General features: G+C 34.5%; 1 protein-coding gene across 8 annotated transcripts; it reads left to right on the top strand.

Annotated features, from left to right (window-relative positions):
• Positions 1-27618: 27618 nt before the first annotated feature.
• On the top strand, positions 27619-71772 carry LOC123548441 (protein Jumonji-like). Of its 8 annotated transcripts, none has more exons than XM_045335708.2 (24): positions 27619-27634; positions 39529-39658; positions 40297-40457; positions 41034-41147; positions 42181-42291; positions 45910-46064; positions 47947-48122; positions 49212-49535; positions 51592-52605; positions 54291-54804; positions 56657-56853; positions 57712-57782; positions 58452-58533; positions 59959-60252; positions 61163-61258; positions 61563-61681; positions 62938-63008; positions 63494-63608; positions 64825-64933; positions 65589-65771; positions 66352-66476; positions 69572-69728; positions 70184-70291; positions 71089-71772. In XM_045335708.2, the coding sequence occupies exons 2-24, from the start codon at positions 39563-39565 to the stop codon at positions 71236-71238; spliced, it is 4542 nt and encodes a 1513-aa protein (XP_045191643.2). In that variant the 5' UTR covers positions 27619-27634; positions 39529-39562; the 3' UTR covers positions 71239-71772. The 8 variants fall into 8 exon arrangements, with proteins under 8 accessions (XP_045191643.2, XP_045191646.2, XP_045191645.2 ...); XM_045335711.2 differs by having other exon boundaries at positions 27619-27671; positions 39532-39658; XM_045335710.2 differs by having other exon boundaries at positions 27619-27671.
• Positions 71773-72089: the final 317 nt, after the last annotated feature.

Below are 72089 nucleotides of genomic sequence, written 5' to 3'. Positions count from 1 at the left end.
CAAAGGGGCTTTATATAGCGCAAAGACAGCCACTCGGGTGCCGAATTCATCCTCTACTAGTACAAACACAGAGCGATCTGACCAGAGGGGCAGAATGAGACAAAACTCACAGAATCGAAAGAGAGAGACAGTTCCTTTTAGATACAGGCCTATCCGGCTGGTTCTTTAACGTGCCCGATACACGCAAAGTCATTCTTCCTGGAAGAACCAGTACTGACCTCTTAGTTAGGTGTGAGACACTCAAGAGCATCTCAGAAATTTCCAGTAACGGGATTCGAACCCCCGACCTCTGAATTGACAGTCAAGCGTGTTACCACTTCACCATCGGGCAATAATGACTGAACAGACGGAGAGAGAGAGATAGAGAGAGATAGGGTAATTTGGATTTCTAATTTTGTATTTATATTGAGTGTAGACACGGATCATACTGTAACTCATGTAGCAGATAATAGTATGTGGATGATTATAAAGGTGATTTTCTCTACACATGTAGATCCAGGGGTGGTATAGTACGTCATCAACAGGTGCGCGCAACACTTCCCGATGCGGCTTTTTTATGTCAAAACACCTCGATTCGGTGATAAACTTGCGATTTTTTTCATTAGTAACGAACAGACTTGGAATGACATATAGTCTAAAGTACCCGCATGTGTCTCTAGTTTTCACTGACGTTTGCTTTTTTCAAGAAAGTTTTAAACGTTAAGAAAACATTCGAGCACAATGCACTTCAGGGAAACACTTCCCCATTCACCACACCATATTATATCGCATAAAAAGAGTTTTCATGCTTTTCCCTAATGACTAAATCCCTTTGGGACGGGTGTTCTTTTATGGCAAACAGAGGCCCAGTGATACCTTAATTTATTATTGGAATCTATAGTTTCAAAGAAATCAGTAATATAAAATTTCGCCTTCCCGGTTCACCGGGTTTAAAATGATGCACTTCCCGGCTCACCGCCATTGTGGCAGCGTGTTTGACTTAATTAATTATATGTAGCCTTTCAATTTATTTTGACGCATGGTACTTCGGTTGCCATACAAGCAAACCTAGTATTTAGCAATGAACGTTTATTCAGTAAAAACAGTGTTTAATTTACTTTAAAGGGCTAAAATTATGACAGATTTGCTCTTTCTTTTCAATCACAACAGAAACACCTGAGATATTCTGTTTTCAGAATTAAATTAGAAGCAGCTAAACACTTGGGGTTCAGTATATGATACCGTAGACAGTGAACATAAACTGCATATAGAATTCATGCATTTCTCGGGAATAAAATGACACGTCCAAAAAATCAGAATTGTAGAAAGAACAATACCCGCTTGTTGGGGAAAGTTTGTAAAAAAAGTCAGAAATAAAGACCACAAAAGTAGTCGTTTTTTGGGGTTCACTCACTGGCAATATGTGCAGACACCGTTTAAAACAGCTCACTGTTACGTGTGACCACTACTGTACAATATTTAGCCACGGACAGCTTTTGTAGACGGAATTTAATGGGGATTTTGCGTGACTTCAAACAATTGTGATTTTTTTTATTGAAACATTTTTTGTTTTTGTCTGTCTGTGTTGAAGTCACAGAGTCTTGTCAGGCCTCTCCTTTCTTCTAAATAACATTTGACAGATTTTGGGTGAAAGGCAACAGCAGTATTAAACTTTGTATGAAATGTAGTTGACACTAATGCTCATAACGGGTAAAACACAACAATGTAAATTTTTGTTATCTCTATGTTTCGGTCAATAAACGTTCACAGATTATACTACATTGCCACTTTATCAATTTTTTGTGTGTTTTAATGAAATTTCTGAGTTATAATTGGTGTAGTTGCGCAAAACCTCAACATTTCCAGTTTAATGGTTTCAAGAGTTATTATATTCTGCTTTTTGTTGATTTTGGGCAGTGCATCTCCACTTCATGTCTTTCTGTCGTGTCTGAATATTTCAATTGTTGAGAATATGTGACATAGAGATGTACACTACTTTTTTGATCGAAGAAATTAAAGCATACAATGTGGAAAGAATTTGTCAGATATGCGATCTTAATGAAACTTTAAGGTGAATTTCATTTTTTTTATGTTTTAGTTATTACGTCCATAGTTAATGAAACGTATCATTATACTCGTATTTATAATGGGGTATAAATTTAGAATTGTACAATCAAGTAACAAATCTACTTTCGTTGATTTGTTTTAAAATATATAACATTAGCTGATAAAAAGGGAAAATGTTGCTATGTCTTGAAAGTGTATGTGCGTAAAGTTTATGTCACAACGGCTTCCCCTGTGTAAGGGTTTAAATAATAAAATCAGTAAAATTTTCCTATTTTAAATAATCTTTTTTACAACAACATTTTCAACAACTAAACAGTTTAAGAAAAGCAAATAGTTTTACACGCAAGTAATTGTTCTACCACTGTTCAAGCTCACTTCGAGTTTTAACATGTAATTGGGTGCACTAAGATTTGTAAGCAAAAACTGAACACCAGACAAATATTAAATCCTGAAAAGCTTTCTAGTGTAGTGCAATCGATGTCCCATTGTACACGTGGTAATTATAATTCGGTTGCAGTCACTCTTGTTCTTTCCCTGCGCACATCTAAAACCTTAATAAGAACATTTCGTTGGCGCGATACAGTAATTTCTCATTTTTCTCGAGCAGTTGTGATGATCACGTGGCCTTGAAACGTTAACAAAATAAAATAGTAGCATATCATTAAAACTAAACTGCATTGGTGCAACTTTATACCTTTAAAAAAATATTAAAAGGTTGCTCCTTAAAAAAAAGCACATGATAATAATTTGACTATATAATTTTGCTTTACTTAGCATATTATCAATGCATAATCTTATTTGTCTCATTGAGTATTGCCTTGAACTCAAGTTCGGAATCAAAGCCATCATACCGACTATTTTCCCGGGGACACGCCATATATAGTTATCATGAAAAAATAATTAGATTAACAAGTTAACTAATGGTTTCCAAAATACTTTCTATTTATATTATCATGTGTCGAAGTGCCTATCTAACTATACCCCTTATTAAGGGTTTAACTAAATGTAACATTATTGAAATTTTAAAACAGTTATTTATATCCACACGGAGACTAGTTGAGCGTTGAAATCCTTGTCTGGGGTTATTCCCTTAGAGGATGTTTCTCCCCCTTCTCAAAAATTATGTCGCACAGCTTTTGGAAAATATTTAAAACGTCAATTATGTCTTGCATGCCGATCACTCAGCAATCCTTTTTAACATATATTGAGAATTCCATTGATGCAGACTAGAAGTTTTGTTGCCTTTTTATTTTTCATGTACCTAAAATAACAAATATAAGGACAAGATAGAACATAATTATATCATACATATGCACGTTATAGTACATGTATACAACATATGTTCAAGATTTTGCCTCGTTCTTTCAATATTATCTTCAAATGCTTAAATGAATTTACGGACCATCTAGTTAACAATTAGTTATTCGAATTAATAGAACTTCCGGCAAGCGTGATCACATTTACATGAGCACCAGCCCGATGTTAGTCATGCTGGAAATTGGTGAGCCGGGAAGGACATCAATTTAGTTGGTGAACCGGGAAGGCGAAATTTTAGTGTACTGATTTTTCGGAAAGTTTAGATTCCAATGACTAATCAAGGTATCACTGACATCTGTTTACCATAAAAGAACAGCCGTCAATGCTTGGATTTATCAGAAATGCATGTAAACTCTTGTTATGCGACATAATATGGTGTGGTGAATAGGGAAGTGTTTCCATGAAGTGCATTGTGCACGAATGTTCTCTTACACGGAAAGCTTTCTTGAAAAATACAAACGTAAATGATAAACTAGACGCATGTGCGGGTACTTTCGACTATATGTCATTTCCGAATCTATTAGTTATCAATGAAATAATCGCAAGTTTACTCGCCGAATCGAGATGTTTTGACACAAAAAAGCCGCATCGGGAAGTGTTGCGCGCACCTGTTGATGACGTACTATACCACCCCTGAGATCAGGTGTGTTGAACGCAATAGCCGCTAATCCTATTGTAGAAGCACACCACAGAGTGAACGAGTGCCGCAGGGAATATTATCAAACTTGTTTGGAATACCTTTAAAAAGAAATACATGTATATTCTTGTCAATCACATAATAAAATTACAATACTGAAATCTAATAATGCGGTCATTTTTTTTACCACAGTGATCTTTTCTAAATACATTGAAGACCATTTATGAGGAAATAGTGACATAGATACATGTATTTCATTTTTACAAAAATACGGTAACTCACTAATTTGATGTAAGACTCTTACGTATAATGCATGGTTCGTTGTATATCATAGTTTCCAAATAATGAAATTTGATTTAACAGAAAGTTCAAACAGTGAAACTTCGATTTCCACGAGTTCTTAAAGTATGTACAATTTTGGCATTGTGCTTTCAATAATTAAAAGACATGTACAAATTTCAAATTTAAGTGTCAAGTAATGTATAGGGCCTATTCCTGTACGGATCATCAAAAGTCCTTCACAAAGGAAAAACATGGGGGCTCTGTGGCCGAGTGGTTAAGGTCACTGACTTCGAGTAACTTTCCATTCACAGATGTAGGTTTGAGCCTCACTTGGGATGTTGAATTCTCCATGTGAGGAAGCCATTCAGCTGGCCTACGGGACCAGTGTCCCCGCCCATGATGAAATAATGCACGGAGGGGCACCTGGGGTCTTCCTCCACCATCAAAGCTGTAAAGTCGCCTTATTACCTATAATTGTGTCGGTATATACTACGTTAAACCCAATAAAACAAAACAAGCAAAGGAAAAACATGGTGCGACTTCCTGTGTCAAGGGGAGTTTGTCCGGATCCCGCCAAGGCAACGTGACTACTGGAGTCTGTCAATCTTTGATTATTTTTTTTTTCAGACAATGTAAACATTTACAACTTATTATTTACTTTTTTTAAGAAACAAAAAATACGAGGAAAAATGAAACATGTGAATCTGGTCATTTAATCATATATGATGGAAAATACAACTGAATACGAAAAATACAGTAAACAATTAAACAGTATTCTATCAATATAAATGACCGAAGGTGAGAAGAAAACGCTCACCTCCTTTTTAGCATCAAAAGTATCATCATATTGCAATATTTAATAAAATTTTATAAAATTGCTTGCGATAGCAATTACATTTAAACTTTACATTTAGTGGAATAAAACATTCAAGTAACTAAAATCAAAATGGTCGTAGCTTATGCAGAAGCGGTGGTTCCAGAACGTTGATTAATAGGTTCCAGGTGAATTACTTTCGTGGTCACGGTTAGTTTTTCTGAAGGGTTTATCTTATTTTTTGGTCACTTTTGGCTGGAAACCCAAGGGACTCACTGAGACAGGACCCACTTAAGTACTCTTCCAGTCACAAACACTTGTTTATGCTTTCTTTGGCCATAATGTACCACTTCTTGTACAATTTGTATAAGGGACTAGGCTGATTTGTATGAATTTTGATAAATATGGTAACCTTTTTGTTTAAAAGGCGCCTGATTACGTTTGCAATCATACGTAAGTATGACACTAGCCACAACAACCCATTTCCTTGGTTCGGTGGATTGTCACTGCGATATATAAAATAACCGCCAAATATACGGGTATGAAACGTTGCCTCTCGCACAAAATGTGCCGACTGAATGTAAATGCATCGCGCCTCCACTGCGCAGGCATTGCGCAGATGTTTACAAAAATAACGAGTCAAGGTGAGTAAAATTGAAAGTTTTTGGTTATTGTCTTTTTTACAGTAAAACTTTTTAGAAATCGGGAACGCAGCGGATGTAGTGCATTTTGCCGGACAAATCCAATGCCCCAATTGTGAAGAAATATGTAATATTGTTATTTTGCGCGTGTTGTTTTCATCGGATACATTAATCATGAACATTACAAAGCAGTGAGTATTCTGATCATTTCACCTCTCTGCTGAAAAAGGAATGAGTTTTCTGTAGGTATAATCATATAAAGACCTGATATCTGATCGATTGAGGTAAAATACAATGTCAAGGGAAAAAGGCATATCCCCACGTTTCTGCCGACTATTCAGTCCAGTGCCGCAGTCTCTCGATGGTGCCCAGACAGCGTGAAGAGGCGCAGTCATCTTGCATACACTGTTTCCAGTTCCGTGTAATTTCGATGCCTTCAACATGTATTTAATACAAAAAAATATCATTATAGCTTCTTCAATCCGAACGTTTGAATAATCAATAGCTATTTTAAGAAGTTTGCAGTTATTTTTTCTTGGCTCTTTTGGGGATGGGACCAGTTGCCTCCCCAGTTAAGAAATCACGTCATTTGTTATGAATTCCGATTAATTTTTTCCTAAACACAATATTCGAATTACTTACCATTCTCTTTGTAACAATTACTGATCTTATTCAAAGCAAGGTATGAAAACCAGCAGGGGCACAAAAACTGTCATACTTTGGTCATTTTTCACAACCAATTTGATTTTTGTTTGTTTGTTTCACAGCATCAAGTTTTTGGTACTATTTTGGATAACGATGGGGCTGAATTTTCGCCCCTCCCCCGCCCCCCACCCCCACCCCGAAACAAAAGATGGCGAACATCACTGTTTTGACTTTCCGAGAAAGGACGCAAAAAATTGACGTCCAGAAAAGTAACGAAAACATGAAACTTCCCTTAAACGATACCGGGTCCCAATTTGTGTGAAAAGAGCAATGAAGTTATCGATAGTAAATATCTTTGTTTGTATTTTTATTCAGATGGATGTACTGCATTCATTGTATATTAAACGTAAAAGAACTATTTCTTCTTAGATCAGACGAAAACTTTATGTTGTACTCAGTGCACAGACCTAAAAGTAGTAGTAATTGTTTTTGCGAAGTCAATCTAACCCTCATTGGACCTTTGACCCTCGGTCCGAACTGACCAATGCGCGTACATTTAAAATCCACAGGTTTTAAAACCCAATAAAAACCTCTGATTTAACTAAGATGATTTAATTAAATATGATTAAAATGAAGAGAAACATATGTCTTTATTTAAAAATAGTTTCCAATTAAAAACTTTAAACAGCTAAACACCGAGATCACAAAATGTAGAATAAGGTTTGGCCTAATCTACATACAGAATAAAATCTAATGTGGTTGAATTTAGACACATTTATTTTTCTGTTTAATAATAACTCTTTTACTTTCCATTGTTTTGTAATCCTTCTACATAGATAAAACCACTGTTAAAGAAGACATTAGAAATGACCAAAATGTACACAATACCATAATAACATTAAATAATTATCCATGAACAAAAACTTCAACTAAAATAACACAGAGACCGTGAAACCAAGCTAATATAACACATAAAATACACAACGGGAAACCAATGCTAAATATAACAAATATACTAAGTCGGTTATTTACAAATCTATTCCTCTGTTTATTAAAAAACAATAATACTCCCTTTGATAATTGAAATGATACCAAATTCTGTTAATTAATATTGGAAAATAACTTCTTTAGGAGTTTGTTCTTATTTAGAACAAAAAGTAATTGAAATAAATTAATAACACCTCAAAATAAAATTAATGGATACTTTTCAAAACCAATAACACTATATATAAAGAATATACACTATATATAACCGAGTTTCAACTTTTATATCCTTGAGTGATTTCTGTATCTTAGTTCGCCGGAATCAATCTGACCCGTGTTCCTTTCTGTTTAAAGGTATCTGGCATTATGTTTTGTCTGATCGCCGTTGTCTGTTACGTTACAACAGCCTCGTTATGACATTGACTGGTTGTCACATAAAGAATTCTTCAGTCAATTTTGTAATAGCACTGAATTGTCCTACTTCGTTCTTGTCTCTAGTTTCGAAGGTTTCGGGAGGCAAGAACAATGGGGTTGAAGGTGATTCTGTGCTGCAAAACCGGGCAGGTTTTTGATGTTAGGAAAACCCACTGTATGGTGAGCCACAGATTGAGGTCTATTAGGAAAGACTAATTGTTCACACCCGGGCGTCGGTGGTGCACGTAATAATTCTACCTGGCGTCGGGGTTAAAATAAATGTCAGACACGCTTTTTGCATTTTTTAACAACTATTAACAAATATTACAAAGAGTTAAGTACAAACAAAACTGCAAATTACTCTCACCGTTTGAGTATACCATAGGCCACTGCATGATTGAATTATTTTATGGATGTTTTGACATGTTATACTCTCAGTGTTTCTACCATAAATCATAAATGTTTATCACCATTTTGTACACATTTTAATGAAAAATAACATAATAACCACACAATGTGTTGTTTGTGTCTTTATAGGTTTGTTTATTATACTTAACACCCCAGGTAAGATATCATCACTGTCCTTTTTGGTTCATCGATATATAGAATTCGATGTAAATATCGCCCAAAAGCGAAAATTTACTGTCTTTAGATCCGAATCGGCATAATGTATGATATCATCACTGTTCAGCCCTTGTTTTTAGATAACTTTAATTTTTTTTCTTAGACATAGATATTAACTGATCCAGTGTCAAAGTCCCAGGGTTATATTTACTTATCAAATACTCATATATACAAGAATTGTATGATATCAGCATCCACCACCTAAATATAACATGTGATAATTGGGCTTTAATCGTTATTTGGTTCACCAGGGGGCCTGTCCCTGTTAATAAATCTGAATATCTTTATATACATTCTGCTTTTTTTACTTTACAACACACGCACTCAAAACCACATCTTGTGCAATAATTAATATTCTTGGTTTTGTGTTTAATAAAATCTTTTAATCTAACACTAATTCCCGTTTTAATTTAAATTCATTTAAATAGTTCAGACCGGTCATATTTTCATATGTTGAGAGATCCAGGCACCAGCACGACGGTTTAAAAAAATACTTTTTCCTTTTTCCATTTTTACGTAATCATAAAGTGTTATTATAGTAGTTCAAGAAACACTTCTGTCCCACTTCCTCTAAGCCTTTCTTCTATTTTCCTGGCTTTTGTTTTTCAAGTTCAGCATATTATTTCCGCTAAATCACAAGTCGTTTTGTGGTGGCAACTTCAGAAGCAATAGATTGTCACAGTAATTCTTTGTTCTAGCTAATTGTGTTTCTTGTTTTTAAGAAAACATTTTTTACTTTTGTAAGTTCGTTCTGTCGTGGGTATTAGTGGTAATTTCTCCGACATAGCGGTTTGATTTGCTTTAAGTATTAGCAGTAATTACTTGTATTAGCAGTGATTGATTCCTCCTTGTTTAGCTGATATTTCCCGACAGAGTCCAAATCATTTATTATTTTTTGAAGTTTATCATAATTTCTCATTAAATGTATCTTTAATTCATTAATATCTTTTGGTAATAACCTTTAAGTTTACTTAACTCTTCGTGAACACTTTTATCTTGTGATGGCATCGACATTATTTAATCATGTTTAACAAGTGTTTTCCCTCAAATTTTCTAGCTGATTATTTAATTATGTTAAGTTCTTCAGTATAGCAGGAATTAACTCTCCTTGTTTAACTAGATTTTTCAACTACAAGTCCAGTTCATTTTTATGTTCTTCACTTTAGCATTTAATTCATTCATTCATCTTGTCATTTTTTTGGAATATTACTTAGTCTGCAATACTTTAAATTATGACGGTTTGTCACAACAATACTAATATCCAATTTCGAATTTGTTTTTTAAAGTCCATCTATTTTATAATTGAGCTCTTTTTAAGGTTATCTAATGCTGTGTCATGATCATCACCTCTTTGTGAATCTGCCTTTTCCAATTCAAGATTTACTTTCTGCAAGTTTATTTGAATAATTCTAATAAAATCTTTATGCTTATTTTCACAGTTTCAGTATTTAGTTTCTTTATTTCGGTTCTATTCTAACTGATACATATTTTGTAACTTTTCTTCAGCTTCAATATCTTGTCTTTTAGTTCGTCATTTTAATCATACTATCTTTCATTCTTGAATTTGGGTGAATACGAAAATGTTTAAATTAACTCGAAAAACTCGTTTTATGTTGTCATCTGTCAAATCAGGTTCTCTTCACGTCTTTAATAGAATCACCCATAGCTTTCCTTTCTTCTTCTTTTTATTGTAATTCACAACTATTAATAATGAATTCTTGTAAAATCTTTTGTTACATTCTTTCAATAGTCTTTACTTCTTCTTCGAATGTCTGTTTTATAATTTGATGTCTTCAGATTATGTCATCTATTACACTTTGAACTTTTTTAATTTAAACATAAATCGTCTTGAAAACTACATCGGTGGATTTCTGGATTTCCTAGTTGATTATTTATGACCTCCCCCTATCTAAATCTCTGTTCATTGTTTTATCAATTTCCTTAATTCTGTGAAGATATGATTTCCATGTCCTTTCTAAGCTTTTTGGATTGTGTTTTATAGCATAATACTTAATCATATCACTTTTACTTTACTTATACTGTCAGGTTCACTTATTTGTTTTTACAATCATTAAAACTCCCATTATATAATATTATAGATTACCAGTAAAGGTTTTTGCTTAAAAACTTCCTTGTTTTGTCCTATATAAGAAATCATATTTTGAATTTGTTGCATTAAAACAAAAGTATCACTATCTTTTTTGTTCATCACAATCCTATATTTTTCCATTTTAACCCTGGACTTTCAAAATAAAATATAAGGAATCAGTTAACCTAATATCCCTTTGGTTTTTTATAGTAAGACGGACTTAATAATACACAGGAAACATTTTTTGTGGCGTCTTGAATAATGTATTTTGTTATTTCATTTTGAACCTTTTATCTTCACATACAAAATCATCAATATTACTACTTTTTGTTTTTCCTGATTCAAGAGTCTCACAAGGTTCATTTTGGTCGGGATCAGCTGATATTCAAGTATTTCATTTGGATCTAATTTAATCTTTTTGTCAATTTGGTTGAAAAGTGTTATTAATCTTGATAGTTTTAGATTGTTCTAGGGTTTTAGCATATAGGCAATAATTTATCATACATATATAAGAGGTTTCTGAAGTATATGCATTAATGTATTTGTTGTTTTCCAATCCTGACCGATCCACAAGTAACCTTCAAAACATGAAGCTTCCTGCATAAAAGATAAAATTGTGTAAAGTTATTGGGGATGTATCATTTTTTTGTCATCATAATTGTTGAATTTCCATTTATATAATATTACATTATTTTTACAATATCTCATTACTTACATATTTTACATTTTTTACATTAATCTTACATTATTATATAAATGGCAAACCAACTTAATGAAATGATAATAAAAACACATTAGTTGGGCAAAAGATGAAGATCTTGAGAAGAAATCATGAGAGAAAAAATAAGAAATCACAAATCGGGATTATGTTATACGGAAATTTTTATAAGCCAATTACTGAACAAATAGAAAGTTCAAATGAACAATTTATCAATCAGTTAAAAGCATACCTGGAATAACCACAAATTACGTTCCTTAGGTGCTTGAAAGAAAGACATCAACATACCAGGGTGTCCCACAGGCTATTCCAAGAACCCATACCAATTACAGATTCTCCTGAAGATGAAGACCTGTTGATGGGATTTGAAAAAATGGGAGAAAAATACATGAAATGATTTGATGCTGGTTTGGATACTGATTTTTTAAGAATATGGGATTTCCAAACCGTCTGAAATTTTGAACTTTTTTACCCTTGCAGATGAATCTAATCCTAATAAAATATAGAAGACACAGTCCAAAATCCATAGTTACTGTTATTACGAATTAGTGTGAAGCTAACACACGGGCGAAACGGCTGATGCTAAGCCAATCAAGATCAAAGATCCATATAAACGAGAAATAACAAAGAATTAAAACCTAAACAAACGAACTGGTAAGTCCAAAAACGGTTTGATAATACGTTTAATTTAGCTCTATATTGAGTGGACAAGGAATACAACAGCATCCCATATAAGTTCACCAAAATGGACCCTATTGTAATTTAATTATTCCTTAAATAAAACTTTATGGTCAAACAAATTAATTGCTAAGATAAAAACTGGAAAGAAGTAATGAACACTAAGTAGTGAATGATTTAATTGTTTGGGATTAATAAAAGATATCACAATAATAAAAACATTCTTCATTCAAGAAAAAATTAAAAAGAATTAACAGAAAATCCGTATTACCTATCAAGAAAAATCTATGAAATTTAAAAAATAATAGGACAAGTTATGACGTTTGTCCCCTGTAAATCCAACAGAATTGGTTAATGATTGGAGTTAATTTGTGGTTCAATTAATGCTGGAATAATAATGAAAACTAAAAATGAGGTATTAGAAATAATGATGAACTATTAAAAAGAATTCTCTTTTACCAGAACAACATGAAATGTTTATATAAAAAATTTTTTTCTTGAATTTGATTTTATTAAAAGTTGTTGATATTATATAAATGGAACAAAACATAGATTATTCTGAACAGTTTAAAGATAAATAAAAAATAAACCGAGTGATTTTACATATCAGATTTAGTCGTCTTTATTTTAGATAAAATAAAACTTATGGTGTTGTTGGTTTGGATAAGTATTAACACTATGACCTACTCTGGCATAATATTAGTGATGATATGACATAAAGAATCGTATTAATGGTAAAGAATGGAAAGATATCATATTTTACAAATGTTTCTTACAGTACACAGATATTAATAATTAGATTCGGTAAACATAATAATAATGGTGATTATGAATTTGATAAATCAGAAATTGCTCCAATAAGTTTGGAATTGGATTTAAGTAGTTTTAAGATTTTGATTTCAATTCCAGATATTTTAAGTTGATTTGGAAATATCAAATTTTCATACATTTCTTGGATTTGAGAAAACAAAAAATTGAGAACAAACTGAATGGGGAACTACAACAACACCCAGATAACTATCTGTGATACAATTTACATTCATTTGTGATCTATGGATAATTTCACTTGTTGATGGTAATTTCACAGCGATATTATCTAGGCGTTAGTACTGCAGATTAACAAACTTATCCTTTTACAACAAAAGAACCACACATAAGAGTTGGATATTTCGGATTAAGAATAGATTATAAATAATCAATCAGAAAAATATATTACAGATGTATTTGGTAAAGAATTAATTTACTGAGGTTGAACAAGTTTTACCCTAATTCTAAAGAAATTATTAAAACTAAAGTTTTAAAACTTTAATTATGAAATTAAAATTTTAGTTTTAATATAATGTACAAAAAGTTATGAAGTAAAAATAAGGAATATTTATTTATGTTGATGCTCACACTACAGGAGAAGAAATCATGACACGGAACATGTTCTTGACACTTTAACGAAATTGCTTCAAGCGGAGTTGCATCTTCAATTAGCACAGCTGGAAAAAGCTTGGAAACAGCAGGAAAAGCAGCACTTGAACGTGGAACAAAAGGTTGGGAACAGAAGTTGAAATTTAGCTGGCGCTAAAATTTTTGAAAAACTTAAAAGAAACCTGCTTCCGGCAGTTGGTTAATTTATTGCAAGGAATTACAAGAAAGAATAATAATAACATCATCAAGAGGGCGATACCCCCCCCCCCCCCCCCCCCCCCCCCCCCCCCCCCCCCCCCCCCAAAAACCCCCCCCCCCCCCCCCCCCCCCCCCCCCCCCCCCCCCCCCCCCCCCCCCCCCCCCCCTCAATGATAATCTAAATAGAATATTGTTCAGGAATCTGGGACTTTAGCTCGTGTTGAACTTCAGCTCAACAAAACGTATTAACCAGATTAATTATCAAAAATAATTTTAATCTTTAATTAAAAAAATAAAATAATATCCAATAATTATACTGTTTAGAAACAAAAGATATTGCGAAAGATTACTTACTCCTATTCAATTAGATACAGCTTTAATATCGTCACTGGCAATAATGTTAAAACACCAAAAAAAAACCGGCTATCACTTTACAATTAATGATAGAAGTTCATATTTTGATTTGGTTTAAATGCTTATTTGAAGTAAGTTTTAAAGTAATAAACTTGCTAATGGTAATAATTATGGTGCTGGTGAGATGATAATCAAATTGCTTTAATTATATGCACTTCATTAATTGAATCATTAGGAGTGGTTAAACAAAATTGAAAATTGTTTAGGATGTAATAATTATACCAAAGTAATACTTAAGAGTTTTGGTTGAACTATCTGAGGATTATGCAAAATCAAGTGGAACAAATGAATATATTTATTTAATACTACGTGCTGTTTCTGAAAGTAGGTACCAGCTGGCATATAATAGTGGTTTTCGCTATTAGAAAGGCATTCATCCAAGATAATAAAGAGTATGCTAAGATTCATTTAAATAATTATTCATTTTTTTCAGGTGTAATCGAACCTAATATTTTACCTGCCAAGTCAAATTCCAAGAACACTGGCAGCTGACAGATGAATGATGATTAATTTTAGAGCTAATGCTGTTGTGCGTAGAGTCCTTGTAACAAATTAATTCTATGGGTTCCACGTTAAAATTTTCAATGAATTTTGGGTTTAATCTACTTACTACTGAAAGATTTCAAAAGCAAGATGGTCTACCGTAGGAATGGTTACACAAATCACTGATACACAACAACTAAATATAACCTTTAAGAATACCGGGCTGTTGTAATAACACACAACATGTATTGTTTAATTTACAACGACCTGATAAATAATGCTACAATACATAATCCCATTTATAGATACTTAAAATTAATGCAGCAAATGAAAATTGCATGTTTGTAGCTTCTTGTCGTCTTGAAGTTGGTAATGGTGTTTTGTTCTCCAGAAACGAATACACAGTTACAAGAATATATGATGATGTATTAATTATTCATTATAAACAAAATAAAACTACTGGAAGTCTCTTAAATAGATCAAATTTTTATGAATATTTTGGATTTATTCCTTTTAACACTGGAATATAAAAGGAAGTACCTACAGATGACCCTAACACATTACATTAACAGCTAAATTAAAATATCCACCATCAGCTAATATTCGTGTTTTACGATTAGTTTATATGAGGAACACTTGAATCAATACTATTGGAAATGAACTGTTATTGTTAATAAAATAAATATAACTTAAAATAATATAAAGTATATAATGTCATCAAATATATTGAATATAAAGTTAACCTTACAGATGGACAAAAGAAAAATTTAGCCCCGAGCCTACAACAACAAAACTCCATATATTTTAGATTAAACATGAACAATAACCATGGAACTTCCATTTCCTTTACCTAAAACCAATTAATCAAATTACAAAAAGCTGTTGCAATAAGAAGGAGTAGAAATTACAATTTCAAAAGCCAAATGTCCATCAAGGTCCAACAAAATGGTGGATTTTTCGGAGCTTTACTGGTTTGTTAGAAACAATTCTCCAATGGCAGCAAAATAGCTCCACAAGTTTAGCCCCTCTAGGCATTGTGTTTCTTTATCTGGGCTAGCCATACTGGTGTTAGTAAAATACTTGGAAATGTATGATTTCAGTAGCTAAATGATAAGCGAAATATGAATATCACCATCTCTACAGCCTAATCAAATAAAGCACTAGTAGGATCTGGAGTGATCAGATTAACACCAAACAAAAACCAAGACGTGGGTTTTTCGGGGTATGTTGGCTTCTAGTCTAGTAATATTTATTTATTTTATTTTGTTGGGTTTACGTCGCACCGACACAATAGTTAAGGTCAGGATGGCACTTTCCAGTCTTTAAATGGTGAGGAAGACCCCAGTTGCCCCTCCGTGCACTATTCACAACTAGCGGGCACCTGGGTAGAACCACCGACCTTCCGTAAGCCAGCTGGATGGCTCCGCAACGTGAAGAGTTCTATCGGCCCCAATGTAGTTTCGAACCCATCGATGAGGGGCAAATGGTTTTGAAGTCACGACTCTAACCACTCGGCCACGGAGGCCCCAGTCTAGGAATACTTTGATTAATCTTTGTTAAGTGGACAAGGACTACATATTGATTCACAAACGGAGACTACCGACCGAATTCCCATATAGTAAAAAAAATAAATTTATCAAACAACCTATTTCTAACTTTGACATTGAACAATGGGTAAAACAGTTTAACATTAAAAACTTTTAGGCTTTATTTATTAGAAATAAATTTACCAAAATTAAAAAGAAAAGGAACGAGTGTGGAATTATAATTTGGACCTGACTCCTGTTGGTCCTGGAACACTTGGGTTTGTTATTTAAATACCATGTATTTCGACCCATTTGGACTTCCTCCTCCACCAAAAGAAGTACTCATTATATACCAAATGTAATATACAACAATGTTCAATATCAAGACCAAACAAGTCTCTTTGTGTGATATTAATTGTTTATTTTTTCCTTAAATGTTACAAGATAGTCCGGTTGTATGATTGTATTGTCTAAATACTCAAAATTCATAATCAAGAGTAAATGAACACACTATTCATACATTATTTTAATACAAAAGGACATTTATTTAACACTGGAATAATGAATATAATGGGACTAATTCCAATAATTAAAGGAACAAGTAATAAAATAGAAACAAAGGGCAATTATAAGAACACCGCCATTGTTTTTAAACAAGTTAGACCCAAGATACCGATGGTGGATTATTTCAATGGCAAACTGTAAATGCTAGTCCTGGTTTGGTTGCAGGGTGGTAATATTGTGGCAATTGAAACCAATTGCAAGCTTAATTATATTCCTTGTTGATGGCAATTAAATTAGATTAAAGGAGAGCTAAATTACAATAAAAATAAGAAAGTTAATTCTCCAAAGTTATCATGTTTACAAAATACTAGAAAAAATGATCTATTTCTATGTAATCTATGCCAATGAAAATTTAAATGGATGATGTGTTTGATATTAATTCTTCAAAAAAACGTTTCGATATTCAGTTAACCATTATGTTCTATATTTAATAATTAACTTTAAGTTTTTATTACGATAAGCTAATTTATCAATAACATTATCAATAATATATCTTTAATGATTATCCTATAACATATAAAATGTTTTATTTATACCGAACTGAAAGATTGTGTTTATGATCAGAACGAATAACTTTAAAGGTGGGTTACGTTTGGTTTGAATTAACAAAGTATCCTTGTAATTTTTTATGAACTATTGTTTCTTAAACAAGTTTTTTAATTCCTTTACCTTTTTTAACATTAACTTCGTTTCCTAATAAATATGAACATTTTACTTCTAATCCAACAAATTCAACCTGGAAATGCCGGCCGCTTGCATCGTTAATTTTCCCAATTACTTTTTTATTAGTATCAAAATAAAATTTTTGAATTACTATCGTAACCACTATATCAAATAAATCTTTGTCCCTTTATAAAAATCCTCATATGCATCTTTGGTTTTTGATTTCATACCATAATGATCAGTGCATTAAAACTAATTCCAATTACCCTCATACTTTCCTTAATAAATTATAAAATGAAAAATCATACATTAAATATTTTGATAAATCTAGAATGCCCCATCCACATAACAGGTCGGTTTAATAACAAACTTCTTTTTTCTATGAATACCCAAAAAGTTAGAGTTAAACATCGTTGAACTACAAATTAGTTTTGCTATGTATTTTATCAAATATTTTCATCATAGTTAATTTAATATAACCCTCTTGCGTAAATTCTCCATCGTCTACCGATACAAGAATTGTTTCATTAACTTAAAAAGGTCCTTTTCAATGAATTTTTGCTTAGATCTTTTTTTGAGTATTAAAATCAATATACTTTTTTTAACCAGGACTTTCGTCAAAAGTTTAAGTATTTTTATGTATTTTTTGTTGTTACTTTATAACCCTAATTGTTATATAGTTCAAGAGTTTTAGAATGAACTACATACTTTGGTTTTTCATGAACGTTGGAACTAATTTTTTTACATTACTTTTCCTATTTCAATTCTGTTTTAATATTTTACTATAATCGAAAAGCCATTGATCTTATTTTAATTTTTGCAGAGCAAAGGCTAATCATTGTGGGTTTTGAATTCCCTTTTGGGATATTCCGATCACATTCAACATAAAGTTAGTTTTACCTTTTGCAATTAATTTCTTATTGTTTTTCGGATATACTTTAAGTTTCCAGAGGGTAAAGGTTGACACATAGCCCACCCGTAAGTTTATTGTCGTCGAGGTACATAATGTATTTGTCTTTCTGCTTTTGATTTAATCCTTCATATATTTATTGTTTGCTTTTACTGTAGCTGTTGAAATAACTTATTTCCTCCTCTCGTCCCTTGCAATCAAAGATACATATCCAATTCCAGTTAAAATCTACCTTAATTCCAGTCATTTTTCAACATTGCATCCCAAGCTAAACCGGACTACTAAAATAATGACAAGGATCTAATTGTAGTACTCTAAACAAGTTTCCTAAAATTTTCGAATACACCGCTAAAAGTATACGTTCAGTTTTTAAATAAGATCCTGATATTCTCCCATTGTTTTTAATTTTAAATTTTATTCCAAACATTTGTAGCAATGTTCATTATTCATTTCAGAATATCAGTTTCATTTAAAATTGGAATAAAACTCTTCTTTAGAAGGTAATTATTTTGTTTCTTTGAATTTTTTAAATGAATCCATGTAATCATATGGATAAACACTTTGGTTTTAATACATTAATGCTTTCACAATCAAATTCTTGAATACATATTTAAATTCTGAATAGTTTTACTAGTTATATCCATGGCTTGAGACATACACTGAATGTAATCAATAAAGATCCAAGTCAGAAATCATAATGCCATATATCTTTTTCCAGATTGTTAAAAATAACCTTAATTTCTTTTTTGCATACTAAATGACCGTCATAACACTCTTAAATTATGAAAAATACCAGGAATTTTTATGTGTTAGTTTAAAATTACTATTACATCTGATGAGCACTTCCTCTGAATTTTCCTGTTATTGACTCAATGATCACGTACTGACCCTTCACCTTCTATATATTCTTTTTCACAGATATGACAAACTTTTGTTTTTTAAATTCACTTTCATCTTTTGGGACTTCCTCAAATCTGTTGTTAAAATGGTTCTTACATATTTCTTTACAATATGCCTCGGCCTCACGCATTATTTTCAATAAACTTATAAACTGCATTAGTACCTCTATCACCTGGGTTGGTTTAGTATATTTATCGTCATAAACAACAACCACTTTATAGGCCGTAACCACAATCTAGATGATTTTGATATGGTTTCGTAAATGAATATTCAGTTTGATGGTAAAGCAGTTAACACTAAAACTTTTTTAGTGTATTGATTTCAAAATCAGCATAAATTACAAAGGTTACTGCTAAACCTTTATGTAAGTTTTAAATTGTACTTTACTTCCCTCTTTTTGCATTTTACAAACCTTGGATACCATTAATAGCTAAACATTTGGAATATGTTCATTTAATATTTCTTCTTAGTAAATGTTGCAGGCAAGATCTGCAAAAATGTTTCTCTTGTTTTTTATTTTTTGTTTGTTGATTCATTCATCTATTAAAGTCTTTTTGATCCAAACAAATGTGTTGGACTACGTTCTTTGGAGGGCTTACAGTCTCATCAGTTATTTTATCATTTATTTTTATCATTTATTTTATCATTAGTAATTAGCAACATGTCCAGTGTTCTTCGTATTGATATTTTGATATGTACAATGATAAATACTATTTTCTCTTCATATCCAAATATATGAAATGATATTTTCATTTAAAACTCTATTAGGTATTTGATTAATTAACATGAAATTTAATTCCAGTACATAATCAGATCGTTTATATGTTTTTTAAATTTGAAACCTTTCAGAATGCGTTGTTACAGGAAATTTTGTAAGCTAAAGGACCCTCTAAAACATTTCCTACATCATTCTTATATTTATTAATCCTTTCATTGATTTTGTAATGGGTTTGGTAATTCTAAATAACTGAAGCAGCCAATGACATACTTATATCTATTTATATAAATGAGCATCAACTGACCTCTATTCTCCAGCCACTTCACTTCAGAAATCCATACAAATTCTATTTATTATTTCATCAAAAGCTTTATGTAAAGTTTTGTTTATTCGTTTGTGTTAATAATTTCTAAGCCTTTGATTGAAATAAGCTGATTTTATATTGTATCAGTGTTATATCCATTTTTTTGCAAAAGTTTTTTTTAAAACAACCTTTATTGTTGATACCTTTTACAGTTTTTAAGTTTCATATTTAAGTATTTCATAACAGTCGTTTAGGTTAAATATATTGATTCCTTTGGATCTTGTCCTATATGTAATTTTAATTTCAAATTCTTATAAATTTTTTTGTAGATCTCCGATTTCCATCATATATTTATATTTATAAAAAAAAAAAATCTTCACGCAAAAAAGGCTTAAAAAATCATTAAAAAAATAAATAAAATAATAAAGTGTTTAAATTATCCTCTTTAAGACGAATAAAATATTTAAATTTTATATTCTTTTCCATTAACTTTTGATATTCCACATTTTACTCACCGGTTTGTCCCTTCACAACACATTTTTATTACCCAGCATTAATTTTCAATTCTTAGATGCTTTGTAAGGCTTCTATAATTTTTCTCATTGAGTATCACAGTCGGTTTACAATACTTTTTTTAGGATTGTTCGATAATTATTTGGGGGGGTCTGGGACATCACATAATCTTTCATCTTTCATCATTTTCTTCTTCATAATAGACACCTCAGTCCCATTCAAATAAAGTTCTTTTTTAACAAGATAAGGATCTATAACATTTGTATGTATCAATAACGTGATTTTTATATGCCATGCTAACTATTTGATCATTTTTTATTTAATACCATTTTTTCTTTTAAGAACTTTTCTATATGATTCATCTGGAATTCATTATTTTCTCCTAAAGTGCTAGATATATTTTGCATAATCTTTCTATCCTACCTTTCTATAACCATCTATCTATAATTACTTATAGAAAAAAAGTCTTTAAAAACGCACCTAATTAAATTATATTGATTGAGAAATTTGGTTTATATTAATCCTATATCTTTTGATAAGATTTTAAAGTCATTTTTCAGAACTTCTAAATTGTGTATCAACTGTTAAAAAATTTTATAAGACCTTCTTGAACATTTGTTTCCATTCTTCAGTAATTTGTGTAGGTTTTCTAATACCTAAACCAACTTGTTTCTTCCGTCTGTTTCTTTGAAGTCTTTTAAAACATTCTGGTCGTTTGACAATAAACAAATCCATCAATTGGGTTTTTTCATAATGGTTTTATAATATGATCAGTTTAGAAAAGATTATATCACTGCCCACTCGGGTCATTTATAACACCGTTGTCGTGAATGTTGTTTTTGTAAAACGTTTCCTGTTAGGTGTAATTAAAAAAAACAAACCCCGTCCCTCAATCCAAGGCAGAAACACCATCAAACTGGGTACAGAAGATAACCTTTTTTATGACCTGTTTAAGATAAAGTTGTTAGCTGAAAAGGAACTAAATATTTGGAAGGTCGTGAGCACAAGTTCAAAAGGTTTATGAATTTTCCTCCTCCCGCTTGGGTTTTAGAACATTTTGTCCATTCGTGAATTGGTTCGGGCATATATTTAAAATTAGATATATTCTTTAATAATACTCAAACGACTTTTTCCTGATGAATATTGCCTTCAACTGATAATAGTTTTCTCTCATTTTATATAACATCTTATAGAAAAATCTTTAATCCTCTTTATACAGTTCTTCTTTCTTTTTTACTTTATATCCGTTAAGTTTAAAGTCCTTCATATGCATTTCAAGAGGTGTTTGAATAATTTTTTTTTCTTTCTGCATTTCTAATCGTATTGTAAAAATATCCTGAATAACTTTATTGGATCTTCTTCTTTATTTACTTTTCCATCCGTGCTTTTGTTATAGTTGTTTTAAATTTATATGATGTTTTTTAAATAAATTTCTTGGTCGTCAGTGTTAGTCTGTTTAGTAAATTAGGGTAATTACTGATGAACAGCGCCACAACTGCTTACAAATATAGGGAATAGCTGGAACAATTACAATGCAGCTGAACACCAAAAAAGACCTGCCTGTAAATATATCATCCGTATTTACTCTCCCACAAAATTTAATAACCTTTTTCTGTAAGGCAGCAGCTATTTAGTTAAGTGAAGAATTAATTGAGCGATTGTTTCTATTCCATTGATATTATAAATTAGATTTGTTATTGCTCATTTATATAATTAACTTTTTATTTCTCTAAATTAAATTTGTTCAAGATGCGCTAAACTGGTACCCAACTATTAAATTTTCGCTTATAACCCTTCCTTTTACTAAAGCTTGTTTTTCTTATAAATTCGGTCTAATACTTTTTCTATTCTAAAAACTTCTTGGTAGTAGGTAAAATTCTTGTTCATAAATGACCTTGAATTATTTCATCATTTAAATCTTTAATAGTGTATGTTCTGGATTGTATTATTAATTTGAAATAAATTGATAAATATTATCCTCTGTCCAGTTTGGTGTATATCCTTTCAAATGTCTTTTAAGTTTGCTTACGAACTTCGATCCCAATTTTAAATTGTGCTTTGCTCTTTGGTATCTTAAATCACCAAGATAAAATTAAAGGAAACATACTTTTATTTAATTTTTTTAACTAGCTTCGGTTTGTGTTATTTTTATCACTTAGAATGTTTGGTTTTGTTAGATTTCAACCATATCCTGCAAATTAACCATTTAATAATATAAGTATTTTTGCGTAAAATATTCCACATTATTCTTTTGTAACTTCTATTAATCTTTCAATAACTACAGCCTTTCCTTCATTAAATGGTATGGTACATTATTAATTTATTGTTTATTCAAAATATTCAAACTTTTTATTATAAAATTCGTTTTCCGTCCTCTACCCCTAATTTACTGTATCGTCCCTTCTAAAATTATTTTTTCATGTTTCACAGTAACAGATTCTCCATTTTTATTCTTTAAAGGGAAATAAACGCCAAGCATATTTATAACATATATCCACTACAGTTAACAATACTTTACTCCTTTATGATATTTTGAAAAAGCTTCATTCACTAATCAGCTGACCAAGTATCATCAATTCATTAACTATCACTCTTCGTTTCCTAAGTTCCTTTTAATTGGTTTTGTGTATTCTTCTGCTAATGCATCGCTCCATGTATTCCGGGTATACTCTACCCCCTTTTTCCCGTTTTGTGACTTTGTTTTTGTCCAAATCCAAGTGTGTTTTCTTTTAATTATAGGTTTCACCACTAAATGTTTTGCAATCTTTTCTCAAACTGTTTTTGGTTTAGTTTTATTTAAATTGAAAGCAATTTGCTTATCACATGTAACCCTTTTTGACCTCGCTGTCATAGCAAAATCATGGTCCATAATACTGCAACCATTTTCATTGACAGGGGGTCCATATAATCTAGGGGATTTCCTGCCCACCTAATTATAATCCTGGAAGTGTTAACCTTTCTTAGGATAAAAGGTAACTTGCTTTGTGAATATCTACATACCTCCTGCTTTTAACAAACTTGATTTCACTCTTTCCCCAAGATGAACAGTAAGCTTTTATCATTTTTCCTCCCGTTTTTTGTTAGTAACATAATGCGATTTATATTAATCAGTAATTTCTTCTTTCAAAACATATATTTTATTCTGTACACTCATCTATCTCATAGTGATTTAAAACTTTTAATTGGGTTTAAACTGTGGTGTTAAAATTGCCGGCAATTGGTCAGTTTTCGGATCACCGGGGTCAAAAGGTCAATGAGGTTAGCATTGACTTCGCAAAAACATTACTTTACTACTACTCCTAAAATCATAGTGAACGACAAAGAGTGAGTAAATACGTTAATATTTTGTAGAATTTCAAATAATTAGAACAATTTTAAAGCCCCATTTTGGACATTTTTTTCATTGGTTCTTTTCTACACAAAACTGGAAACAGTATCGTGTTAAATATTCTTCGTTCGTATATAAATAGCTTGACATTAACAGTGAAATTTGTGCTTATATAACCCTGTTACAGAAAATCATGGCGTCGAGATGAAGCGAGAGAAATTTTCAGTTTTTATGTGTGTGTGTGTGTGTGTTTGTGTGTGTGTTTGGTTGTTTTTTTTTTTTTTTTTTTTTTTTTTTTTTGTCTGCGCCGTGGGAGGCGCGATACCTTCATTTCAGTGCGGCACGTTTACCCCGTGAAAAGAAACTAACAGAAAACAGCACGTGCCCCCCAGTTAACGGGAGCATCTCATTCACCAATCTAAACTTACTTAAATGAAGTTCCTATTCATATTTTTTTCGCTGATATTTTTGGTAGAACTAAGATAATCTTGAAAACTGTACTCAAGTATACATGTTTGATGTATGGAGTCCGTGCAACGCCCTGATGTTATAAATGTAAGTCTATGGGAAACAGTGGGTGGTTTCTACTATATACCATAGCTAGTTCTTATGACTGTAAAAGATATAACTCACTAAATGAAAAAAATGAAATATCCAATTGTTTGAACAAGGCTTCCGTTACACAGCTCTTTTTTGTTGTGGGCCACGTTGCAATGCTGGCTCTGAGGCTGTATTTTTAGTGCTCCGTGTTTCCGAGAAATCTACCCTTATTATCTTTTGCAGTGTGTTTCTTAGACAGATTACACCAAACCGGACGTGACTACACATGTTACATTTGACGTAGCTCCCAAATGTAGATTCCATGCTATGGAGAAATCTGGTATCAATGAGTGCCATGAGGAGGTGACAGTTAAAGTTTTGGCCCTATGTTTATTGCTTATAGTATTAGATAGATCTAGATTCATTTTCATTGTAAATTCTTGGAATAAGTTTTATCTTGCGGAAAAATGTCTACCTACGCGCACTTCTAAACTCTGTTTTCAATGGGGGCATTTTTTAAAGGGTTATGTTTCTCAGAACCGATATTTTCTTATATACACATAACATGTCCAAATTTTTCTATTTTTGATACGAAGATATCTTATACTAAATGACCATATATGGTTCCTTATATGAAATGCTTTAAAGGCTGAAAATGAGGTCTGATGTTTATTGTCAGGTCGGAATCTCCGGGCACTTCATCAGCGTATCGCGTTGCGTAGCAACAAAGGCGGAGGTGACAGCAAACGCTAAATTGTAATGAAAGCTTTTAATCATATGTTTCCTAGTGCTGTTGTTTTCTTTGGCCTAAAGTAACATGTTTGGCATATAAATACGTCAGTGAAGTTATAATTAGTATGATGTCAGAAATACTCCGATAAAGAAGTCTTTCTTTTTTGGTTTACAGAGCGTGATATTCCATCATTGATGTCCGTGTAAGCTGCAAGGTTTCTATTTGTGGGACGGACTGGGATAATATAATTTAAAATCGGGGGTCTTTTAAAAAAATCTAGCTCATCTAATTACGGATTCTCTTCCATTCGTTTCCTTTTCTCGGTCTATTTTGTAGCCCTGCCATTAAAATATTCTGAAAGCCAGATAGGTTACTGTGTGTCCAAAAGCGATTCAGTCACCGCCAAATTTAATAAATTAACACCTTCTTACCTAATTCTGATTCGTATGATATTTAATGAGAGGTGTCATACTTTAAAGTCTTATAGTACATTAGCGTAAATACTGGGAGAAGGGTATTTTTCTCCCTCGAATCTGTATCAGATCACAATAAAATCTTTAACTGCATTTAAAACACAAACGGGTGTTTTTTTCGTTTTAGTCGTGTTGACGAACCTGTGAAGTTTCCACTTTTTTGCTATTTAAGATACATTGTTTTTAAAGGTAAGAGGACATTTAGAGCTAGTTTACTGTGTCACATGGGATACACGAAATATATATAATAGACTGCAATGCTAGTTTCTTTTCTAACGTAAAACCATAACTAGTTTCTATCAAAGACTATAAAATGCATTAATAAATTTATTTTATAGCTCTTTGGTTCTATCAATAAATTGATGAGTTCCGTTTACGGAAATACTGAAAAATACTGATCTCTGTTTTTGTATTAAATTGTCAATATTTAAAACTGGACAATATTGGCACGCTTTGTGCTAAATATTTTAGAGTCTTCATGTATGTTCAATATCCATATTTTTTGTTAATTGGAGACTGTCACAACTGACTTGCTCCACTACCACAAAATTAAGGCATTCTCCAGTCATAGCCCTCCATCACTATGGAAACCTAAGTATTGTATCAATAAGAAATCATTTTACCAGTTCCAAGTGACTACCACTAACTAATAGATTGATTTCCGTTTGTTTTAACCCTCTGATATTACCCCTTCGGGCCTTATTAATTTCCTGTCTTTATCCGTTTGTGTATCTTGTTTCAGGGTCCTTATATATTTGGAAGATGCCACATTATTGTTATTTGGGTGTCAGTTGACAAAGGGATTACTAGAGCTACTATTAAAAATAATCCTTTCAATACACATGCCCGCATCATATATTCCTTGGAAATTTTAAAATCAAATCCCAACCAGTTTTTGACTTGGGTGGGGAGGGGGACAATTTCTCCAAAAAAAAAAAAACAAAAAACAAAATAAAGAAGAAACAACAATCACAAAAAATACTGCATAAGATTTACCTATAGAATAAAGTATAAGTTTTCAACTTTTAAATGTACTTCATCATACTTAATTAGGCATTTTCTAAGCTCAATAAAATATTCGCACAAATCAGCATTTCGAAATGGCCAACTATACAATTATTTCAGAGCTTAAAAATTTAGGAAAAGCAGCTTATTTTAAAAAGAATAAAAAATCGAAATCAATTTACTTATTTATTTGATCTGTTCTTCTTGAGAAAACAACAAACAAAAATCTTTTTCAAGACACTTGAAAGATACTCTTAAAGAAGGGGGAAAAAAAGGGGGGGGGGGGGGTGGGGGGTGAAAGAAAAGAACGCTAACATTTTAAGCAAAGAATTTGAATAAAATGTTATCTCAGATAGTTTTAATTTCTTTTAATATTATATAATGTCAAACTGGGAAAATGTTGGAAATAGCTTGGGAACTTTGGTGTTAATTATAACTGAGCCGTAGCGCCCGAAGATCTGACAATACATACTGTCACTTTTTTCCAGACGTTTTAAAGTTGCCACAAAATCAATTATCACAAAAACCCTACATTTTTTTTTGAAATATATAATGTACCATAGATTAGGACCTGCAGACAATAAAAATATGACTCGTGATTCTTTTTATTAAAATAAAGACATTACAAGCCCCCACCGCTAGTTAATTCGCTACGAATTGCGAGTCCTGCTTTTCACCTCCGAGGTAATTTTGCATAATCGATTGCTCGGATGTGACGTTAGAGGTCCAGTTATAATCCCATACTCTACCATATGTTTTTATCCTTTGTATTGTATTCTTTTAACCTTGGCACTACTGAGCTTGCTCCTCTTTTAACAGTCTGTCCCAGACAAAGCGGCCTTCTCAGTTATAATCAGCTAATTTATTTTTGGTCAGTACACAGTAGATGTAGATGTAGCGATAACCGGATATTTGTTTTAGGCATGTATAGTGTACGGGTAAGAGACTGTTAAACGTCAAACACATCAGCCTGAAAAGCTAATAAATCTCATTTCCTCGGGTTTTTGTGAAACTTCCGCCTTGATAAGATGAAATATTATGAGTACATTTATTGGAGGTATTGACAACTACATGTTTGCAACACACCCTGCTTGGTAATTGATATAATATGTTGATTCGAATGTAGTAGTAAACGGACAGCTTTAGTTATCGGACAAAATTCAAAGTAATGTCTTCATTTAAAGTTTCTTTTATTCTTCACCAGCTGATAACTTTGAATTCTTTTTATTTTTATGCAGTTTTCAAAAAAAAAGTGAGAAATCAATAGAACTAGCGATTACAGCCTGATTGTGCATAATGCACGCAGTTGGTTTACATATCGACACCTATTTTTCTGACACAACCCTTATTCGGCCTTCCCCGTAATGTTTTAAGTTTTTCCTGGAAAACACGCCTCTCTTCCGGTTTCCACAGGCAGCTTTTTTTACAAACGCCATAAACATTGTCTTGCTGGTAGTTTGAAGAAAAATTGAAATTAAAAGGTAAGCAAATGATAAAAAACTCCATACTGTTACATTTTTAATTTTTTCACTATTCCCAAAATTTCACGTCCAAAATAGTATTGTTATAATAAATCCATGTTTTTCATTCCATATGTTTGAAAAGTCTTCGTGCGCAATTAGGTTATTTTTACATGGCTTCCGCCCCACTAGTCAACTACTCCGAGTATAAGTTTGTTTTAATATTGTGACGGTCAAACTGTAATGCGGACCAAATATGCCAAAACCCGAGTGAATTGAGTTTTTTATGAAGTTTGCATTTAACAACAATTTTCACATTTTTCTGCACTCTACTTGTTATAAATCATATAAATACAGACAATACCTGATATCTGCTTGTTTCTATAAGTACTCGGTAAAAATATGTTAGCTCAAAACGAAACACGTTAGCTGAAATCCTTGTAAACACAGCCAACTGTGTGAAATCTTACTTGCTCAATATCTCTCTAAAACCCCGTTGAAAACCATTCAATGTCGTCTCCCTGTTTTTTTTTTTAATGCACCTCTTACATGTTTTGAAATTTGTTGAACGTTAGTATTGACAATCATTTTTCTCCTGTTTTTTTTTGTCCTGTACACAATGACATTATAAAATCTTCTAAATTCACAAATGTATTAATCGTTCCAAACAAACAAAATGTAAAAAAAAGTCAAAAGGATCCATGCATAAATTTGACATTAATGTTTTGCTTTGGTTTTGTTTTGCTTTAATAAATGTTTATTTTCAGGGTTTATGACTTAATTAACCACATACAAACGTATAACTAAAATAATTGATTTGAAACGAAAATAAAGTACGTTCGCACAAATGGTCTTATTCGAGATTGAAATCGGTGAGCGGCGCAGGAATTTTCCACAACCGTAAAGCACCCGTTTTTTTAAGTAAGGTGCTATTTTTGTGTGGCTTTATGACAAATTCATTCTTATATAACATGATACCTGAAATACAAGAAAAATGAAAATCTGCACACAAAACGTTTTTTAATAACACATTGAAATCGGCGAGCCTAAGGGAAATGAACTCAAATTACCATAAACTTCTCTTATATAAACACTGTTTCTGTTACTTTGTTTTTGAAATCTCTAACCCTGTTCAGTCAGAAATAACTGAGAGAAGTTTAATTAAAAGTTATTTTTGCATACGAGATTTACGGAAATAGGTGTGTCGCGACATACAGTGTAGATCTCTCTAAGAAATAACTGTTTATTTTTGATGATCATCTTGACTTATCTGGTTTACTTTTGAAAGATTTTTTAATACCCTCACATGCTCTTTAGTTAAATAATGTATTCATACCGTTACAAGACGTTCCGAATCGGCAATTTTGGAAAGTTCGATCATAGCTTTTTTTTTATTCTAACTAATTTTTATTACGTTTTGAATATTAGATATGTGTATTATGTCTGTCACAATCAAATAGATTACCACTAGTGCAACAAGGGGTGTCAAATTGATATAGTAAGTCTTTTTAGGTGAATTTGTTTGCAAATGAATTGACATCTCGTTTGGCAATAGTTTTTACTTCAGTAAATGCCCTTAGATGTCTCGGACAACAAATATTATTTTTTTAATTATATGCAAAACGACTTCTAAACAACGCACTTGTTGTCAAAATTTGAATTTGAAGTTTACTTTTAATATATTCCTATGGCGATTTACAAAAGATAAACGCATATTACGCGAAATATATAATTTGTAAGTCCTTATCTTATAAGAAATAACCACGCATAGTTTATTTGATTTTGTTTATCTGAATAAAAAAAACTAAAATTGCATAATGATACTGTGCCTCATGTAACAAACCAAAGGAGCTTGTTTGTTAAGGTCCGTTGTTGTACATTAGTAACATGTGTCCTCCATCATACATTATACGTCACCATATAAAAAATCAAGTTGATTAAGGCATTGGATACCACTTTCAAGTTTGTATCAAGGAAATGCGGTAGATCTAATGAATTTCCCGCGTGCTTGCCCCGAATTCAATGTCGTATAATAGTTTTGTGCTAACGTTTTTTTTTTATATATTCTTCTTGTAAAGTAAATTATTTTGAAAGTATTATATTGATTCTCTCAAAATTCAAAACTAACTTAGTTTAAAAAATACAGGTGTAATACGGTGAAACGTGGGATCCCTTCTCAAGTCTGTCACCATGTTACTTACTTCTTTCCCAGGACGACACGGCTGTAAGCTCCTCCGTTTTTGAGCGTTTCAACAAATACGCACATGTCTCCCTACTTAACTGGTCTAAATTTGCTATCAAGATGTAAAATATTTTTACGACAGTACATGAAAACATCACGGGGATCTGAAAACTGTTGCGAGGGCCGTTTGGAAAAAATATGTACATAACTTTCACGAGACCTTGATGTTGCAACATGGACAAATCGACTTTTTTATATTCGCTAGGCTGTTTTTATATATATCTAATCTTTTTCTGTATGCTGTTCATACGTTTTAAATAATATACATCACGTATACATCAAATATTTCTCTTTCATTTCTTTTAATTCAATATGACGTAAAAAAAACGAGAATTCACAGCGTACAGTTTTGCCACAATTCTCCAATACTTGAAATGTAATGCTGTAAGGTGCGCGTTTTCTGATTGGTTGATAAGGATCAAAACAATGCATCATGAATATCATGGCTGAAAACCAGGTCAAATTGAGTATACGTGGATTATGGCATTCATAAAGTAACCTGTGTAATTTCAAGAATATCATAGGTGCAGATCGCGAGAAAAAGGGTCTTTCTTCGGGGCATGGGATAATATTTCATAGTGTTAAACAATTCCATTCTGTATTTGAGATGCGACAAATAATTGCTCGCAGCAGATCTACGGTTTTTTGACAGACTTTGGCTGTCGCGGTGGCTCAAAAGTCAAATTAAAAAGCAACACTCAGCGACATTAGCTGTCTATGCCCCCACTACAAATTTTGTGCAAAGTATACTTCACACAAAAAGCTACCTTTATAGACCCATGTACCTACGAGGTTTTCTTATCAGCGCTTACTAAAATTTTAAATAGAGAAAAAGGTTTTTTTTCTCTGTTTCGTTTTCTGTAATCATTTGCCCACTAGGGTCTATAGACCTGATGCTGATAATATACCTGTAGGATTATTTTGGGCTCTGGTGGAAGGGTGGGTAAAACCCTTTTTAAGCCCCCTTCTTGATGGAATTGGCTGCTGTACGCTCAGTTTGTTATCTTCACAGTTTATTTTTAGATGGTGACAGATCTATTATATTGTCATTATCGCTGTAAACTCAATTTACAGCCCAGTGTTTTTTAGTGCTCATCATGTGTATGGAGTTTCTCCCTGCCAGTGCTTATCTAATCTTGTTTTGAAGTCAATTACAGTTTTAGCATCTCAACAACTGTGGTACTTCTTCCATGGTTTGATACCACGACCGAAACCTGTTCTGGCAAAACGTTGTTCTAGAACATGGCATTTCAATTTGTTAGTTATGGGCCGCTTGTTGAAGAAGAGTACTTTAAAAATCTCTCAAAAAGGACAGCCAAAATCAATTCCTGTATAACAATTGTAAAAACTTGTATAAGTCACCTTTAATCTGCGATGGTGAAGACTGGGTAATTTTAATTTTTTCACAGGTCTGTATATGTACGTCTTTCCAAGAATTGCAAGAATTGTTGCTCCATTTTGGAAGTCGTTTCTAGACTGTCTCTGTCCTTTATAAAATATGGGTGCCAACAACATGTGCAAATTCAATATGAATGTGAATCAATGCAGTGTACAGCTTCATGAAAGTTTTATTCATCGATAAATTCAAATCTTGCGATGGTTCATATGCGTTGCTTTTTGATTTTTGTCGAAATAGTGCTTACTGAACTTTATGTCTCTTTCAAAGAAAACATTACACCAAGATCTCATTCTTCCTGTGCCACTATAAGACTGTTGTTTATCATTTTTATACCCGTTTTGAGGATTTGCATGCCCGTAAGGAAACTTTACACATTAATCAGCATTAAATTTTCCAATTCGCCAGTTGCAGCCCATTTCATGACAGAATTAAGGTCAACTTGAGTACGTATATCAGAATCACTTGCTGGTGCATAATTCTTGTGTCATCAGCAAAATTTTAATGCTGGATTTTAACATTCTCCTTCTTTTGACGTCATTCATGTATATAATAACAAGCACTGGTTCCCTAGTACACTGCCCTGGGGCGCCTCCACATAATACATACTTTTTTCCCATGTTGATGTACCTTTCCCTTAACTGATACACATTGGCTTCTATAGCATAAAAGTCTTGATCCATTTAAGAACTTCCCCCTTAATCCCAAAGAATAGATTTATCTAACCTTACATTGGGACCTTATCAAAAGCTTTTGCTAATCCAAGAATACACTGAGTCCCAGCTTGGTGATTTTCAATATATTCAGTCCATTCGTCCATCACATTGACAGCTGCAAAGCACTGATCTGTTAGTTCGAAACCTTTATTGATCATCTGACAATAAATTGTTCTCTCAATATGTTTTCATAATATGTTGCGAATAATTTTTTTCCAAAGTTTTACACACAATTGAGGTTTAAGCTAACTGGTCTATAGTTACTACTTGTGGATCAGTTTTTTGCCCTTTTTTTAAATAATTGGTGGAAATTTAGCATCCTTTCCTGCTTTCGGGAGAGTCCCGTTTTCGACCAAATGTCTAAATATTAAAGTGGTGGTGTAAAAATATATCAGCAAACTCTTTAAAACAAAGGGTGAATCTCATCGGGGCCCATTGCTTACTGAATCAAGTCCTTCACAGTTTCAACACCTCATCTCATATATATATGTTTGCAGTTCAGTGTCACAGATTATCAGTATATCTGGCACATTGTTAAGGTTCTCTTTTAGTGACATCACTAGAAAAGAATCATTAGCAGTCGCCTTCTCCTTATTGGATTTCATCAAGTCACCAGCATCATTGTCAAATTAAAATACACCCACCGTCGACTTTGTTTTGTTTTTACATATCTCCAAAATGTTTTTTGGTTCAGTTTTTTTCTTTTTGTGAGATCATTTTTCATAGCTTCTACTTGTTTTAATACACTCATTTGCACAAAAGCACGTTCTTACCCTTTATATTCATCATACTCTTCAGACTTCCTAGTTGCCAACTATTTATCCAAGCATAGCCGTTTCTTTTTATATGTTTTAAAGTTTTCACCTTCATCCACATATTTTGCTTATACCCTTTCTTTTGTTTGTTTCGGAACAATATTGTCTATACTGTCTTGAATTCTTAGTAAATGGTTCCACATCCCTCACTGTCACAGTTTTTAAAAGTCAATTCCCATCTATTTCCTGCCATTCAATGTTCAAAACCTATCAAATCACATTTCTGTACATATAAAACCATTATTTTCCAGTGTCATTACTCTTTAGAGTCACAAAGAAGTAGTTCAAAATACATACATGGTCACTACCATCCCAAGATTGCAAATATTAATGTTATCACATTAGATCCCCTGCCAGTAATAATCAGATCAAGAATTTACTTAGTTGTGTCTTCTATAACTTGTCAACTGATACCTGTTGAAACATATATGTCCACGCAGACACTCGATAAACTGAATTCAATGGGTTTTTTTTTTTTTGGTCCTGGTTATGAGGGGTACTCTGTAACATCCCATTCAATATCTTTCCTATTAAGTCTCTCAGTAATGAGTAATTTTCACTAACAACGGAGGCTTGATGAATTACTAATTTAATTGTATCACAACCTTCAAAAATCAAAGGGCTCCATAACTCAGCCACTATGACATCTATCCTCAACCAACCAGTCACAACCAAATGCATCTCCATACATAGAGTTTAATTGTAAGTTTGTGACTGTCCACGATCTGATTTTGCATAACTATTATCACACCCTCCCAACATCTGAACTAGAAACACTGTATAACCATCTATTTATATATTGGAATGACACAACATTATCAATATTCAGTTTTTGTAGAACTTCAGTAACGACACAAATGTTCTGGCTGTATACTTCAAATTTGTTATTTTCAATTCATCCATCTTATTACGCAGCTGATCAGCATTTGTACAGATGCACTTGTGCATTTTTTATCGCCCTAACCGAGGGACTTATTATGTTTTACGGCTTTGTCCGTCTGTCCTGTAGCAATTTCAGTTCATGTCCACCGGTAATCTTGACCCCTGAAGTATTTCAAGGAAACTTGACAACAAAATGTTCACCACACTGAGACGATGGGCAGAGCACATGTTGTGGATGTGCCTCGCTTCAAGGTCAAGTCACACTTAGGAGTCAAGGTCATGATCAGTTTGTTTCGTGTCCGCTCTGTAACTCTGTGAACCCCTTGAAGGATTTCAAAGAAACTTGAACAAATGTTCACCACCCTAAGACGACGTGCAAGAGCGCATGTTTTCTCAGATGAGCGCTTCAATGTCACACTTATGAGACAAAGGTCATCTCAGTTTGTTTCGGTGTCCGCTCTGGTAACCTTGGATCCCCCTTGAAGGATTTCAAAGAAATTGACACACAATGTTCACCACCCCAAACGACGTGCAGAGCGCATGTGCCCCGGATGACTCGCTTCAAGGTCAAGGTCCACATCTTAGGGTCAAAAGTTCATAGCACAGTTTTGTTTTTTTGTCCGTTCTGTAACTCTTGAACGGCTGAAGATTTCAAGAAACTTGGCATAACTGTCACCCCACACGGAGACGATGTTGTCAAGCACTGTTCCCGGATGACTCGCTTTCAGGTTCAAGGTCACACTTAAGGGGTCAAAGTCATATATGACTTTGCTTTGGGTCTATAATGCCTCATTGCAGGGCTCTGTTTTTATTGGCAGATCTCTTTTTTTTTTGTACTTAAATATTGTTTTTCTTTGAATTACTCCCTTTTATGTTACTATAAATAGCTTAGTTGAACTTTTTATAGGGCCGTAGGGAAAAACTCTAGACCATTTCTGTGGTACCACCTGATGTTACTTCCAATTTTAGGGCTATTTTACATACCTGAACCTGATAGTTTTTTTTAGGCCGAATATTGTTTGTGGATTTTGTTTTTTGAAGTTTCCTTTTGTTGTTCAGTCCTTGGGCTACACATCAGTTCTTACAAATTTTGCTCCCTCCTATGAGTAAGCCTCAGGCGTATATTGCCTCGAAAAAAAAACAACAAACATTGCCCCCTGTCGTCGCTCTTGTTTATAAGGGTTTCAGTAATGCTAGAACTGTTTCAGAACTGCAGAGTCAACAACTAAATTTCTATCTGTGCAAAACTAACAACATTTGAAACATTCACTGAAACGTTCTTTGGTAATCATAGTTCTCAGCAGGCCCATGGCCTACGATAGTTCTACATCAAAAACAACTAGAAGTAACTGTAGTATCTCGAGATCAAACTCAATCACAAACTGTCAATATCACCATGACTGTCATAAACATGACTTGGCAAGGTTTGTTTACTGACTCGTAATACGAGATCACAATTATCAAGTCAGATTAACAGAATACATCTAAATTAACATCAACGTAGTAACATCCTACACATGTCCACATTAGTTACGCTTTCTAACGACAGTACTATTACAGTTTGTACATCACAACTCCTACAAGCGTAATACTCCGAGCCAGAACCGAGGTACCTACCCCTGCTGACCACCTATAGGTGCGTTTTTTTATTATTAGCACTTGACCATCTTTTGGTTTCTTTCAGTGATTTCACCACGAAAATAATAAGGTTAGATTTCTCTCCTCCTCTCTTCTTTTTCAGACGTTCTTCCTTAACCTAATCTTTTTTCTCTTTCCGTTTTGTCTGGTTCTGGTTTATGAAATTTTGCTCCCCCATGAGCGTATTCATTGATCAGTTTTCTTCCTTAGGTATTTGTGCCCCTAATACTTATGTTTGTCTCCTGTTGACTGAAGTTGACTTTAATTAGCCTTAGCTCTAGACCCTGGTACCCCAATCTCACAAAGTTTTAGCAATTTTCCACACAGAGCATCTAATAACCTAACATGTCTCTTAAACCTTTCCATCAGAATCCCTTATTCTCTCACAATTCGGGGAACATTGTTGTGAAAAATAATAATTCCAATTTCCTGTCCTCCCTCTCTTTAAATTCAGTAATTGCACATGCAACCTTTTCCGTGACAATACTGTTAATCATGTCCTTTAATGCATCTACCTTTTTTCTCACATTCAGTTATCTTAACATTTTGTTTGCTTAAAGCTGACCCAAACTCTGCTAGTTTTGGCAAAACCCTGGTACAACCATCACAATTAAATGGCAAGTTCTTAGTTGGTTCATGCTTCAAGGCTTCATACAACTTAACAGATATGTGACTAAGTCAAGGCAGAACCAGTAATCACAAATCTGACAGTTCATCGACTTTTGAGTTTTTTTTAACACAACTTCACACTGTGCACAGCTTTTGTTATTTGGCGTACTGGATGCCATTGCAACAGAAATTCAGTTGCTATATGATGGTTTATCGTTTGATCTGTCACCAATACTATATTTTAACACTGATATCAAGTCTAATGCAGAGGATTAGGGTAGATAACAAAAACGCTATTGCAGATTCTCAATTTTTGGTCCACCATCACCGGAACCGGAAGTGACTTCTATATGTAAGGGATGGGTACACTTACCATTTTGTTTGTAACAGTGAGGGTAATCAGAATAGGAGACACGTTCCTGTGTCCCATTTGTGCTGATCCCAACAACTAACTCCATAAACTAACACTGAAAATACTTTGTAAATACGTTTTGGGTAGTTTTCTTGTTACTAACAGTTACATTTGATGTTCGAGATTTGTTTAAACTGTTACTGACTTTTTGTGACGTAAACTTTGGAGCACAGTATATTTTGAAGCAGGTGTCCGAAAACGGGTTGTACAACTTCCGGTTAATGGAAAAGTGGGTCAGCCATGTTGGAAAGGATATCTAAAACATGCTGCGGGATGAGGTTTGTTTACTTGCGTATTTTTTAGGATAAATGATTGTTGAACAAAACTCCAGCATTTATAATTGTTGAACATTTTCCACGTAGGGAAACCGTAGCGATATACCGTTAGCTGTCCGAAAATGGGTTGTACCGGGATACCGTTATAACATGTCTAAGAAAGCAGTAATTTACCAGTGTTTACAGATTATATGTAAATTAACCGATTTTTATGCCCCCGAAGGGAGGCATATAGTTTTTGAACCGTCTGTCGGTTTGTCGGTCTGTCAGTCTGTCCGCAATTTTCGTGTCCGGTCCATATCTTTGTCATCCATGGATGGATTTTCAAATAACTTGGCATGAATGTGTACCACAGTAAGACGACGTGTCGTGCGCAATACCCAGGTCCGTAGCTCAAAGGTCAAGGTCACACTTAGACGTTAAATGTCATTTTTCATGATACTGCATTGATGGGCGTGTCCGGTCCATATCTTTGTCATCTATGGATGGATTTTCAAATAACTTGGCATGAATGTGTACCACAGTAAGACGACGTGTCATGTGCAAGACCCAGGTCCGTTGCTCAAAGGTCAAGGTCACACTTAGACGTTAAAGGTCATATTTCATGATAGTGCATTGATGGGCGTGTCCGGTCCATATCTTTGTCATTCATGCATGGATTTTAAAATTATTGGGCATGAATGTGTACCACAGTAAGATGACGTGTCGCGTGCAAGACCCAGGTCTGTAGCTCAAAGGTCAAGGTCACACTTAGACGTTAAAGGTCATATTTCATGATAGTGCATTGATGGGCGTGTCCGGTCCATATCTTTGTCATTCATGTATGGATTTTAAAATAACTATGCATGAATGTGTGGCACAGTAAGACGACGTGTCGCGCGCAAGACCCAGGTCCGTAGGTCAAAGGTCCTAAACTCTAACATCGGCCATAACTATTCATTCAAAGTGCCATCGGGGGCATGTATCATCCTATGGAGACAGCTCTTGTTCAATCTATAAATTTACAAGACTGAGTGTTTGAAAACTGGTGAAAGTTTGTTTGGACACAAAATGGCAGCCTGCAATTAATTAATTTACATAAAGTATGCATTAACTAAAACAAAGAGCTATAAAAATAAACAGATCGGCAGCTTGAAAGGCATATAGAGCAAATCTCGCCAGTATCACAAGGGAACTGAATGAGATCTTGTTTTTCTGGCATATGAAACAGACAGCAGAAGGAAAAACCTTCTAACTTTAAAGGTTTGTTTTTCATGAACTTTGTTGAAGATGGTTATATTTATAATTCAATAAAATTTAAATTATACAAAATGTTGATTTTGATTTTCAAAAGTAACCATGTGCTATTAACTTTGCATGACGTCATTGTCAGTGCGTAGATGTTTAAGAGTTCTGCAACCTTAAATCATCCACATGTTCCCACAGAAAGATCCTTGACCTAGTTCTGCATGTTTACACTGAAACAAATTGACAGATACTTACAGTGCATGTTCACATGGACCACATGGGGCAAATTTGATGGTCATACTTTGTTGGACTCCCACTTTTATCCGTTTGAATGAGTATGTGTAATGTTTTATTGGTAAACGTTTACAAAATTTCTCCTGGTTAAAGGCAATGATTACTCTTCCAACCATCAAAGTCTTTCTCTGTTCATAAAACTGAACGAACAAGTGTTTTCTGCCTGTGAACAATATCATATTATCTCTTTTTCAGTAAACTGTAAGCCACCATTTTGCGCACTTGTGATAAATTCTGTTAGTGGGACGGAACAATACTTAAGAAAGCTGTATACGGTTATAATTAGTAAAAGATGTTAAATTTGATTCGAATAAAATAAATTCTTCCATTTCACAATGGAATTGCCTCAAACAGATCAACCATAGCGCGGAAATGTCAAAACGGCATGAACTTGCGTAAATGTTACCAAAAAATACTGTGAATTTATGATATTTTTTTCCTGATTATTTTGAGAAAATAACGCATTTACGATTATGGGTCCCCATTATAGAAGGGAAAAAGCCAGCTAGAGTCTTGACTGAAGACAATAATTGATTGCCGTTCAAACAGTATAGTTTCGTGTTTGAGAGATCATGTAAACGTTTGCAAAAATCTGTAAACTTGGGAGCCTTACATTTCGCTACACTTAACTTTTTAGTTATACTTAACAGAGAAAGGTACATGTCACCAACTTAAAAATGATATAACTAGATAGTACTCATATTTAACAGAAAAAAAAACAACATGTCACCAATTTAAAATTGATGTAACTAGATAGTAATCAACTCCAAAAATGATTTATTAAACAGTTTTAATTGTTTCAACCATTAACATATTTACATTTACAGTAGTTGTTTTTTTCTCTCCAGAATCTGATCATCTTTGTACATGTGGCATATGATGAGCAAAAAGATAGGTTGATCCGCTGAAAGTCGTGTTTGAGTGTGGGATGTAGAAGAATTTGCTAAAAATCGTAAATTTTACAATTGCATTATTTTTATTTCAGCAGAATAGAGACAGAACACCGCTAGAATAAAGAGATGGTGAGCAGAACACCAAAGCCAATGATGACGAGGCGGTCTGCCTCAGACTTGAAGAACAGGAGACCGAAGAGAAACATCTCGCCAAAAAACTTGGTAAATTGCTGGATATTTTATCTGCTCAGTACTAGGTTATACGCTAAAACATTGAGAAATTTAGTGTCTACGCTACCTGTTTAATATGCATCTAGGTGATTGCAAATGAAGGCAAAAAAATCCCATACAGAGACCTATGCCCCTTTTTTCCAGTCAAAAACATTTATAGGGTAAACATTAACAGCATTCTCTTAGAATAACTACCAGTAAATAATTTGATGACATGATGGAACGCTAAAGACTTGAACAGTCAGAGAATTGAATGGCTATTTGAAGGTACAGTGCAGGACTGTTTGTTTGAGTACCAATTGCTGTATGTTTGGATGGCTTGAAACTCTGGCTAACTCTAGCATTTAGCCGAGCAATTTGTTACATAGTCTTTGAGTGGTCAGATGTTTATTGTATTGTAGGTCATTGTTTATACAAACTAGATTGTGGGCCTCCAAAGAGTTTATTGCTGTCCAAACCTGTGTAAGCAGAAGGAATAATTCCGTAAACATGCACTGAAGTTTTATACCAGTTTATGGTTTATCATTTTGATATTAATCAGTACCTGATAAGTTTAGGAGAATAGGTGGTACATGTATATAAATGGGTTCCAAAATATCTGTCTAAAATTTATATTTTGTATTTTCTAGGATGACTCAGTGTCTGGACTGTCATGGAAAGAGGAGAGAGAACTGAAGAAGGCACTGTATGCATCGTTACAAGAGGCAAGACGTCAGTCACGGGATGATAAGCCTGAAGATGATGAAAGCATTGCAGACTCAAGGGACGGAATATCACATAGCCAGAGCAGGTAAATTGTGGAATAGCACATAATCAGAGGAGGTATAGTGTAGAATGTCACATAGTCAAAGAGCAATTTAATTGTGGTGTATCTTTCAGACCATGTAAATCTGGAAAATCACATTGCCGAAGAATTTAAGTTGTGGTATATTACATCAGGCAGGTAAATTGTGGAATACCACAGAGAGCTGGTTAATTGTGGAATGTGTTTTAGCCAGAATACATCATTGAGAAAATGTCACATAGAGCTAGTTAATTTTGAAATATCAAGCCTGAACAGGTAAATCATGTAATACACGTAGCCAGAATAGGTGAATTTTGGAATATCATATATTCTGACATAGAGCAGGTAAATTGTAACATTTCACTTAGAGCAAGTTAGTTGTAACATATCTCATAGCGCAAGTAAATTGTATTATATCACATAGATCAAGTAAATTGTAACATATCTCATAGTGCAAGTAAATTTATTGTATTATATTACATAGAGCAAGTATATTGTAAAGAATTTAATAAGTAACTGTGTATCCAGGGTGATTTATCTTTGTACCCCTTAATGTCATATATAACTTTGTTTTTTTTCTAGGGCAAGTTTAAGTTCTCTAAATGAGCCAAAGTTTGTGGATGAGAGCAGCTGCAGTGTGGACTCGAATCAAAGTTTTACTGAGAATAAAGAAACATCAAGGCTTGAAGCAAAAAAGTATGTATGATTGAATTCATGTAGTTTTAGTGCCCTAAATGAATCAAACTTTGTGGATGAGAGCTGCAGCGTATACTTGATTAAGAGCTTTCCAGAGAAAAAAGAACAACAAGGCATGAAGCAAAAAGTATGTATCATTTAATTTGTGTGAACTTGCTAGCCAAGTTTATCAAGAGGTTGCTTACACTTAATGGAGAGGTGGAAGGTTTGATATGGGAATGAATCATATATAGATATTATAATCTCCATGGGGATTTGACTGAAAACAGTTTGTTTGAAGTCACTTGTCATCAGCAGCCGCTTCTTGTGAGGAAGTTGTCAGTTTTTTGCTAAGGGCAAGTAGCTACTGGTACAAATATTAGGAATACTAGTTTTATTAACTGTCTGTTGATACAATACTGATACTGTGAAAAAATAGCATTAAACATAAATCAATCAAACAAATAAGTCACAACAGCTTAGTTGTCTTACACTCTTCTATACAGATAAACCCATATACGTCATTGTTCTGTGACTGAAATTTAGATGAAGACTTAACATTGCTGACTTTCATGACTGTTCTGTTAGGATATACCCTGCACAATTAGCTCAGAAGGGAGAAAGCTGATGTTGAAGCATATGTTCTTCATGACAGTTTGATATTAAACATTGTGTCTCAGGTCATTTCCTCCTCCACCTCTGATTCATGTGGAGAAGTTGACAGTTACTTGCAGAGGAATGGTTAGTACTGGTATAGGATCCAGGAAAACTGGTTAGATTAACTGACTGACGTTACAGATTGAAATCTGTTGAAAAACAGCATGAAACCCAAAACAAACAAACAATTTGTTAGGATTTATAATTGTGCATCCCAGTGAGTGACGGTTTTGAGTGAGCAGCCATTTCATGTTGCACTGAATGTTTCTAGATGTAAAATGTGAAATATGCATTGAGAAATTGTGAATTGTTTTAAATGTTATGAGAATACAATATTTTTGTATTAGTTCAGTTAATGTTCACTTAGTTTGATAATTATTTCAAATACCAATTTCAGGACTAAATACCATGCCCAAAGAAAATTTGCTGTGAATTCATTCACACCAATATGTCCCGAGCCTTCAAGCTCGGGAGTGCGAGCAACTCGATATCCGAGTGCGACTCATCAGTAAGTGAGATGTTGTCAAGCCTCGCCAGTTTTTGTCACGTTGATTTATACATTACATTCTTGGTGTTGTTTTGTTCGCTTCTTGCATGCCAGTTTATAGGAGATTTCCTTACTTTTTAGAGCCTTTAACAAATAACATGTCAAGAGTTTCACATGTTTATATTAGAAATCTAGTTTTCATGCTAACAGGAATTTGTCAGTTAGCATTTTAACTTTTTTACAGCAAATATTGTTTTTATTTCTGGTATATTTTATTGCTGGTTACTTGTGAAAATACTTGTTTGCATAAGTTTCTTTCCCAAAACTTTTCGACAAAGAGACATAATCTTATGGCCAGCAAAATATAATTGTGTTATTTCCTTATTTACATAGCAGACACTTCAGGTGTGTCGAAATTTCTGTTTTATCCTTTTATTTTCTCCCCGTCTGTAAAATTTATATTATTTTATCTATAATTACAGCGGAAGGTAGAAACATGTCCATGGTTTGAAATAACTGGTCTCTAAAATTCAGTTCTAAGGGCACAGATCATATTCCTAGAATTCTTGAAGAAAGACAGAAGTCTTAACTTGAAAGCTCAGTAGGTTGTGTACAGAACTATCAATGTAGTGTACATGTGTTTGATTTTGGTTGTGAGAAATATTCTCCACTTGTGAGTATGTCACAAGACAAGTTACACCATATTAGGAAAGTGTGTTTGAAATTAAAAGTAACTTTACTGGTTACTAATACCATTAATGTTTATTGAAGTGTACCTGCCCAAAAAAGTTGTTCCGATATAAGTTTTGAATTAGACATAATTTTATTATGTTTTACTTGAATATTTTATATTTATGCCCCCTGGGCATATAATAACTGGACTATCTGTCAGTGTGTCCATCTGTACAAACCAGGTTGCCTACAGCTTACATTAATGACCCGATGTAGTTCATACTCACACTCAACAATCTTTGTGGCAACACCTACAAACTGACCTGTATATAAAAAAGAGATTGACCCTTATTTGACCTTCACCTTCAAACTCAAAACTTAAATAAACAACATTTTTGGTCCTACAGCCCATATTTTAATTCATACTCAACAAACCTTGTAGCAAAACCTACAAACTGATCTATATACTGTATAGATGACCTTGACCTTAATGTGATCAAAACCTTAAAAGACGGCATCTTTTGTCATACACTCGGGGGGGCATGATTTTGTGTTTTGCTGACTGTAACTCATAAGAGCATGTGTTTTTTGTACTGATTGTTTTTTGTACTGATTGTTTCTTGGTGTTGTTAAAATGCATGCATCCCCACCCATTGTTAGTCTAACTCTTTTTCAATTCTTGTAGATATTTTGTGTTTTGATTTTTATTTTGAAATATTGTTTGAATAGTTGTAAGCTTGTGAACACACACACATGCAGATGTATACAATATTTGTAAGCATACGTACACAATACATGCAGATAAATGCAATTATTGTAAGCATATATACACATACATGCAGACGTATACAATAGTTATCTGCATATGTACACATAACTGCAGATATATACACTAATATTCTTCATATGTATGCCTGCCTGCTTAGCTCAGTAGGGAGGGTGTTGGTCTATGGATCGCGGGGTTGCAAGTTCGATCACCAGGCGAGGCGTATGTTCTCTGTGACAATTTGATAAAAGACATTGTGTCTGAAATCATTTGTCCTCCACCTCTGATCATTCATGTGGGGGAAGTTGGCAGTTACTTGTGGAGAACAGGTTTGTACTGGTACAGAATTCAGGAGCACTGGTTAGGTTAACTACCCGCTGTTACATGACTGAAATACTGTTGAAAAACGGCGTTAAACCCAAAACAAACAAACAGATCGTCATATATACACACACATGCAGATAGATACACTGAAATTCTTCATATGTGCAGATATATTCTCTGAAATTCTTCATATGTACATACACATGCAGATATATACACTGAAATTCTTCATATGTACACACACATGCAGATATGTACACTGAAATTCTTTATATGTACACACACATGCAGATATATTCTCTGAAATTCTTCATATGTACACACATGTACAGATATATTCTCTGAAATTCTTCATATGTACACACACATGCAGATATATTCTCTGAAATTCTTCATATGTACACACACATGCAGATATATACACTGAAATTCTTCATATGTACACACACATGCAGATATATTCTCTGAAATTCTTCAAATGTACACACATGTGCAAATATACACTGAAATTCTTCATATGTACACACACATGTGCAGATATATCCACTAATTTTCTACGTATCATATGTACACATACCTGCAGATATATACACTAATTTTCTATATATCCTATGTTCACATACATGCAGATATATATAGTAGTTGTCAGCATATGAACTTAAACATGAATATACTCATACATTCTGATATATATTTGTCAACATCAGTTCCTGTACATGTGGATACATACAGTAGTTACGAAATATATAGTAGCTATGAGAAGCTATGAGATTAGTTGCTCATATAGACACATGTATATATGCAGGAGTTGTCAGTATTTGTTCATACACATACATGTACATGTATATAATTATGCTGTGATTGTCAGAATTTGCAAACATACATAAAGTCTCTCAAAGTGGATACAAATCTTTTACGAAAGGTTAATGGTTTTACCCAGATGCCAGGAGGGGCCCCTGAGGGTTTCCTCAACCAACAAAAGCTCGAAAAGTCTCCATGTAACCTTGATTGTTTGATGTGACTAAAAATGTAACAAGAAGAAATAAGTATAACATATTTCACTTTAATCCTGTCAGCATCAAATATGAGTATATCTTAGGTATACTTTAAGCTTTTATTATTTATTATACTAAATGACGAAAATGACCACAAGAATGTAATGCTATTTCTTAAAAATAGAAATATTGTGAAACTGATATTTTTAAGTTTTAAATTTATTTTTACAGAGTAAGAATTCATATTTCAGGTTATAGAAGTAAGGGCCATTCAGGTCTTTAAAAGGGTTTTAAGTATTTGCATATTGATATACGATAGGTTGGGATTTCAAAACTTGTATTTGTCCGGACACTTGAAGCAAAATCCATGTACAAAATATATTGTACTGGTATATGCTAACTTAGAACTGTCTGATAAATTTGATACAGTTGCTGGAGATTTTAGTTTTGAAAGTACATTTTGGAAAGCTTGTGAATTTTGACTCCTCAAATGATTATTGAAATAACAAATAAAAACAACACATATGCTTATCCACACAAGTATAAAATCGCAACCCCTAGTTTGTCTCAAAAATTCATAGTTTATAAATTACTAGTCATATCTTTCCTCGTAAAATTTCTCAGAATAAATTTTTGAGATGACTTGTTTTGGAGCACCAGGTACAATCAGATCAATGTATGTGACTCCTGTCAAATCCAAAGAAGTTAAGGTAGATTCTACAGTTAGATCAGTATAGTTAAAATCAATTGATAACAATGACATAGGTATTTTTAATTCTTTTTATATCTTTAGAACTCAGTAAATATGCAAATGAAGACTCTTGTGAAGGTCAGTATCATTCAAATGGTTGTTAGATGAAATGAATAACATTCTTGTTATAGAAAGAAGATTCATGCACAGAGGAAGTTTGCACATGGTTCAGCTCCAGCAACACCAGTGGAAATGCCATCAAAACCTAAACTGAAAGTTTCTCCGATCAAACTTTTCCCAGGCAGACCAAAAACAGAAGATTTCCTCACTTATTTATGCTTCAGAGGTATGTTCTGATAGTTAGTGACATGTTATTATGTCTCCCACCACACAGTGGTGTGGGAGACATATTGATTTACTCCAGTCTGTGTGTGTCTGTGTCTGTCACAAAGCTTGTCTGCACTCTAAGTCGAACATTTCTCATCCGATTTTCACCAAACTTGAACAAAATGTGTTTGACCATGAGACCTCGCCAAGTTCAATAACTAGCCAAATCGGTCCAGGCGTCTTGGAGTTATGGCCCTTGAATTACCAAAAATCGGCCTTTTTACTCTTGTCCGCACTCTAATTCAAACATTTCTCATCCAATCCCCACCAAACTTGAACAAAATGTGTTTGACCATGAGACCTCGGCCAAGTTCGATAACTAGCCAAATTGGTCCAGGCATCTTGGAGTTATGGCCCTTGAATTACCAAAAATCGGCCTTTTTACTCTTGTCCGCACTCTTATTCAAACATTTCTCATCCAATCCTCACCAAACTTGAACAAAATGTGTTTGACCATGAGACCTCAGCCAGGTTCGATAACTAGCCAAATAGGTCCAGGTATTTTGGACTTACAGCCCTTGAATTATTGAAAAATTGGCCTTTTTACTCTTGTCCGCATTCTAAGTCGAACATTTCTCATCTGATCTTCACCAAACTTAAACAAAATATGTTTGACCATGAGACCTCGGTCAAGTTCGATAATTAGCCAAATCTGTCCAGGCATTTTGGAGTTACGGCCCTTGAATTACTGAAAAATCTGCCTTTTTACTCTTGTCCGCTCTCTGTCGAACATTTCTCATCCCAACTTCACCAAACTTGAACAAAATGTGTTTGGCCATAAGACCTTAGCCAAGTTCGATAACTAGCCAAATCTGCCCAGGCTTTTTTGATTTATGGCCCTTGAATTACTGATTGTATCCACTCGTCCAGACCATCTAATTGGATCCACTCATCTAAGCCATCTAGAGACACTAGACATTTTTCATAGGGGCAGTTGTGGGAGACATGTGCTTTTCTCAAAAGCATCTCTAGTTTGGTCTGTATTTTTAGGTGGATGTAATGCTAAATGTTCAGGATTACTAAGACTGAAAGGTCTGTGGCTGTGACCGAATGTTTGAAGAGTATCGGCATTCACTTCAAATGCTAGGAAAATGGCACATATAAACAGTAAAAAATTAAAGAAAATCATAAGTCATATTGATAAAAAAATAACAATTTTGCCCATTTGTGACAGAAAACATGGTTTTGATTCGAGAGATTTTCTTCAGTAAGCATTTCACAGATGTAGCCTGATTCAGATTTAAATTAAACTTTCAATAATCTGTGTCTGTAATCCATGTTCCCTCAAGATGCCTTTCAGTGTGTACAACCTAGATCACTAGGTCAAGGTCAATGTCACACTTGAAGGTCAAAGATCAAGCTCACAACATCTTACTTTCCCGGTATCAAAGCAGCATCTGTTGTTGTTAATCCCCTTTAGTGATAGCTCTAGTTTTCAGACTTATATCTTTCTGCCCTAATACCAATCTGTTGAGACATGTCAGGGTAACAAGAGAAAGTTATTTTACCCAGTTGCTATGTTTCAAGGTCACAGGCTTTAAATTACTTTCCCATCACCTCTTTTGGCATGAGCCTTGCTCAGCCTCAGGTCATGTTTGGAAGTCATATGGCTGACTATCGGTAGGTTGGTGATTCTACCAAAGTATGTGCGCGTTCCTCAAATAATGTTGGGGAATATCCCACCACTGTGTTAGCTTGTAAGTCAATGTAACTTGATCTTAACAAAGGTATTTTCCCAGTCTATTTGGATTTTGTAGAAGTACTAACATGTTCTACACAGGTTATGACAACTTCCCCTTTGTATAGCAATTTTTAACTCTGTTGTCTTTTCTTGACTCCAGGTACGTCAGTGCTTCCACCACATATGGATTTAATGAATGCTAAAAAGGATGAAACAGAGGGGGAAATGTCAGGTGCCAATGGCAGGTCAGGGTTTACACGTGACAGTTCACCGGCTTCGAGTAGCAGCACCAGCCACCAGAATGAAGACAGTATGGATGTGCCCGATGTTCCATTGGTCAGTGTCCTTGTATCTCTCCATAATGGATATGGTTGTAGATTTGCCCTCATTTGTCTGATTCTCTCAATACCTGTACATCCTGAAAATTTCTTGTGGGATACTTCACTTTCATTATGGGTTGGAATGGCTTCAGACTTTCACAGGTTGTAACCAGTGATCTGTAGGTGTATGTTTAGAATGGAAATTCCTTTTTTATGCCCCATGTTGGATCTGGGAGGTTCTGTTTGAACTGTCCGTCCATCAAGTTCTTCTGTCGCACTTCCTTATGTATTCGACTCCTACAGTTTCCATCCATTCAGCATGTGAAGTTGTGCAACTGGATTTCACACAGCCACACCAGAGTTATGACCCTTTACTTGTTCAAAAATAGGCAGACAAGGGCATAAAAGTTTGTGTTGCCTACATCTTAAAACGTATTGGACCTAGGGTCAAGAAACATAATAGGAGTATTATTCAGCATGTGAAGTTAGGCAACTGGGGCTTTGTTTGGGATTTCTATTGGTCTGACCAGAGTTAAGGCCCTTGATATAGTCTAAAATATTCATAAAGGACTTGAAAGTTAGGGTCTTATGTATCTCTAAAAGAAGATTGTTCTATATCATGTGAAGTTTTGCATCTGGTGTTCTGTTTGAGATTTATCTCGGTCAGACCAGAGTTATGGTCCTTCACTTAGTGAAAAATACACATACAAGTCTGTATTACAGGATAGAAATTAAGACTATCTAATACCTTTTAGTATGCAATAAGGTTGTAAGTCAACTTACTACCATATTGCGTGTAAAAAATGAGGCCATGAGAGTTACGCCCTTATTGCAATGATATAAACAGTTGAAATATTTTGTTTCAGTTTTCACAGCATATGAATTAGACAAAAATAAAGTGATAAATCAGAAGAAGTCATTTTTGGTAAAATATGTTATGCTCCTATTGCGTTGAACCCTTGATTTGACTTTTCATCAAAGTATAGTTTCTTGGTTACCACAACCATGAAATCCACTAAAATTTATCCGCCACAAAAATGATTGAATCTGTAGTACTGTACTTATTCTTAGAGCACTCTACAACTTTTTTTCATTTATTTTCTAGAGAGTACAAACACCCAGTAGGAAAGCAGCTCGAGCCTCGGCAAGTACACCAGAGACAGCACGCGGGTTTGTAAATCTTCGTCGTAGAGGTAGAAATGGTTCCAAGCTCTCTCCAGGAAGTAGGAAAAGGCTAGCAGACTCATATGGTGCATCAGGAAAATTGAAGTCCAAGAGTCCAATTAAAGGGCATATGGGTGACCGTCTAACTCTAAAGAGAAAAGCTATGGCAACACTAACAGCTGCTCGGAGGGCGTCCCCAAAGAAACAAGAAGACATGAAAAAATTGAGGACTTCTGTCTCTGATGGTGAATTGCTGAAAAGGAAGGTAAACTTAAATAGTTATTTTTCTGTTCATTTGTTTTATCTTACCAATACATATAAATTTTGTCCTGCAGTGTTGCATTTTTAGCTCACTTTAACATTGTTGAAGGTGTGACATTACATAAGTATACTATATATATATGTGTGTGGATGATCCCGTGTCTGTCATCCTGTTCATTGTCCTGCATCAAGTTTTACTTCAACATCTTCTCCTTTATTACTGCTGGTCAGAATTACACCATACCTGGTTTTTAGCATCCTCGCATTGACCCCTCTGAAGATTGTTCAAATTGTTTCGATAGACCCCTTCTAGGGACTGCGGTAAAAACAGGAAAGCCTTTAGACAACTTCTTCACATGAAGCAAATGATGAATCTTCACCAAACTTGGTCTGTAGAATCCTTGCAAAGACCTCCCTCAGTTTTGTACAAGTGGTTTAATTAGGCCCTTTTCAATGACTGCTAGAGCTGAAATTAGAAAAATTAAAAAAAAACTTCTCCAGTGCCATAGTATGGATCTTCACCAAATTTATACAGCCATCAGACATAAAATAGAAAAACAGTTAAGCGACTCTTTCTCATGAATCACTTGACGGATCTCTATACTTGGTCTGCATCATTTTTATGCCCCCGAAGGGAGGCATATGAGTTTTCAACTGTCCGTCCGTTCGTTCGTCACAACGTTACCTTTTGCATGAAGGCACTTTACTCGCGAACCACTGCACCCAGTACCTTCAAACTTCACATGCTGATAGTACTTATTGAGTACACGACTCCTACTGACTTTGGGGTTACCAGGTCAAAGGTCAAGGTCACAAGGGCCAATGTTAACTTTTTGCATGAAGGCTCTTACTTGCAAACCACTGCACCCAGGACCTGCAAACTTCACATGCTGATAGTACTTATTGAGTACATGACTCCTACTGACTTTGGGGTCACCAGATCAAGGTAACAAGGGCCAGCGTCAACTTTTTGCATGAAGGCACTTTACTCGCGAACCACTGCACCCAGGACTTTCAAACTTCACATGCTGATAGTACTTATTGAGTACACGACCCCTACTGACTTTGGGGTTACCAGGTCAAAGGTCAAGGTCACAAGGGCCAGTGTTAACTTTTTGAATGAAGGCACTTTACTCGCGAACCACTGCACCCAGGACCTTCAAACTTCACTTGCTGATAGTACTTATTGAGTACACAACCCCTACTGACTTTGGGGTCACCAGGTCAAAGGTCAAGGTCACAAGGGCCAGCGTTAACTTTTTGCAAGAAGGCACTTTACTTGCGAACCACTGCACCCAGGACCTTCAAACTTCACATGCTAATAGTACTTATTGAGGTCAAAGGTCAAGGTCACCAGCTCAAAGGTCAAGGTGCTGCGGGGGTATTTGTCACCATTAGTGACAGCTCTTGTTGTGAGTCTTCTTTCAACTCAATTAAATTTGTTCTGCTTGGACACTTTTTAAAAAGCTTCCTCAGACTTGGTCTGTGTATCTTTATATCAACCTCCTTTAAGTTGTTTTTAAATGGGTTTGCTTGGTCCCACTCAGGGCCATATCTAAAATTAGGAAGTAATCTTTAAACAACTTCCTATGTAGCATTTCAAAAAACGTACTCCTTTCTTCTGCAGCTGAAGGATCTTGCATACTTTATTGCATGTTCTGTCCTTTACTGCTTGCTATTTCAGTTATAGAAACTGCCAGTTTTACAGTTAAGTATTTGTGTCTGGATTTCTGCTTGAATAGCTTGAAAAATGTCAGAATCAGACTAAAAGACACTTGCTTTTATTAATGTTGTTATTTAGCGTCATTTGAAAAAGACTCGTGTTTTGGAAAAATAAGGTTTAAAGTAAAGTAACAGCATAATTGTTTCATCTATAGGTTTCTATTTTCATGTCTAACTGTTAGGAAATCTCAGGTACCAGTATACATTGAAAATCATAATGTTGAATCGTTTAGTGAATCTTTGGAAAAGGAATTTGTTTCAGAATGATCTTTTTGTTTTGTCTCACAATTATGTTGTGTGCTGTGTTTGTCTGATTGAATATTATATATTTTGGTCAGTCTAAAAGTAACACTTTGGATGTGGATCAAGATATTTTGAGAGAAGATACAATATCGAAAGATAACGCACAGTTTAACAATGGTAATGTTTTTGAGAGTTTTGATGAAAAGACAGAATTAGTTATTAAAGAACTGACAGATGACGTTGGTAAAGAGTTGAATAATGATTCTAAAACTGAACAGTCCACTGATATGACAGGAAGTCAAGTTTTGTTAGAGGATTCTGGGGTTCATTTAAGTTTCCATGACAGTAAAGCTTTTGTTGATGATGATCAGTCTAGATACTCTGAAGGCTTGGATTTTGGGACAGAAATTCAAGGTTTAGAAAGTAAGCACTTGCATAAGGGAAATGTTGCTGAAGTTGAGGAGTCAAGACTATCTGTTGGCTTGAATTTTGGGACAGAAACAGAAATTTCAGACAGTAATAATTTTGATAAGGGAAAGGAAAGGGGAGAAATGTCAAAGAGGCTTGTGAATTGGAATGAAATCTATGATCCTGAATACTTGTCGTGTGCATCCTTACTGAAGCCTCTCGAATCAGAACTTGATGATTCTGTTGACATTATGCCAGAGACAGACATTAGTTTAAATGAATCTTTAGATGTTAATGAAATCCTTTCTGTTGGAGAAGTGTCGTTGGGAATTCTTTCCCCAGAAATAAAGAAGAGGAGGCTTTTGGAACAGACTAAAGATCAGTGGAATGATGAAACACATAATTTGTTCAAACCTTCTTTCGAATTGCTGCCAAAACAGCCAAAGAATGCAACTAAAGTTATGAAGATCATTACACGAAGTGCAGCTAAGAAAAGCAATCGAGCTATTAATTTAGATATAAATAACAATAGCCTTACATTGTCAGATCATAGCTACTCCAAGATAAAGAAATACATAAAGTTTCGAGTAAAATCTTGTAAATCCAAAAGTGTCCAACCTCTCTCAAGCTCAACACCATTACTAGAAAGCTGTGTTAATAGGGCAAGGTGTTCTTGTGTGCCATCATGTACCAGACATAAGGTATAAAATGCAGTTAATGTTACCAGTTGAAAGTTTTTACTTTTAACTCAAAAAGTTTATGTTAACTGTTGCAAAGGTTATATGCTTTCTAATACCAGTTTCACTTGACTTTCGTTAGTTTGTTGCTTACAAATGTTGGAAGTTTTAAAGCTTAACATTTAACAGCTTTTTAACATGTGTTTTCTTTTTAACTGACATCATAGTAATTTGTTTCATTATGTTTTGTTGTAACCCCAGGAAGTTCTTTTTTAATTAAATCTTAACATAGGCAAACATCTTAAAAATACGCAGACGGAAATTTACATTTTTTTGGTTGATTTTATTTGGCAGTGCTTTATCTTAAGTTCTACATTTAATCACTTCGTGTCTACGGCGTGATATTCCAGTGAGGCAGCACTATAAAGTTGGGCATTGTGCTCACTGCTACAAGTAGACACCGTTGTTTATATGACTGAAAAATTGTTTAAAAAGACGTTAAACCCGAACACACACACACACATTTAATCACTTACTGCTAAGTAACTAAAGAACAATTTGGCCAACAGTTGTCAAACTTAATATGGTGATTGCCTGTGGTCATTTGATGACCCGTTTTGCCATGTGGTCATTAGGTCAAAGGTCAAAGTCAAACAAAACTTTTTCCACCCAATAACTAAAGTAAGAGTAGGACAAAGATCCAGGCCACAATGATTATTAAGACTGAAATTTTCTGCTCAATAACTAAAAAAGGCTTTAGCCCACAGTAGTCAAAGTTCAAAGGATGATTGCCTGGGGTCAGCAGATTAATACTTTTGGGGATCAGTAGGTAAAAAGTCAAGGTCAAAATGACCTTGACACCGTAAAAAGGATCAGTTCAATTACTGAAGAACTCTTGGGCCTAAAAGTGCACAGACATCAATAGATGATTGCCTTTAATCAATAGGTCATCCTTACTATGATCTAGGTCAGTAGGTCAAAGAGCAAGGTCATAGTGATCTCAGGATGGAAAATTGGACTGGCCAACAGTGGGGGGTATTCATGTTTTACACACAGCTCTTTAATGATATTAACCCGCCGTTACATGACTGAAATACTGTTGAAAAACGGCGTTAAACCCAAAACAAACAAACAAACTTTAATGATATTAAGGATTGTTTGGGATAATTTTAGTATACAAATGTTTACAGTACCTACATTATACCACAGTGGCAGTTACTTTGTATTTAACTTTTTAAAGTTGACTTTTATTGGTAAGAGTATATGTGAAACAATATTTGCTACTGTTTGTAATACGTAAAGTGTTCATTTTAATTATATATCAACAAATATATTAATATGAAAATGTGGACCATATTAAGCATTGAAATACAGCATGCTGACAAGCTATTCTGTTTTCCTTTCAGTGCTGTTTTCTCTGAATCTGTACCTCAGACTGTCATATGTAAACTAATATTTTATACTATAATATTATCATTATTTGTAGATGACTACTTTTTTGTGGATTTCATGCTTACATCTTTCAGTCTCTCTGACAAAATTTTAATAACCTTCCCTGTAACTCTCTTTAAAATCTGAAATCTACAAAGTCACCTCCCTTTGAATAATGCTTTGGTCTTGATACCAATTTAGCATACAGGAATTAATGCCAGCACAAGGAAAAACCAACAGATATACAGGTATTCTATTGATTCTTATCTATATTTTAGAAGAAGCTGAAGTTGACACAAGGTAATGGAAGGAAAGATGTTGAAACAAGTCGAAGTAGCTCAAAAAACAATGGAACCAGAAAACGTAAATCAGCTGGAGACTTAAATGATATTAATGGACCAACCACTCAAAAAAGAAATAAAATGCCAGATGGTAGCAGATTGAAAACAGTAATGAAATGTCGATCAAAAGAAAGTCGAGGTTTTTCAAAGTCCAAACTGAAGTATCTAGAAACTTTAGAAACACATCCAAAGAAGAGATTAGCAGCAACGATAAGAGCAAAGAAAACATTCAAGCCTCACAAACCTGTAACACGTGCCACAACACACATGAAACAGGCACTGAAAGCAGCAAAAATTGCAGTGAACAAAAAATTGAAGCTAGTCAGTAAAACATTGGGAAAGAGTAAGAAACAGGGAGATGAAGTAAAAGAACAAACAAGAAAGAATGGAGTGGAAAAGAAGAAGTTGTCATTTGAATCTACAGGATCCAGAAGTTCTCTAAATAGTCTCAGTGAGTTTTAATTACGTTATTTACTGTAAGGAGTATTTTGTTATGAACACTCCTCTAAGTTATAAATGTATTGACCTAAATTGTGTAAGTACAGTGATTGAATTCCTAAAAGCCAAAAAAGTAAAACAGCCTGGGATACAATATTGACCTTATTTAATATAGTTAAAGACTGGTGGTGTAGTGGGAAAGATGTTATCTACTTAAGGAAGTTCTGCACATTTGATAAAACAGATGTAATGGCATTACATCATTTATCCAGATAACATATAATAAAGCCTGGACTCGGTATCAGAAATGTAAATTGTTTTTATGCCCCCGAAGGGAGGCATATAGTTTTTGAACCGTCTGTCAGTCTGTCGGTCTGTCCGCAATTTTCGTGTCCGGTCCATATCTTTGTCATCGATGGATGGATTTTCAAATAACTTGGCATGAATGTGTACCACAGTAAGACGACGTGCAGTGCGCAAGACCCAGGTCCATAGCTCAAAGGTCAAGGTCACACTTAGACGTTAAAGGATAGTGCATTGATGGGCATGTCCGGTCCATATCTTTGTCATCGATGGATGGATTTTCAAATAACTTGGCATGAATGTGTACCACAGTAAGACGACGTGCAGTGTGCAAGACCCAGGTCCGTAGCTCAAAGGTCAAGGTCACAGACGTTAAAGGATAGTGCATTGATGGGCGTGTCCGGTCCATATCTTTGTCATCGATGGATGGATTTTCAAATAACTTGGCATGAATGTGTACCACAATAAGATGACGTGTCACACGCAAGACCCAGGTCCGTAGCTCAAAGGTCAAGGTCACACTTAGATGTTAAAGATCATTTTTCATGATAGTGCATTGATGGGCATGTCCCGTCTATATTTTTGTCATTCATGCATGGATTTTAAAATAACTATGCATGAATGTGTGACACAGTAAGATGATGTGTCGCGTGCAAGACCCAGCTCCATAGGTCAAAGGTCCTAAACTCTAACATCGGCCATAACTATTCATTCAAAGTGCCATCGGGGGCATGTGTCATCCTATGGAGACAGCTCTTCTTTGATTTAATGGCAGTCTGTGAGTAAATTTCTTAAATGAGCAACATTGCTATTTTTCTAATATTAAAATATGATATTGAAACATTTAACATGTTAAATGTCAAATATTATCTTAAAATCAGCATGTAATGTGCAAATCTCTTTAATCATGGGCAAATATCTCGAAAATAAGCACATGGATCGACCTTTACATTTTGTTTCACCATACTGTTATCTGTTGGTTTATTTATGATTGAGAAGTTTCATTAAAATCTACATTTTAGAAAAATATCTGTTATATAGCAAAAATGTTACCAAAATTGAGATTATCCCATAGACCCCCATTAGGAAAACTTGTGTAAGGCCAAATTTTTTTGTATCAGTCTAGCAAAAAAACCAAGAATACAACACTGTCATACTTGCCAGATTTTCTAAGTATATTCTGAAGTTTTGAAAAAGCAGGGTTTAATCAAATTCTACATTGTATAATACAGAAATTTCCGAATATACAGAACTTAAAGCAGTGGTCAGCGTTTCAAAGTCTGGTCAAATCTCTGTCGTTCCCGCTTCTGTTACTTTTAGGTCCAAGGTTATTTAGTTCAGATTGAAGATCAGTCTTGTGTCTTCAGCATCTTACTGGCTGTTTCTCATTCTGAGCAATTTGTATTTGACCAATTGTAAAATAACATTCTTAGGCTGGTTTTTGCCACAAAAATATAGTGTTGTTGAATAAGAATTACTCAGAGCTATTAACTGAATAAAGGTTAGAAGGAAGACTATGATGTTGTATGATTTTCTTTGATAGTATTGTCTTATTTTTTCAGGTAGTGATAATTCTGGTGAAATCCGTATCAAGACGGAGAGATTCCCAGGTGATTCCGACCCAGCAGCAGTTGTACAATGTCCCACATATTACCCATCAGAGGAACAGTTCCGGGATCCAATATTGTACATTCAGAGTATACAGTCAGAGGCTGAGCAGTACGGCATGTGTAAAATAGTACCACCTTGTAGCTGGAAGGTAGGTCAAATTTAATGTTGAACAGCTAGTTTACTAAATTTAGAAATTGTACAAGTATATAGAGAATAATAGGTTAGTGCCATAGATGAGAAAGTTTATCTGGCGAGGTGGAGGAGGTTATCGGGTGAGCCGAAGGCGAACCTGATAACGTCCGGAGCCGAGCCAGATAAATTTTCTCCATCTTAGGCACTAACCTATTATTCTATTTATCTTGTCATTACTTCATTTTCTGATATTTGGCAATTTATTTTACAAAAATAAGTGTGCGACAACCGTTTTAATGACGTCATATTTGTAATGACGTCACTTATATAATGACGTAATCGCCGACACAGTAATGTGGTTACAATTAAAAATCGCAACAACTTCTTCGTTTTTGAATAAAAACATTATTTGACCACTCATTTTCTTAGTCGGACATTTCCAACACGATGGTGATGGTTTCAATGCAAAATTTCTTATGACAACAATATCGATCATAAGGTCACATGATCGACTGACCGTATATCACTGGTCACGTATCAACTGACGGTATATCAAAAAAATATATATGGCACCCTGATACCGGGTCGAAAATACTGCAAGTGACAGGATAAATAAGAATTACATTGTCAGTAACCAGCTGTTTTAGGTTAATAGGAAAGCATTAGAAAATTTTATTTTGAATTCATATGTTTCGTAGTTCTATGTAAAAATGTATTTTAGACTCCCTTTCTTGATGGTTAAGTCTTTCTTATATTCCTGTAATTTAAGAAGTGGTCCAATTAGGTCAGTTAAGATTAATGGATGTACACAGGTGTGGTCTATTTCATTGTAATTTCTTCAAAGGTTCAAAGGTTGTATATGTATTTGTTATAGATGGAAAGCAGAGAGATGGAGGATTTTAGATTTTCCACACAAATACAGTATATACATAAAATGTTACACAAGTAAGTATGACTTGATTCTGGGGAAACAATACAAGTTTATATAAAATGTTACACAAGTAAGTATGGCTTGATTCTGGGGAAACAATACAAGTTTATATAAAATGTTACACAAGTAAGTATGGCTTGATTCTGGGGAAACAATACAAGTTTATATAAAATGTTACACAAGTAAGTATGGCTTGATTCTGGGGAAACAATACAAGTTTATATAAAATGTTACACAAGTAAGTATGACTTGATTCTGGGGAAACAATACAAGTTTATATAAAATGTTACACAAGTATGACTTGATTGTAGAAAATACACAAACATTATAAAATATAACACAAGTTTGCATGGCTTCACTGTGGGAAGTACAGATAATTTATCAGATTCAAAGTAGATAGTTTATTTATCAAAAATAAAAGGTTTTAAAAATTTATTAGATGTTACACAAGTACGTGTTGCTTGATTGTAAGACATATTATTTGTTTGCCTGAAAAACATGTAGACTGATTCAGGCTGTTTAGTAGGATTTGATTACTTGAATATTACAGGGAAGGTTATCAAAATATTAACCTGAGAATAAATCAAAGCAATTAAGCAGGGATGTGGTATTTTACAAGTAAAGAAAAGGTGTTTGGTGCTTGTTTAAATCAATACATGACTGTTTCCTGTATTTGCCACCAGGTGGAGCCCTATAATAGAACAGCTAGAATACATCAAGAGGTTACACAATGATGCTGGAAATGACAGGTTTCAGGTTCCACAGGTATATCTCTTCCTAACATATCTAATTATTCAATTTTTTTTGGAAATAGTTCTCTGTTTGACCAAACCGCCTCACTTAGCTCAATAGGGAGAGCACAGATCACGGGGTCGCGAGTTTGATCATTGTGTCTGAAATTGTTTGTCCTTCACCTCTGATTCCTGTGGGGAAGTTGGCAGTTACTTTTGGAGAACAGGTTTGTACTGGTACAGAAGCTAGGAACACTGATTAGGTTAACTGCCTGGCATTTCATAACTGAAGTATAAAATATTGTTGAAAAACGGTGTTAAACGCCCCCCCCCCCCCACACACACACACACAAAAAACATCTATTGACCAAATTTTAAACTTTGAACAGGTTTTAGATTTTATTCATAGGCTACTTACAGGGCTCCAGATAATTTGTTTGGCCTATGAGTATTTAATCATCATAATTCTTGCGAATGAGTAAAATGGTAAAATCTGAAATTGACTAGGGTAATTTTATCCTGAATATTTGTAAATGAGAAAAAAAAACAGAAATCAGTTTTATAACATATTTATTGGGTGTAGCACCCATGAATTTGTTTGCATTTCAGTTTCAATTCAGCATTCAAGCTTTTGCTTCTTTTTCTCCATTAGCTTGCTTTGGCTTCACACTCACTGCCAAATCCAGTAGATTATTCAATATACCTTTAACGATGTTTTGGGTATCATTTTTTGTTGGTTTAAAGAATGCGTAGCACGTCTGTTCACTTCATACATTCTTAGAAAGAGACATGTTGTTGTTTACTCCACAACGAAGTTGATATTTTAAATCGACACCGCTTTAAAATACACTACCTTACCATCAATATTAATTCCCAACAATTTGATTTACACACGCATTGAGTGTATAATATAGTTTAACCGAGGTTTATAGAGTACCATTCAATGCCTGTGTACGTTCAATGTGGCACAATGAATGCCGATCGTGCACTGTTATGTAAAGCATCCGGACGATTCAGATTTTGATTACGTAAAAAGTCATTGCAGGCGATTCTGTAATTTCATGTATGTTTTTATACGCTAAAAAATTAGCAGACATGCGTATATGCATTATTTCAAAGCGTAATTTACGCAGATACGCATCTTATCTGGAGCCCTGTACTTACAATTTCATGTGGCAACTTGGGCAGAAGTTTTGAAGTGATTGAGTAAATGTATATATCCTTTACCTCAACACCCAGATAAAATTATTGATGTCCTAGCTCCCTTTCTGTGCTATTAATAATAACTGATGTACTAACCTTGACTTTTCTTCATCAGTAAAGTTGTTCTGGGCTACAAACTGTGAATGACTGTACATAATGCATTTGTTAATTGATGTGTATTGATTATATTTTAAGTTCAACACACTATTTTTTATAAAGTTGACTATTCAATTTATATTCTATATATCCTTTTCAGATTGGCGGTGTGGAGATAGACTTGGTCAAATTGTACGAACTTGTTCAGAAATATGGGGGAATGAAGGGTACTGTGGGTAAAGAAAAGAAATGGTTAAAAATAGCTGAGGCAATGAAAGTGCCAAAGCAAGCGGACAGAGTGTCCAAATTGTATGCAGCGTACTGTAAATATCTGCTGGCTTATGAGACGCTGTCCGAGGAGGAGACAGAGAAACTGCAGGAGATGGTGCAGGCAGAAAAACAGAGACAGGAGACAGATAAACACATACCATCATGCTATAAGTGTGTCTATAAGGTAAGTTAGAAAATCATAGTATATTCAAGATAGTAGAGGTGGATAAATGGAGAATAGCCTATTGGTAGGTTACTGAGAGTCCACTTTGAGTTAGGTGATCAGGGGTTTGATCCCACAGCAACGGCATATCAAAGACATGTGAAATGGTACCCGTAACTCCCTTCCCTGGTGTTCAGCATTAAAAGGGAAAGAGACGTCTTCTATCTCTTACCCTCATGGCGATGGATTCAATCAGGAATGGAGTGTCAGGAGTGATTTATGTAAGTTGTAGAACTTGTTTCATAGCTACCTAAGATAAATTAGTGTAAGCTAAATGGAACTAGGCCAGCAAGTCAATTGTCCAGGTAAGTGGTAGGATGTGACTCCCAAAAGCTGCTATTTCCAAAAGAAACTTGGCAGTCAGCAACCCATACAACCATGGAAAATAAGTGGTACAACAACACAAAATATACAAACACTTTAGGTTTATATACAGAAACAGAAAAACATATGCCTTGGTGCTGTTAATCTATGAAATATATACATTAGAGAGTATATATAGGTAACAGAAAGAACATATGTCCTGCAGTAAATATGTACATATTATTATTAAGGCAAATGACACTATATTTAGTAGACAAAATATTTCTATTAAGGATAAAAGTGTATATATATGGGGAAAGTGACAGTACATTTTGGAGACTAAGTATTTTAATATGAAAATATGAAAGAAGGAACAACGCTTATGTTCTACTATAATGTACCAGTGCATTATATGATTTATAGAACATGCATTGATGTCTGTCAATGTTATTATATAGAGTAAGTAAAATTACTTGACCATTTTTTGAGGAAATACAAAAGTAGAGATAATTTTATATAGGTTTTCATCTGTTTTTAAATTTATATAATATACTGTTATGTATTTCAGGGCAAGTCGCAGCCATTGTCTGGGTTTCATCGTGCTGCAAGGAACACTCAACAACTGTATGACCCTGAGTCATGTAATGATCCTGAAACCATTGAGGTAAACACTGTCAAGTCTACTTTTATAGATGGGTAGAAAATTTTTGCTTTGAGATACTTTCTTTTAAATCACCTATTTAAGAAACAATTTAAATTAAACAGTTGCAAGTCATTAAAAATGTTTCTTGAAGAACTTCAGTAGCTTAACTTTCAGAAAATCAAACCAAATGGTCCCTCGTAACATGAAAATATAGATATAAGTGAAACTTGTATTTTGAGGAACATCATTATCTTAATTTTAAGAATTTCAAACCAGATTGTCCCTCTTAACATGAAAATGTGTATAAATAAAACTTGTATTTCAGCGTGATTACTGGGACATTGTAGAGAAATCAGATGATCATGTGACTGTGCAGGGAGCCAGCCTAGACACAAGTATATACGGCAGTATGTTCCCAGTACGACGAGACAATACATATGCCAGGTATCTATAATTTTATATAGAAAATGATGCTGTATATTTATCATCTATACATGCATTGTATAAGTTTTCTTATAAGCAGGTGCAGTTTGTACTTTTAGACCATAGACAATATGGAATTATAAAACAAATTTACAAGGTAATTTTGAGAGACTTTAAAAAAAAATCTTTCTGGAATTCCAAAACTTAGGAAAATGTCAATTCCAAACTGTTATAAAGGATTTAGAATCCCTGTTTAAGGAAATTTTAAAGAGAATAACCCACACATAAACAACAAACAACACACTTTTGATGTATTCACCTTTGTCACATATTTGATGTAATCAGTATGGACTACTGTAAAATTTTGTTCAAGCCATTATTTTCATTAAAAAAACAAAATGAAAAACATTTGTCTCCAGTTTCTGAAAATGGTTTTCTGGTTAATACAAGCCAGCAAGCACTGTACAGACATCACATGATCATGCACATCCACAGTCTTTTAGTGTACTGCCAACATGGTAAAACAGTGAAGCCCCTCTAAACCAGAACTCCTGAATACCAGAAACCCCTCCAAACTGAACAAATTCTGTGGTCTCGAAATTCGGGCTTCTTATTCCATTGGAAAAATACCACCATAAGACCACCTCTCCTTTAAAAACTGAACAATTTTTCCAGATTGAACTTCTTTATCAACAAAAAATTACCCCTTAAAACAGAAATTTTTTAAAAGCAATTAGAATTTTGGCACTTTCCTTTCATCATGTTCACAAGAATTTACTCTGATTGGTAGCTTATGTCCATAATGAAACTTCTAATGATGTCGTTTCATACAGTAACTAAACAAGATCTCGATTTGATTTAAAATAATCTGGTTAGTTGTGAATTCTGCAACTGTTTATGTAATGTAGCACACATTCAACAAACAACACACCTCTAAACTGGAAACCCCTTCAAACTGAACTTGTACTCCAGGGGCCAGTCTGTTTTGAGTGGAGTTTCCACTGTAGTGTGTAACAATAGTGCAGTTTATTCTAAGTTTGGATAAATGTTTCTTGAGTTAACTATTGCCATATTTTACTTAAAGTGCTAGAGATTAGTGCAAAATTTCTTGTGTAAATGTTTTTTACATTTCATATTTCTACCTTTAATAATTAAGAAATGAAGAAACAATCACATTGTGTTGAAAAAGATAAGGCTTTGATTGAATAAATGTAAAGTTTGTTCATGTTTTGTCAAAAGTTAGATTTTGACTTGTCTTTATTTTTTTTTGCTTGTAGACATGGCTGGAATCTGCATAACTTTGTAGAAAGTAAAGGATCAATCCTTCATCATCTAGGACTGATTGCAGGTGAGTTTTGCTTAAAGTTGCTGTTTTGTTTAGTCAAAGGAACTTTTTCAACAAAGTTGATTTCAGTTGTTCTCTGTTTTCATAGAGAAAAAATACTTCCAGCTATTGCTTATGTATGACTAGCTGCATTGTTACCAAATTTGGTTTGAAGCATCTGCAGGGCTTCAGCTAGGAAACAATTTGAGCGAAATAGTCATTTTGGAGCTCCCATCTTCACTCTAATCTAACATCAAAGTGAAGGTACAGATTCTGTACACCTTTGTTCAGATAGAGTCTACAGCAGTAGCATGTGAGTCTCTTGATGAGTCCTTACTTGGAAATAGCTAATTTGCAGGAAAATAATTAAATTGGCTCAATCTCAGTGTTTCATTTGAGTGATTATTTAAAGATCCTCAATCAACTTACTTGGATGAATGATTTTAAGCTGTTTTGGCTCTCATTTATGAAATCTGACACTAATTTATAGATATTTCGAAATGTTCCAGGTGTGACAGTTCCAACACTTCACATTGGTATGTTATATACCAGCAAGTGTTTATCTTGCAATGGACACAATCTTCCCACAGTGCAATATCTACATCAGGGACCTGGGCTTGTATGGTATGCTCGTATTAGTTATAATTACAAATATTAGTGAGGGAGTTATTTCAGCTATTTTTGCTAACCGTATTTGAAAAAATAAATACACCCAAAATGCTATTATTTCAAATATTGCCATACCTGTTTCATGAGTTGGCCATATATAGTGAATGTTTTCTGTAGCAAACCTGTCCCAATTTTAAATATAGTGCCATATTTGCCTTTTAGCTCACATACTGGCAAAATGCTGGTTGCGAATTCTGATTTTATAAACTTGCATTTTTTTAAGTGATTTTTTAGGCTGAATGATCTGCATTTTTAATACATTATATCACCACGAAAGTTTGTTTTTTGGGACTATATAGGATTTTTTTTTTGGACAAAGCCATTTTGGACACATCCACAAAATTCTATACCCAAGAAATTAAATGATTTCACAGTTTTATGCTCAAATAATAATATAGAATATGAGCTGTTGCTAATCTTCATCTGTGTAAACACAGAATAAACATATTTTGGTGTACTGTATGTTAAGTTTGAAATACTACTTGTGTATAAAGTATAGATATTGATGAACTTTTTTACACTAAGACTTATAAAATGAGCCCAAAATGACATTTCACACTCGGTAAGAAATTTAAAGTTCCCATCCACGTTTTTTAATATGGGCTAAATTTGAAGGAAATTGCGTATTTTGCAGATCACAATCACATTCTGCGAAAGTACATTTTAAAAAGCTTTGACAGTTTTTATTTTAGGGCTTAGTAAAGTAAAGAATGAAACCCTTAATACCTATTAATAAAGTCAGCACATGACAATGCAAATGTAAACATTTTTAATTGTGGACACAGAGATTTCTACATGTGAGACCATAAAAAAGTGCAAATAAAACTGCTATACTGCAATTTGTATTACATCTGTTATACATTAAGTGTGTAGTCCATCAAATGCATATTTTTCCCATATGCGGGTTATAAACTTTTGTACATGATGTTCAGTTTACATTACAGTCCACATACTCTATGAGCCACAATACTGGCTATGCATTGTGATGTGGCATCAGAATATAATAAATCACTAGTAATTTGTCATTATTAATGGTTTCTGAATTTTGACAAGAGTTTAAATCCCAACCACGACAAAGAATATTCAATACTTCTTCATAAATGCAGTATATACAGTGTTGGACAGTAACTTCAAGCACCATTTTGAAAAAGTTAATTCTGATTTATATCAGGTACGCTGTCCCCAGTCAGGAAACAGATAACCTGAAGAGTGCAATGAAAAAAGTGGCTCCTAAACTAGTGAGAAATGAAGGTTTCTGTTTACAGAAGAATTCTGCAATGGTAAGAAATTTTGCTTTGAATAACTTTTAATGTACTGTGAAGTCATTGATATTCGTAGGGGACTAAGTTTTGTGTATTTCATAGTTGCGTAAATCCACAAAAATTAAGTCCCAATGAGCAAGTAAAATTCCTATTTATTTTATATTCATAGTTCTTAAATCCATGAGTTTATATCCCCACAAAATATTCATTTTAGCCAAAACCCTGAACTTCATGCCCACTAAATTGATTTCACAATATTTCTTTTAACTGAAATCATTTACAAACAGTCGCTTACAACATGTGGACTGTACTTTTTCTAGCATCAAGTCTAGTGTTGTTTAGATAAATATAGCTGTTACGTTTTATGGGCCTCCACAATGAGTGGGTATGGTTGCTAACTTTAAATCACATGTTCCACTTCCAATTCTGTGGGTTTAAACCTCACTGAGACCATCATGTGAGGAAGCCACTGAGTAGGGTTGTTGGTGGTTTACAGTTCTGAAATAATGCTAGGAGCAGCATTTGGGGGCTTGTTTCACCATTCTGCTTGGAATTTACATTTAGCCATAGGATCTGAACTCTGCCAAGAAACTTAAAATTGTACAAACAGTCATTTTGATTTATGAATGAAGATTATTTTAGTCATGGACTGTTTATTTGTTGTTGTTTGCAGGTACCACCAAGTAAACTAGTAGAAAATGGAGCATCATTGAGTCGGTGTGTACAGACGGAGCGAGAATTTGTTGTGATATTTCCCTCTGTAAACTATAGCAGTATCAATCTAGGATACAATATGTCTGAGTCAGTTCATTATGGAACGCAAGATTGGATTCCTGAAGGCTATCAGGCCTCAATGGTATTTGTAGTTTTTAGTTTTTACACCTTGTTTATGCTTAAGTTCATTACATTTGTCATACACAGTGCCAGTATTTAGAAAAACCATCTGTTTACAGTTGATGGCATTATTTTGATCATTGTAAAGGTCATGTATACCATTTTGTTTCCAAATTATGGCTAGATAAAGTAATGGAAATGGTGAGACAATAAATATACCTTGCTAGTTAAATTGTGTAAGGGAATATGGCCAAAAACTCTGTGGAACCTTGCTTTTGAACAAAATGTCAACCTTTATTGGGATTTCCTTTTCACTCGGCATTTTTGTCCTTGTTGGGAAATTGTTCTTTGTGGCGAGCAGGTCAGTGCTGGTACAGAATCTAGGAACACTGGTTAAGTTAAGCCATAACATAATTTAACTACTGTTGAAATATACCATTAAACCAATGTCACACAAACAAACAAAAATTAAGTTTGATAAATCAATGAGGTTTAACTGACCTGAAAATAAAAATCAAGTAACTTCTATTTTTGCATAGCTTTTCTTTGGTTATTGTGCATTATTTTTTACAGAATGATTTAAATGTGTTGGTTTATTTCAGAATTTAGGAGTGAATCATGATGTTGAGTTGTTCTCTATGGATGCCATGTTGGTATTCTTGGCAAGGGACTCTACCACTCAGGACACAACACTGGCCCTTCTTCTGCCCTACCTGGAGAAAGTTGTGTAAGTCTGAGTTGAAATCTTTCATGAATGAAATTATGACAGGTCTCAGAATTTCATTCCTACTCAGTTTGTTAGTTCATCCAAATGTATGTTTATACATTCTTAATTCTGTGGAATTATGTCTCCCCCAGGAGACATATTGTTTTTGCCCTGTCCGTCCGTCCGTACGTCACACTTCATTTCCGAGCAATAACTGGAGAACCATTTGACCTAGAACCTTCAAACTTTATAGGGTTGTAGGGCTGCTGGAGTAGACGACCCCTATTGTTTTTGGGGTCACTCTGTCAAAGGTCAAGGTCACAGGGGCCTGAACATTGTAAACCATTTCCGATCAATAACTAGAGAACCACTTGACCCAGAATGTTGAAACTTCATAGGATGATTGGTCATGAAGAGTAGATGACCCCTATCGATTTTGGGGTCACTCCATCAAAGGTCAAGGTCACAGAGGCCTGAACATTGAAAACCATTTCCGATCAGTAACTAGAGAACCACTTGACCCAGAATGTTGAAACTTCATAGGATGATTGGTCATAAAGAGTAGATGATCCCTATTGATTTTGGGGTCACTCCATCAAAAGTCAAAGTCACAGGGGCCTGAACATGGAAAACCATTTCTGGTCAATAACTAGAGAACCACTTGACGCAGAATGTTGAAACTTCATATGATGATTGTACATGCAAAGAAGATGACCCGTATCGATTTTGGGGTCACTCCATTAAAGGTCAAGGTCACAGGGGCCTGAACATTGAAAACCATTTCTGGTCAGTAACTTGAGAACCACTTCACCCAGAATGTTGAAACTTAATAGGATGATTTGTCATGCAGAGTAGATGACCCCTAACGATTTTGGGGTCACTCTTTGAAAGGTCAAGGTCACAGGGGCATGAACATTGAAAACCATTTCTGGTCAGTAACTAGAGAACCACTTGACCCAGAATGTTGAAACTTCATATGATGATTGTACATGCAAAGTAGATGACCCCTATCGATTTACGGGTCACTCCATTAAAGGTCAAGGTCACAGGGGCCTGAACATTGAAAACCATTTCCGGTCAGTAACTTGAGAACCACTTCACCCAGAATGTTGAAACTTAATAGGATGATTGGTCATGCAGAGTAGATGACCCCTAACGATTTTGGGGTCACTGCATTAAAGGTCAAGGTCACAGGGGCCTGAACATTGAAAACCATTTCCGATCAATAACTAGAGAACCACTTGACCCAGAATGTTGAAACTTCATAGGATGATTGGTCATAAAGAGTAGATGACCCCTATTGATTTTGGGGTCACTCCATCAAAGGTCAAGGTCACAGAGGCCTGAACATGGAAAACCATTTCTGGTCAATAACTAGAGAACCACTTGACCCAGAATGTTGAAACTTCATGTGATGATTGTACATGCAAAGTAGATGACCCCTATCGACTTTGGGGTCACTCCATTAAAGGTCAATGTCACAGGGGCCTGACCATTGAAAACCATTTCCGGTCAGTAACTTGAGAACCACTTCACCCAGAATGTTGAAACTTAATAGGATGATTGGTCATGCAGAGTAGATGACCCCTAACGATTTTGGGGTCACTCTTTGAAAGGTCAAGGTCACAGGGGCCTGAACATTGAAAACCATTTCCGGTCAGTAACTAGAGAACCACTTGACCCAGAATGTTGAAACTTCATAGGATGATTGTATATGCAAAGTAGATGACCCCTATCGATTTTGGGGTGACTCTGTTAAAGGTCAAGGTCACAGGGGCCTGAACATTGAAAATCATTTCCGGTCAGTAACTTGAGAACCACTTCACCCAGAATGTTGAAACTTAATAGGATGATTGGTCATGCAGAGTAGATGACCCCTAACGATTTTGGGGTCACTCTGTGAAAGGTCAAGGTCACAGGGGCCTGAACATTGAAAACCATTTCCGGTCAGTAACTTGAGAACCACTTGACCCAGAATGATGAAACTTCATAGGATGATTGGTCATGCAGAGTAGATGACCCCTAACGATTTTGGGATCACTCTGTTAAAGGTCATGGCCACAGGGGCCTGAACATGGAAAACCATTTCCAATCAATAACTTGAGAAACTCTCGACCCAGAATGTTGAAACTTCATAGGATGATTGTTCATGAAGAGTAAATGACCCCTATTGTTTTTGGGGTCACTCTGTTAGAGGTCAAGGTCACAGGGGCCTGAACATTGATAACCAGTTCCGATCAATAACTTGAGAACCACTTGACCCAGAATGTTGAAACTTCATAGGATGATTGAACATGCAGCGTAGATGACCCCTATTGATTTTGGGGTCAGTCAATTAAAGTTCAAGGTCACAGTGGCCTGTTCATGTAAAATCATTTTTTGAAAATAACTTGAGAACCACTTGACCTACAATGTTGAAACTTAATAGGATGATTGGACATGCAGAGTAGATGACCCCTATTTATTTTGAGGTCACTTGATCAAAGGTCAAGGTCACAGGAGCCTGAAAAGTGACTTGAGAACCACTAGGCCAAGAGTGTTGAAATTTAGCGGGATGACTGGACATGCCAAGTAGATGATCCCTATTGCAGCCAACCATCAGTGTCTCTTTGACTTTCGCTCCTGACCCCTATTGACTTCTTGCCTATAGGACTTTGCATTTGGGGGAGACATGCGCTTTTTTACAAAAGCATTTTCTAGTTACTTTATATTTTTGGCTATATATTGTCTGCCAGACTGATGTGATTTCATGGTAAAAATGTTCATGGTTTCAGCCAGATATGTCTTCAAGGGAAAAATGTTCATTAGTTTGGCCAGATGTGATTTCATGGTCTATCATGGCTTCAGCCAGATTTGATTTCATGCTTTTGGCCAGATGTGATTTCATGGTTTATCATGGCTTCAGCCAGATTTGATTTCATGCTTTTGGCCAGATGTGATTTCATGGTCTATCATGGCTTCAGCCAGATTTGATTTCATGCTTTTGGCCAGATGTGATTTCATGGTCTATCATGGCTTCAGCCAGATTTGATTTCATGCTTTTGGCCAGATGTGATTTCATGGTTTATCATGGCTTCAGCCAGATGTGATTTCATTGTGTCCTAATAATATTTCAGAGAGCGTGAAATCTCAGAACGTAAGAAGTTGTTTGAGGCTGGATTGAAGGAGACAGAGCAGTTACATGACAAGCTGGAGAAACCATCCCAGAAATGTGATGTCTTAGAGGAAATTATCATATGTGATGTTTCCAATAAAATATGCTATCTGTCCATGGTAAGTGTATATAAATACTATTGCCTTCAGTTCTCTTGATTTAGTTCAACACTAATTTAAGGAATTGGTAAACCTGTGTGATTTTTATCATGACAAATGTTTGGATGTAAATCATGCTCAAAATTGTAATCTGCCGTCAATACAGAAAGTATCAGTTTAATAAGGCATTACTCCTTATATAAATCGCAAGCCAATAGTTTGTGCAATATAACCAGTCTTTATTCAACACATGTTAACCCAGCTTAAGGTAAAACTTGAAAAAAAATCTCTTTATATAAGACCTTGAACTCACATGAGAACCATGCTTTCTCCCTAGAGCAGGGCCTTATCCATTTCAAATTACTCTAGATTTGCTTAACATTTTCAGGTATTGAACTCCCATGAGAATAGTTCTTTCTCCCTAGAGCAGGGCCTTATCCATTTCAAATTACTATAGATTTACTTACTATTTTCAGGTGTTGAACTCGCATGAAAACAGTGCTTTCTCTCTGGACCAAGGCCTTATACACATCCAGAAACGCAAGAATCTCAAAAACTGTAAACTCATGTACAGATACTCGGAGGTAACTATTGATGTTCCTTAATGCTTTAGTAAATAGGTGTGTAGATACAAGTAAGGTTTGGAGTGATTTAAGTCACTACTTCCAATCTTTGCACCTCACTGCTGTGTTGGAAACCCAGAAAAGTATGAATTGAGCCGTGCCATGAGAAAACCAACATAGTGGGTTTGCGACCAGCATGGATCCAGACCAGCCTGCGCATCCGCGCAGTCTGGTCAGGATCCATGCTGTTCGCTTTTAAAGCCTACTGCAATTAGAGAAACCGTTAGCGAACAGTATGAATTGAGCCATGCCATGAGAAAACCAACATAGTGGGTTTGCGACCAGCATGGATCCAGACCAGCCTGCGCATCCGCGCAGTCTGGTCAGGATCCATGCTGTTCGCTTTTAAAGCCTACTGCAATTAGAGAAACCGTTAGCGAACAGCATGGATCCTGACCAGACTGCGTGGATGCGCAGGCTGGTCTGGATCCATCCTGGTCGCAAAGCCACAATGTTGGTTTTCCCACGACGTGGCTCAATTATTCTTAAATAAAAAGAAGCCATGCATTTGGCTTACTGAAGGTTGATGGTTCTACCCAAGTGGTCTCTTATGCATAAAATAATGCCTGGAGTGGTACCTGTGGCCTTCCTCTGCTTTGGACTGGACATTGTGTGGCTGCGACTTAAAACAAACTACATTACTCCATGTTTACTTCTTATTTACATGGCCCAAAATATCAAATTGCTAAATTGTTTTTACAGCACTTCCAAAAGAATTTCCACTGTTTTAGATCACATGACTTCAACTCTTCTTTCAGGAGGAACTGAAGGCCCTTATTAAGGAGGTGAAGAATAGATTAAGGGGAAGCAACTCATCTAGTCCTGGAACATCTAGTCCTAAGCGCAAGACAAGGAAGTCTTTGACAGACAGTAAATATTCTCCAGCATCTTCGACCTCATCACGATGATCTCAGACTATTGCTGTATGATCCACTTTCCAGATTGTAGCATAACTCAAGTATGATTCTAGAAAGAGATCACTGAAAACTTTTTATCTGGATGTGACATGCTTAAAGAAAGGGTTGTAAAATATTTGTTTTTTGTCAGGCAGAAAATACTGAGAATGACAGGTAAATAAAACAAAAAAGTAGCAGTGGTAAACATTTGGTCTGACTGAGAAAGATTGGATTTTGTTAGTTTTGAAGTTCATGTTAAGCATATTTAGCATTAAAGGTAAACTAAGTCTTCCTTTATCATCAGAAGCTGCTGGGAAGTCACCATAGTAATTGTGTCATTAAACGTTACAAAAAAAATTCTCTGTAATGGCACTAGGTCTTGAATAGGGATTTGAATAAGGATCCTGTTCTCCAGGACATAAGATATCTAAACGTGCAATGTGTATTTGTTGTATGTAGCTTGTAGGCTGAAGATTTTTTTTATGTCTGTGAATTATTTATGTTTTGAATAATGTTTATGTCAAATAAATTAAGTATAACTTGGAATATGTTTAATCTTTATTTTAATGTGTGCAAAGTAGATTTATATTTTTGGGTTTGAGCCTTGCTCGGGGCATTGAATTCTTCATGTGAGGAAGCCATCCAGCTTCGTGGTTCTACTCGGGTGCCCGCTCATGAAGAAATAATTCACTGAGAGGCATCTGGGGTCTTCCTTCACCATAGAAAGGTAGAAAGTTGCCAGTGACCTATAATTGTGTTGATGTGACGTTAAACCCAACAAAAGAAGATTTGTATTGACATACCCTTGAAGTAAAGTAGCCATATACTGGTTGGTAAAGCTTTGCATTCATAACAAGGAAGTC

The sequence above is a fragment of the Mercenaria mercenaria genome, chromosome 6 (assembly GCF_021730395.1).
Source record: "Mercenaria mercenaria strain notata chromosome 6, MADL_Memer_1, whole genome shotgun sequence".
Lineage (NCBI taxonomy): Eukaryota > Metazoa > Mollusca > Bivalvia > Venerida > Veneridae > Mercenaria > Mercenaria mercenaria.
Note: the sequence above shows the minus strand (reverse complement) of the source record. Positions and strands in the feature narration are given on the sequence as shown.

Coding starts and splice junctions, on each gene's coding strand:
- LOC123548441 (XM_045335708.2), top strand. CDS start 39,563: ATGGTGAGCAGAACACCAAAGCCAATGATGACGAGGCGGTCTGCCTCA. Junction 49,536..51,591: donor GTGAATTGCTGAAAAGGAAG/GTAAACTTAAAT, acceptor TATTTTGGTCAG/TCTAAAAGTAACACTTTGGA. Junction 52,606..54,290: donor CATCATGTACCAGACATAAG/GTATAAAATGCA, acceptor TCTATATTTTAG/AAGAAGCTGAAGTTGACACA.